Source organism: Magnolia sinica, chromosome 5 (genome assembly GCF_029962835.1).
Source record: "Magnolia sinica isolate HGM2019 chromosome 5, MsV1, whole genome shotgun sequence".
NCBI classification, from domain to species: Eukaryota; Viridiplantae; Streptophyta; class Magnoliopsida; order Magnoliales; family Magnoliaceae; genus Magnolia; species Magnolia sinica.
This window is the reverse complement of record NC_080577.1, coordinates 19,414,720-19,486,808: the sequence shown is the minus strand read 5'-3', so window position 1 is coordinate 19,486,808 and position 72,089 is coordinate 19,414,720. Positions and strand designations below refer to the sequence as shown.

At 40.4% G+C, this 72,089-nt stretch overlaps 2 protein-coding genes and 1 long non-coding RNA gene across 5 annotated transcripts; 2 read left to right on the top strand and 1 right to left on the bottom strand.

Moving 5' to 3' along the window:
• Window positions 1-6,565: 6,565 nt before the first annotated feature.
• On the bottom strand, window positions 6,566-8,321 carry LOC131245666 (mitogen-activated protein kinase kinase kinase 18-like). Its single transcript, XM_058245270.1, has one exon. The coding sequence runs from the start codon at window positions 8,238-8,240 to the stop codon at window positions 6,780-6,782; it is 1,461 nt and encodes a 486-aa protein (XP_058101253.1). The 5' UTR covers window positions 8,241-8,321; the 3' UTR covers window positions 6,566-6,779.
• Window positions 8,322-39,262: 30,941 nt separating this feature from the next.
• Window positions 39,263-43,422, top strand: LOC131245665 (uncharacterized). Of its 3 annotated transcripts, XR_009170947.1 has the most exons (5): window positions 39,263-39,402; window positions 39,493-40,601; window positions 40,721-40,814; window positions 42,987-43,100; window positions 43,225-43,422. XR_009170947.1 is itself a non-coding variant. In XM_058245268.1 (4 exons), exons 1-3 carry the CDS (start codon window positions 39,315-39,317, stop codon window positions 40,805-40,807), a joined length of 1,284 nt encoding a protein of 427 aa, XP_058101251.1. In that variant the 5' UTR covers window positions 39,263-39,314; the 3' UTR covers window positions 40,808-40,814; window positions 42,987-43,422. The 3 variants fall into 3 exon arrangements, 2 of the variants coding, with proteins under 2 accessions (XP_058101251.1, XP_058101252.1); XM_058245268.1 differs by having other exon boundaries at window positions 42,987-43,422; XM_058245269.1 differs by having other exon boundaries at window positions 42,963-43,422.
• A 4,689-nt stretch (window positions 43,423-48,111) lies between these two features.
• On the top strand, window positions 48,112-59,926 carry LOC131245664 (uncharacterized). The gene is made up of 2 exons (XR_009170946.1): window positions 48,112-48,438; window positions 59,596-59,926. It is a non-coding gene; the product is annotated as an uncharacterized LOC131245664 (long non-coding RNA).
• Window positions 59,927-72,089: the final 12,163 nt, after the last annotated feature.

The following is a 72,089-nucleotide window of genomic DNA, read 5'->3' as shown; positions in this document are numbered from 1 at the left end:
TATGCTAAGATAAGCTAAATTATGATAAGCAACGTTGCACCGTAAAGTTTTATTGGGTTGAGTTAGCCTTATTAACAGGTTGGATGGCTACTAAACATTATAGTAGGCTTTAGGAAAATTTTACCGGTGGTCCTTCATTTACTCTTATTTCTTATGATATTGTCTGTTGGGGGCCTTCCACAAAACCTTAGGATCTAGCTTCCCAAAAACACCAGAACTTTGGGATAATAAAGTAATGAAATAAATCAAAGCACAAACCACACGACACAAGAGATTTTTACGTGGAAAACCCTCAAAGAGGTAAAAACAACGGGACCTCATCCAGATCAACAATCCACTATGAAGTAAAACGTTACAACCTTCGTCACTCACGTAGAAGTGGATAAACAATAAGAGAATAAAAGAAAACATAGAGATCTCACCAATCACGAGGACTTAGAAGTGCTGAGATGTCGAGTGCACAGTAGATCACCTTAACGAGTATAACCTCCCTTCCACGAGCTTCCTCTCTATTTCTCTCTCTCTCTCTCTCTCTCTCTCTCTCTCTCTCTCTCTCTCACCTTTGATAGGCCTAAACCCTTTAGCAAACCCTTGCAAAGCTTTAGGAAACCCTCTTGCATTGCTTAGAAAAGCCCTAGGCACCCCTATTTATAGTTTAGGAAACTCCCTTCCACACCCTGTTACGAAAGGCCTCAGATTTTTCGCAATCTGCACAAGATCGGGACTCAAATCTATGTAACCTCGATCTGTAACCAAACTTTTCATCACTGTACTTCAAGAACACACACTGTCTGATCTTCATATCAAACTTGGACCTCTCGTCCTATGGTATGTGAACGGATGCCCTGCATCCAAACACCCTGAAATAACTATATGATGGATCTTGTCCAGTCCACACCTTCTCAGGTACTTCTCCATTCAATGGGGCTGATGGAGACCTATTTATCAAATACACTGTCGTGTGCATTGCTTCTCCCTAAAATGCCTTGGACAACTTCGCATGGGATAACATGCATTTAATTCTCTCAACAATGGTGCGATTCCTTCGCTCAGCCACACCATTATGCTAGGGGGTCTTGGGAACCATTTGTTCATGCCGTATACCCAGGAAATTACAATACTCATGAAAGTCATTGATGTATTCACCACCATTGTCAGTGCAGATGCACTTCAATGATCTATCTGTCTCTCTCGACCATAGCATGAAACAACTTAAACACACCAAAGACTTCGTCCTTGAATTTCAAAGCATAAACCCAAACCCTCCTAGATGTATCATCTATAAAAGTAACAAAATACAATGCTACACCCAAGGTTTTTGTCCTCATAGGATCACAAACATTAGAATAAACCAAATCTAATGCATGCACTTTATTAACATGAGAACCAGATTTAATAAATGAAACTCTATATTGTTTCTCTGATAAATAATCAATATAAGTTTTGGGAGGCATACCTGCCACGTCTAGAAGGAGCCGCTTCCTTGCTAGTAGCTGAAGCCCTTTTTCACTCATGTGGTTAGACGCCTGTGGCATATGTCAATAACTGAATCTTCCACTGCGTTCAACCCACCCTTGCATACACTGACACTTGCCTTGTAAAGGATGCAACACTTCTTTCCTCTAGCTGTGATCAACGAACCCTTGATGAGCTTTCAGCGCCCACCAGCAAACCGGCTTTCATAGTCATCATCATCCAGTCTACCCGTTAACATCGAGTTAAGGCGAAGGTCTGGGATATGCCTCACATCCTTGAGAACTAATGTGCAGCCCACATCAATCTTCACACAAATATCACCGACCCCTACGATCTTCAATGTGTCAGAATTTCTCATCTTTACGGTCTCAAAGTCACCAGACTTGTAGCTTGTGAAGAAATTCCTGCGTGGAGTCGCATGAAACGAGGCTCTCGAGTCTATCACCCAGTCGGTGCCCTGACTCGTAGCCGTGAGACATATATCGTGATCTACTGAAATAATAACTACAACATCGTCATCCGAAGCGACTGTAGTAGAATCTAATTCAACATCCTTCTCCTTGCCTTTTCCTTTCTTATCATTCTTATTCTTACGACATTCATGCTTGTAATAGCCCTTCTTACCACAATTCCAGCATTCAACATCTTTCCTGGTACTCGACTTGCCTCTTGATTTATCTCTGGCCTTCCCGCCCTTTCTGTTCTTTCCTCTCCCCATTCCTGTGTCATAAGGGTCTCTTGCTGAGTAGACCCTTGAGACTTCCTCTGTCTCCTCATTGAAAAGACAGTTAGTTACCTGTTCCTTGGATACCTTTCCATCTGGCACGAAGTTACTTAGAGACACTACTAATGTCTCCCAACTGTCAGGCAATCAACTAAGCAATAACAAAGCCTACAATTCATCATTCAGGACCATCTTCATAGCAGAGAGCTGGTTCACTATATTGTTAACTTCATTCATGTGCTCGGCCACAGAACCACCATCTTTGAACTTGAGATTTACAAGTCACCTTATCAGAAAAATTTTATTACCAGTTGTCTTCCTCTCATACAACCCTTGTAATTTCATTCATAGGCTAGCGGCTGAGATCTCTGTAGACACATGGTGGAACACAGAATCATCCAGCCATTGTCTAATAAACCCCACCGTCTTTCAGTCCATCTTCTTCCAATCATCATCAGACATATCCTTGGATTTTGCTGATATGCCTAAAATTGGAGAATATAAGTCCTTACAATAAAGCAAGTCCTTCATCTTAGCCTTTCATATGGTCCAGTTAGAACCATTGAGGCTGATCATCCTTGATGAGCTACTTTCTATAATTCAAAACCGATCTCACTCCGTTCAATGAACCTGTCTCTGATACCAATTTCTTGGGGGCCTTCCACAAAACCTTAGGATCTAGCCTCCTAAAAATACCAGAATTATGGGATAATAAAGTAATGAAATAAATCAAAGCAGAAACCACACGACACAAGAGATTTTTACATAGAAAACCCTCAAAGAGGTAAAAACCACGGGACCTCATCCAGATCAACAATCTAGTATGAAGTAAAACGTTACAACCTTCTTCACTCTCGCAGGAGTGGATAAACAATAAGAGAATAAAAGAAAAAAGAGAGATCTCACCGATCACGAGGACGTAGAAGCGCTGAGATGTCGAGTGCGCAATAAATCACTTCTACAAGCATAACCTCCCTTCTACAAGCTTTCTCTCTCTCTCTCTCTCTCTCTCTCTCTCTCTCACACACACACACACACACACACACACCTTTGATAACCCTAAACCCTTTAGCAAACCCTTGCAAAGCTTTAAGAAACCATCTTGCATTGTCTAGAAAAGCCTTAAGCACTCCTATTTATAGTTTAGGAAACTCCCTTCAGCACCCTGTTGCGAAAGACCTCAGATTTTCGCAGTCCGCACAAGATCCGAACTCAAATCTGTGTAACCTCGACTGGTTGAGCAGTGTCCTCGACCGGTCAAGTGGCTCACTCGACCGGTTGAGCACATCCCTCGACTGGTCGAGTACCTCGGAGAAAAAAATATTGGATGGTCGCTGGACTTTGAATCGAACCCCACTCGACCAGTCGAGCGCCACCCATGACCGGTCGAGCAGCGTGGTGAATTGCTCCGAATTTATAACCCGCTGCTCCATCTCTCCTCTGAACTGAGGAGGAAAACCCCATCATAGTCCACTTGAAATTTGGATATGCTTCATTTTTTAGCTCTAAGTACATAAAATACATTAAACCCTTCCATTGTACATCTACCAGCTCCAGTGGTTCCTGAATCTTGCCTACTGACGCTGCCATATGCCCACTCGATAGTGCTTTATGATCCATCATGATATAGTTGTTTTATCCATAGGATCCATTTATTTTTCCAGGTCATTTTAAGACATGAGGCTAAAAATGAAATAGGTCTAAATATCAGGTGAACAGACTCTCACTCTTAAAAATTTTCTAAGGCCCATTGTAAAGTTTTTTTGACATCAAACCTGTTGATTGGGTCATAAAAACTCAAGTGTAGGGAAAACACAAATATTAGCTTCATTCGAAGCTTTTGTGGCCTTTCGAAGTTTTCAACGGTGAGTGTTCGATTACCATCATTTCTTCCGTTGTGGTATATGTAAGATTTTGATCTATCTCAATTTTGGGCTAATATCTTAAAATAATTTTTAAAAAATAAATGGATGGGATGGATAAAACACGTACATTATGATGGGGCTCACAGAGCACCATCCAGTAGCTACTGTGAACTGACAGCATCAGTAGGCATCACCACCCACTCCGAATCCAACAAGTAGCACCCGTGGTAGGCCGATATATCAATGCGGTCCACCAAAACCGGTTTGTTTCATTAACATTGCATCTATTATCGGACAGGTAGGATAGCCACCTGGCATGAACAAAGGAAAGGAAGAGATTGGTAGCTGGCCAAACCTCCCCAGCAGGTAGGTAGCTGCTACAATATACACCGTACGCATGCCATATCACCTGCCGTCAGATCAATTCGGTGGACCAAAGATATTGCATTAATGGGACCATCACGAATTCCAAATCACCTGCCGTCGGATCAATTCGGTGGACCAAAAATATTGCATTAATGGGACCATCCTAAAGTCACCGAACGGACAGCTAAGATCATTCAATTTGTCGTTTATGGCTTTAGCCGGCCCAAGTGGGGTCCACCTCTTGAAGTAGTTCCAGTTACAACACGTGCACGCCAGCGTATCCCCAAGCGAAAAAAGCAGGAAGATGCATTGAAAGCACTGGGACTAAAAAGGACGACCCTATCCCTCCCACTCAGGACTCAAAAAGGGTAACGGATTGGCTACTCCCCCTGACATCAGCCAATGGCTGATGGTCGGTGCTCTGTGGGCCCCACAATGATGTATGTATTTCATCCCTGCCGTCCAGATATTTTTACAAATCATTTTACTGTGTGAAACCAAAAATGAGATATATCCTACTCTTAAGTGGACCACATTACAGGAAACAGTGTTGAATGAGCGTCAACCATTAAAAAACAATTTGGGGCCATAAAAGTTTTGTATCAAGCTGATTTTTGTTTTTCCCTTCATCTGAGACTGTATAACCTAATCAACATATTGGATGTAAAATAAACAGTACATTGGGCCTTAGGAGGATTTTAATGGTGGATATCCAATTACTATTGTCTTCATCTGGTGTGGTCCACCTGAGATTATATACCTCTCATTTTTGGGTTTAAGCCATAAAATGATCTCCAAAAATGGATGGACGGAATGGATGAAACACAGGCATCATCATGGTGAGGCCCACATAGCACCGACCACCAGCCACGGGGTAGTGTCAGGGGTAGTAACCAATCCGTTTCCCTCAAAAAGGCCTGGCCGCCGAGTGAGACCATTCAAACCTATCTACAACTGCTACACGTGGCATTCGTGCGTCATATCCAAACCGTCCAAATTGACTAGCCATATACCAAAACCAGAGCTGAAAATCCTAATATATATATTTTTTCTCATTTCAGCCGACCATTTATTTGCCACCGAACGGTCCGGCCAACTATTTGAACAAGTTGAATTATGCATATGCAGGCCACGTGTATGTTTATCATTAGGAACTGTATTCCGTGAGGCAGGAAAACACGAGTGATGTGGCGAGATTTGATTAGTCCAGCCTACAATGACGTGGGTCAGGTACGGATGTGAATCGAATCCGTCGAGTAGACGCCATTTATTGCGAAAGCCTCCCGCAGAAGTTAAAATGAAAAGGATCTGAAGCTGAAGTGAGCTGCATTAAAGTAAAAGTAGCTAGTTCCTACCGTTGAAACCTCTAAGTATAGTTATGCCTGCATGCCATCCATGCCATCGTTCTTGCTGAAAACACAAATATTACACTAATTCAAAACTTCGCCCCAGGAATATTACGTTTTTTTTTTTTGGGGTTAGCTTATTAGTACACACTCCATGTTAGCCACCCCCACCAGGGATCGATACCAAGACCCCGAGTGTTGAAACGAGGTATCTCCACTCAGTCTGCCACTTGAGCTAAGGAATATTACTTATCTTGGATCCTTTTCATTAAAATGAGCTCACAAATTCGATGGACGGAATATATTTCTTACAATTATTATGGTGGGCCTCACTCGATTTGTTCTCCAGGGACGTTTTTGCTAAAGGCTTTCCCACGAAATCTACATCCCAGATTTAGCCAATGATTTTTTTTTTTGTTAGCTGGTTAGTACACCACACCGTGAGTTCACACGTCAAGGTTAGCCACCCCCACCAGGGATCGATACCAATGGATCTTGATAAGGAGGAATTTGATTTGTCCACGTGATACCTTATTTAGCCCATGTATCTTGACATGGCGGAATTTGAATTGGCCACGTGACACCTTCAAAATAGGCAACTTTAAAGCATGTTCCACGTGGTGCGAATTCTGAGAGCAGCACGGGCTCGTATGGCTCAAACAATTACCGGTAGGTCAGGAAACCACCGATGCACCGAATCTAAATCCGTGTCCGTCGAGTTGCGTATCTCTTGCAAACATGCTTTGCTGGCCATCTCTTACAAGTGGCCCAATCAAATCTCATAATGTTAAGACTCACCCAACTTACAATCCCTCCGGCGTCACCGAATCCAGTTCGGTCATATTCTACCTGAGCATCAAAGAAAACACTCCCCCCTACGCACCTGATTTTTCCGTTTTTGTGGGACTGTTTGGATGACAAAAATAAAATAAATTTGCATATTGGTTTAATTGATTTCTGCCCTAACCTAAATAGCCTGCTCGTTTCAGGGATAACCTGAAATTAGTTCACTATCAATTTGGGTCCAAAGGGGGGAAAACCTATGGCCCACCTGATGGGGTTTCCGTTTTCAGCAGTACCCCACACCAGATCCGCCCCAATCATGATTTGGGTGTAATTCCAAACAAAGATTTCTGGAGACAGTAAAACGAAAACAATAGAAAAAAGAGAAATTCCGAATCTCAATTCTCCAAAACACAAATGGTTTGGTTTTGCCAAATTAACAATAGAAAATGTAACATCTATAGTACATGTACATCCAATTACACAAACCCCATTACAGGAATGTAACGTGTTTGGCACTCGAATTGATAGAGCAGTCTCTTCAATCACAAGGTTTGTACTAAGCTCCTGAATTTCATGACTCCTCCAAACATCTGACCCACTAGTTTGTTGGCCGGCCGGAATCTGACCCTCCTGTGGCTGCGACGGAGAAACCTCACCTCCGTCGCTACTTCGAACTGTAACCCAACTCTCCCCCCAAGTCCAATCAGGCGTTCCAGACGGTGAATTGCCGCTGCTCAACTGCTGGAGTCTTCCGGCTAGAGGATCGTCTATTGATTCCATGTGGGTCAGTTCCTGTTGTGGTCGAATGTCATCCAAGGAGTCCCAGAAGCTTTGATCCAGAGTACTTTTGGGAGAATTTGAGAGGGCAGAGGCAAGGATCTGTTTCGGAGGAGAATTCAATTCGTCAACGAAGGGATGCTTAAGAAGCTGATTCGCCGTCCATCTCTCCGTCGGACATCTCCTTAGACACTTGCTTAAGAAATCCTTCCCTTCGTCGGAGAGCCAGCTCGGAAATTCCGGTACCTCAGCTGAATAACCAATTCGATACAGGGCGGAGACAGGATCGGCCATGTCAGGCCATGGCGCGCAACCAGTAGCCATTTCGATGAGGGTGCATCCAAGAGCCCACACGTCGGCGGGGAAGCCTTGCTCCTCACAGCGGGCGACCTCCGGTGCCATGAAAAGCGGCGTTCCAGCAATAGGCCCCTTTTCGATGCCGTCGGCCCACCTAGCGCAGCCCAAATCGGCGATCTTCGCCCCTTCCTGCCCCATAAGTACGTTACGCCCCTTGATGTCGCAATGCACTAACCTTTCCGAGTGGAGATAGACCAGCCCTTCCAGAATCGAACGCGTGTGAGATCGGATCGCCGGTTCGCTGAGCCGGCCCCCATGCCGGCGAATTGCGTCAGAAAGCGTGCCCCCATCGACGTACTCCATGAAGAGATTGTAGAAAAGCAGACCATTTTCGGCGGTGACGTCGTGGCCCATGTACGCTACAACCCGCGGGCAGTCGAGACGGGAGAGAATTACCTGTTCTCTCTGCAAGAAGCTAGACCGAATGAGCTCCGCTGACTTGACGGCGAAGATCGCACCAGACCGAGAATCGGTGGCCATGGAGACGGTGGCGGATGAGCCGCGGCCGATGGCGCGGCCTCTGGTCCATTGGCACGTGCCCATCACGTGCTGGTGGAAGAGGGTATCTGTAGAGGGAGGAAGAGAGGTTGGTTGGGTTCGTTTGGGTTGGGACTTTGGAAGTGGATCTCATTCTTATAAGGGGGGTTAGCTGTAGGTCCAAGCTCACTTTTTTTATTTGACCTTTTTGTCCTTGGGTTTGGCCGTCTCCCTTGCACTCCTCCTCGTTGACGATTGCTTTAGCTATAGCGCTCCACGTGGCAAAAGCAGAGGGGATTGGCAGCTTCGGCCGCCTGGGCGGCGCTTGCATTCATCGAATTCGAATTACGTATGCTGGCACGTGAGCACGTGGGGAGCCGTATGCGGACCCGTATTTTATCGGATGGGGTAAAGAGGGAGGTCCGCAGGACTATTCAAGAATGTTTAATAGAAGAGCTGGGACCCAGCTATGAATTCATAGAACCGGCGTTTGAGTTGAGAAATTCCCCAAAAGTGGGCGGGTTATGTCTCTTTAGACAATCAAAGTATGCGCGCTATCGTCTTTTGCTGGCCCGCGGATTAAGGAACCATAGTGCTTCCCCCCGTTGATGGGAGCCGATTAGGTGTTAACTCGGGCAACTCGTTAGTGAGTGTTCGGGACCATGGGGCTACTGTGATGTATGTGTTGTATATCTTCTCCGTCCATCCATTTTTTCAGCCCATTTTACCCGATGATCTAAAAAATGAAGCAGATCGAAATCTCAAGTGAACCACACGCTAAGGGATTGAATTCTTGCCATTAAAAAACTACTTGGGAGCCACAAAAGTTTTGGATCAAGCTCGTATTTTTGTTTTCCCTTCATCAAGCCCTGTGTGACCTTATTAACAAGTTGGATGGAAAATAAACATTACGGTGGCCAAGGAAGATTTTAATGGTGGCCATTCAATGACCACTGTTTACCATACTGGGTTCACTTGAGATTTGGATCTGCTTCATTTTTTGGATCCCTTACTAAAATGATATGGTAAAACTGATGGACGGTATGGATATACAACATATGCATCAAGGTGGGGCCCACGGTGAGGGAAACATCCACTATCGTGTTACCCAGGTAACACCAAATCCGCTCCCTCCGTTGATCCAATGAGGCCGGTTCCTTCTTCGTGATGTCGGTGGAAAAAGAAAATTCTATAAAGCGGTGCGTGGGGTCCACCGTGATGTAAGGACCACATCCAATCCGTCCATAAGCTGCGCCCTTTCAAGTTAACCCGTGTAACGAAAATCTGCCCTTCAATCCATTCAGAAGATGCCCCACCAAACATTAGGTTATTCCAAAGCGCAGGTGGGCCACACCAAGTGATTTTATAGGTTTTACGCATGATTTTACATGTTGGGGCCCACCTAATTTGGATAGGCATTAGTCATTGTATCCAATGAGAAAATAAGAGGCCAATATGATAGATGGATTGGATATCATGCATAGATCACCGTGGGCCCCACACCCTGGTTGTATGATAAGCCTAACCTACCAACGTTGCAGCATAACCGGCCTCATGAAGAATATCCAAAACTTGATGCGAACCGTTATATGTAGTTGAACTAGAAAAGACTCCATCACAAAATCTCACGAGAAATTAATTTGTTTCCATCTGATGAAATGAAATTTTTCAAAAACCAAGAGTCAATGGCTAACTAGAAGTAGGTAAGTGGTAATGTAGTTTTAAGAATAAATCTTCTCTGTTATCTTTTCGTAACAATCTCTGCTTACATAAGCAAAATCTCGTGAGATCCCGATATCTCGGCATATGAGATCACACCTCAGCTTTGCTTAGGCATGTTTCGTGAAGTGAAGGAGTACTGAGTAACTTTTTGCAATGATGTTTTTTTTGCATTATGCAAATTAGTTGAAAATCTCGTGTTCCATGCAATCATGTTAACGGCTTTCGGTTCTGCGTCATTGCTTTCCTCACACCCTTCTCCAATCGAGAGAAAGGAAGAAAAAAAAGTTAAGAATTGTATATAGTTCTGAAGTCCGCGGACTACTACCGGCTTCCTCCGGGTGAGGAAGTAGACCACACCGACCTTTTACGCTGGGAATAGCCAGGTGGGCCCGATTGTTTACTTAAAGAGAAAGGTTATGGAATGAGATCTGCCCATGTACTGAGCGGGAGAGGATTAGGTGAGTCCCCCGTCTCACCCAAGATGGTGGGGCCCACCTTGATTTTTGCATTTTGTATCCATTCCGTCCATCCGTTTTTTCAGATCATTTTAGGGTATGATACCAAAAATGAAGAAGATGCGATTATCATGTGGACCATACTCTAGAAAACAGTGGTGATTGAACATCCAACCATTAAAAACTTCTTAAGGTGTACTTTAATGTTTATTTACTGTTTATTTGCATTCCAATCTGTTGATAAGATCACATGAACCTGGATGAAGGGAAAAAATAAATATCAGCTTGATCCAAAACGTTTGTGACCCATTAATGGTAAATCACCAGTTTTCCTATGTTATAGTCAACCTGATAATTGAATCTACTTCATTTTTTAGTTAATGCACTAAAATGATCTGTCTAAACGGATGGACGGTGTGGATACAGAATACACATATCAAGGTGGGCCCTACGGTGAGGGCTGCACCGTCTTGTGTGAAGCCGAGGTCTCACCTAATCCGCTCCCTTATTGAGCTATCACTATAAAAGAGATCTGATCACCAACCGGCAACAGTACCACGGCTTTGCCTACCGTGCCAGTTTTACAGCCAACATGCCGCTTATCTAGGAAATCAGAACCACGAAAATGATAGGCCTCACAATGAAGATGGACCTTCTACAAATTCAGTCTGATCTGCTTACTGGATGGACCACACCTTTGTGTTGATTCAGACGATTGATTCTCAATTAATTACAAAGATATGGCCCACATGATAACCAGAACGGCCTATTTTTGTGCAAGGTGGGACCTATCCTTTTCATGGTACTGATTATCCTACATGTATCACATTGGCAGGAAATTAGGCGACGTCCACAGGTTTTGATCAATTCTCTGGGTCCCATAGATTCCACAAAGTAAATCTGAGACACTAGCACAAGGATCCATGATCTAGACCATTCCTAGGCGAGTCAAACCACAAATCGCGACCCGGCCTTCTCCATTTCAAATCTAGCCGTTGATTGTATCCTTTTCTTCTACCAACTTGTGGGTCATTAATCAGATGGCTAAGATCATATGACACGTGGCACTTCTAACTAGATGGGAAATCAATAATTAGAGGTGCGTGTCCTTTTAACCGTTGTAACACGTGTCCAACTGACGTGCCGACTCTTGATTAGTACAAAGGGTGCAAGGAATAGATAAGCTGATGATGAGTCACACTAATCCAATTGCTTAATTGCTTTTGATGATAGAATTAAATTAGACTAATATCATACGCAAACATCAGCTAAAAGCGAGAAGTACCGATGGATTACTGCGAACTAATATTTTAAATTGAATAGCTGTACCGGTTCTCGAATTTGGATGGGTGGGTGCGATTCCGACCGTTAGTTTTGGGATGACGTTAAAGAGAGGAATCAAAGCAAGATAGGATGGTGGAGGAACGGGGACGTTGTAACAAACTCAATCTTTCTCAAGTCATGGGTTACATTTTCATATTAGTTCACCACCATTTAACCACTAACAAGGCAATTTTCTACAGCAAATCAGGGCCGTCTAAATCGCTGAACCATTTGTAGATTGAATACAACCGAAAAATTCTAACAAGATAATAGTAAGCATCTGATTTTATAGCCCATCAATTGGATGGTTACGATTGGTTGGTCAGTGTGATTTCATAGGTGGGAATTACAACTTGGATGGGGTGGATAGTTTAAATAAGTGCCACGTGTGAAAGTGATGAGTCACCAATATTTTTCAAAATGGGGTGGGCCTAAAAGTGTATATGAAAGATAAAATAATGAAAGGGAGGGCTGTGATCACAAGGGAACGGGTGGAATTTGGGTGGAAAGGAGCGGAAAGAAAAGAAGGTTCTATATCGAGTCGTGTGTACAAATAAGAAGAGTGGTTGGACGGCCTGCGTTCTCACAGGACTCTTCACTATGCCATGCGTCGCTTCCAAGCCAATCGTGGGTGGCAGATTCGTTTGCTTCTTTCTCTTTGCTATATGGCTTCGATCACACGCTACCACATTTCTTACTTCCTTTGCGTCTTCATGTACAAAAGTAGGTACCGCAGCCACCGTACATTGCAGGCACGTGTACACCCGTTGGATTTGGAAACGGGTTGGCTGATGGTTGGTGCTCTGTGGGCCCCACTATGATGTTTGTTTTTCATCCATTTTTACAAAAATAAAAAGGGCTTGATCCCAAAAATAAGAGGGATATAAATCTCAGGTGTACCACACCACAGGAAAACAATAGTGATTGGATATCCACCGTTAAAATCCTCCTAATGCCCACTGTACTGTTTATTTGACATCCAATCTGTTGATTACGTCATACAAACCCAGATGAAGGGAAAAAACAAATATCAGCTTGCTACAAAACTTTCATAGCCCCCAAAAAGTTTTTAACGGTCGATATTCATTCAACACTGTTTCCTGTAATGTGGTTCAATTAATATTGAGATATATCTCATTTTTGGTCTCATACCATAAAATGATTTATAAAAATAGATGGACGGCATGGATGATACAAATACATCATGGTGGGGCCCACAAGCCCCAATTAGCCAATCCGTTTCCGTTGGATTTAGACATGATCCAGAAAACCCTATTTTTAATTGGAGGTGACTCGTCCCTGGCCCATGTGGCCTGGTCTTCTCATAATTAGAACTTACAAGTGGTGGAGCCCACTTGAAAATAAACTGCTTTAATGTTCCTAAACCTCCAGTTGGCGGTCGTGATTTAATTGGCTAGTGATCCAATTCAACTGTATAAGTCACGTGGTTGGGATCATCCCACTCAGTGTGGATTTTGTGCAGTGCCTGAGATTTGTGCGGTTCAGATTTTGCACGTGTTTTGGGTGTATTGGAGTCTAGATGACTCACCACCATAGTGAGAGAGGTGGTAGACTATCACCGTAGTCGATTGCTGATCTTTTATGAAGAGTGGGCGTTTGAGAGTCAGGGAAGCACGTTTAAGACCTGTGGTGGGATTGCCGTTTGGTGTGTGGTGGTTGGTGGTCTCGCTCTGTTTGGTGGATGCGAGAGCAGGAAAAAAACAAAACAAAACAAAACTGAAGCCGTGGAGCTCTTGGGACCATTCGTCGGTAGCGTAAGGTCATAAAATAAAACGAGGGCAGTGACGTGGCCAGAACCGGTGTTATCAAGGTGCACTCGACTCGGTTGAGTCGACTCGGATGTGTCACTAGACCCATTCCAAAAATTAATAGGTATGGGTCTAAATCCATGGCGTGTGGCCTGGGTCTAAAAGTTCAAGCCAAGTTACTAAATGTGTAGGACTTTGGAACTTTTTAAAAAGCAACCAGATCCGAGCAGGACACAAATCAAACTTCCAGATGAACCTGACCTGGCCATGTAGAATAGACCTGACCCAAACCTGACCTTGACTCATACCGGTCCTACATTATTAAAAAAAGGCAATTAAGAGGTTTTTTCTTGTATAACAATGGTTCATCACTTTTTCTATTTTTTCTAGAACTTGGTTTCCCATCCCCTACTTCTGACAATTTAGGCTGTACAGATTGTGGGTCCCATTGTTGATGGAGAATATACTAAGAATTATACTAATTTGTTTTTCTTAACCATATGACTTTATTCATTGAATTTTGATAGTGGACCATTTTATTATTTACTATCGAAATTTATACACACTACTAATTAAATGATTTAAAATATTATTTATGTAAAAAATTCAACTCAATTTAAACATGACTTAAGCCAACTCCTGTGATAAATGAGTTGAGCATGGGTCTTCGTTTGGACTCGACCAATTTAATAAATGGATCAACCATTCAATGGGACCATCATGTATGGGCCATAGCAAGAAATTCACCCTAATCAAACTATGGTGATTATTTACAATTAGGCTGTGGGCCATGCACGTAGATTTGCATTTTGCATGATCGGGTCCAATGAATTCCATAAATATCTTGATATCAGTACACGTTGCACATGTGTAAAATATCTCCACCGTTCACAAAATACGTAAGCCAGTATCACCTGACTGATGGATATTGGTACATGGCTCACCGACCATAAGATCCGTGACCGGATTATTATTTCTATAAATAGCTACGAACCTTGCACCGAATTGTTGGTGTACTGTGGAATTGATGAATTTTACATTAATGGCTCACCCATCGGATTCAGATCTGATCATTCCCTTAATGGGCCACCTATTGAGTGAACCAAAATTTTGGAATTTGGGCCAATTGGATTGATAAAGCCGCCTTTGCCACAGTTCCATCCATGAGATGGTCCATCGATTCAACGGTCTGGATTGATAAACAAAAGAGGTAATCTTGGGCTCTGGTTTGAGTGGTTGCACCAAAGGACGACACCGAATAAAAAAGAGGACGTCATCGTTTGTCACTTGTTATTATTTGTTTCTTTAGATTAGATTTTGTTGGCTAACGGAAGATCTTAGGCATGTTTGGATGCCACTCTCTCTTTTTTGTTCTTTTTTTTTTTCCTTTTGCACGCGTGTAAATTTTTGGTAGGCTTGTGGAATCCAAACCGTACATCTGATGGGCCATCATGTTATCCATGCCTTCCTACGGCAGTTGATTGAATCTGAACCATCGAAATCTAAGCAGGTGTCGACACTACCTACTGCTAGGGATGTCAACAGGGTCAGATCCTATGGTACCTAACTGGGTTGGGATCTAGTTCCGAAAGACCTGGACAATCTAATTTGGTTGGGGGTACCATCAGGCCTTTGGATCTAGGTTTTCAATTAACTACTGGACAAATGAGAACCTTCACATGGTTGGGCCCAACTGATGCATCGATTAGATCCCACGCATGTGTCTCATTTTGACATTTGGACAGCGTGTAAATGGGCTCTCTTACATGTGTGTGGCTTCATAAACCACGTTGTTGCGATAATCATCCACACGTGTACACACATGTATGTTACTATCATGTCCAAACTAACTGGACCCAACCCCACTCACTTTTAATTGGCTTCTGTTTACCCATTTTCGCCATTTTTTGGGGGAACCAATCAAGGTGAGTTACGTATAATTTGATCGGATTCACGTGGTGTATTTGAAGATTTGTGGAGACATACGAAGAGAATTTTACAATAGTATAACTTGAGTGCATCAAATGATGTCACAACATTACTTAAGTGGCTGATGGAAGAACACTCGTGTTAAAGCAATTATAGGACAAATGGTAAAGAAGGCCAAGTGGTACTGAACTGTTAAACCAACCGTTAGAACGTGTAAAAGATCTAGATAGTCGGGTAAAGCTATAAATAGTAGGGGAATTCAGAAAGAAAGGAGGTCTCACATCAAACCAATTACACCTAAACATTATCTTTCCATTATCCTTTCAATTACTAATCAATTATATTCCTTATTGTAATCACTTTACTTTTTTGCCAAGTAAATTACATTTCTTAGTATAGTCCTTTACTTTTCGCATGCTGCTTACATTTCATAGTGTAATTCGTATCATTAATCAAGTAACTGATAATCTTAACTATAATTTAGGTCAACGCGCATACGCTAGATTCAGTTCCTCATCTAGGAAGGCGCTTCGCGGCTATTTTATGCGATTGACTGTAAGAATCCATTTTCTCATTATCTTTTATTTATACTTAAAAATCCTTTGGTATGAAAGGCAAATGTGTAACCCGTCATCAGAGGACAAACTCTACCATGTGAATATCGCATTATCCTATTTTACACACTGAGCGAGTGGCTGAATAGTGTTGTTAAAAAGGATGTCTTAAATCTAAAAAGTTCTGGAAAAAGTTTAACTAGTCAAAGCAATTTCAACTCGAAGTCTAGCAACAATGTTTCTAAATTTTCCAATGTCTTCGACCAGTCAAAGGTTACGCAAATTCTATGCAAACTGCGTAAATTTAAGGCAGTTTCAGAGAGATGCGTAAGTGGAGTTTTCTAAACTATAAATAGGAGTCCCTTGGGCCATTCTAATGTATGCTAAGGCTTTCTAAAGATATTTTAAGGGTTTTTAGAAGGAGTTTTAGGGTTTTAAAGGGTGTAGCAAGGGTGAGATTCGAGGTTGTTCGAATCGGGTAAGTCCTTTCTCTTTGTAATTTCTATTTTCATAGTAAAAATCTGTCGCTTTGTACCGTGGTTTTTTTCCCAAAAGGGTTTTCCACATTAAATCTTTGTTTTCTCTTGTGATTGCTTAGCGTCATTGGATTGTTATCCTAGATCCAAAATTGTGTGATTCTGCAGCACAAATCCCAACAAGTGGTACCAAAGCAATCGTTGGGGCACAGATCTGAATCTGCAGGATTAGCAATAATGAGAAGTACTAGATATGAGATTAAGAAATACTTAGGAAAAAACAACTTTGAGTTATGGAAGATCAAGATGATCAGTTCCTTAATCAAGCAAAGTAAAGATGGTGCTCTTGAGGAGCAAAAGTCTACTATGACTGATGATGATTGGAATACTCTTGATAAGAAGGCCTTATCTTCGATCCGTTTATGTCTCACGGATGAGGTTCTCTACAATGTCATGAGGGAGAAAATTGCGGTTAAGTTGTGGACGAAGTTAGAGGATGTCTATGCGAAAAAATTCTTTGAAAATCGCCTACACTTAAAGCGCCGGTGGTATAACTTCAATATGGTAGAGGGTGGAGATCTGGAGGCTCATATCATCAATTTTAATAAATTGGTTTGCAAATTGCTGGATATGGAGGAAGTGATGAAAAATGAGGAACAAACATGTATGTTGCTGAATTATCTTCCGGCATCGTATGAGTTATTAAAGGACACAATATACACCATGAATAAAACCTCGAGTGTCGAGACCATTATCTCAGCCCTTCAAGGGAAGGTCATGAGAAAACTTAACGGCGACATGGGGACATCTTTACAAGTGGCAGAAATTTTGAGAAAGGTACAAGATCTTCAAGTTTTAGATCTAAATTTAAGGGCAAGGACAAAGGTAAATTAAAGTGCTGGAACAATGGGATGAAAGGACACATAAAGAAGGATTGTGCAAATCCTAAATCTAATAGAAGAATTTAAGGCTTCATACAGGGAGGTCAACGCTGTCACGTCAGATGGATCGAGTGGATGTGATGGTGATGTTTTGTCTGTGTCTACGATCAGACGGCTATACGATGATCGTAGGGGCGAGTAGATTCTACACATAGGGGCATCCTTTCACATGACTCCTCATCAGAGTTAATTCGTCAGATACAGGGAGTGCGATGGTGGACAGGTGTTTATAGGCAACGACATTGCCTGTAATGTTGTGGCTGTTAGTACGGTGCACATCAAGATGTTTGATGGGGTGGAGCGTACCTTGACTGATGTTAGGCACATTCATAATTTGAAGAAGAATCTGATTTCTCTTGGTGTACTTGAGGTAATGGGCTGCAAGTACATATGTATTGATGGTGCTCTTAAAGTATCTAAGGGGGCACGAGTAATCATGAAAGCGTAACGACTTTGTAATCTTTATAGGTTGATCGGGAGCACTTCAAAAGGTGGAACTGCAGTGGCTGTAGCAAATTCCACCTCTGCACGTGTGTGGCATGCTGGGTATGGCCACATGAGCGAGCATTACATAAAGGCTGAGACGCGCGGACAGGGATACAAAGCAGGTAAAACAGCTACTTGTGAGAAGAATCATACAGCATAATTACAGGATATTGGCGAGGTACATGGACGATTTCAATATTGCATATGCTCTCATTACTGACGAGAGATATCCATCTACTATTCAGGTGGCTCTTGGTGAGCCTGATGCTGAGAAGTGGAAAGTGATTATGGATGATGTGATGAACTCGTTGTACCAGATCGTCTCATAAGATATGGTGGAGCTTCTAGTGGGCCGAAAAACTGTTGGATGCAGGTGGATTTTTAAAAGGATACAACATGGATACAAAACGAGGCTGGTAGCGGATGATTATGCTGAGAGAGAAGGGATCGACTTCTCAGAGATACTCGCGTCGGCAATATAGTAGGTGTCTATTAGATCCGTATTGGTGTTGGTTGCCTAATGCGATCTTAAACTAGAACGAATGGATGAGGAGACTGCATTTCTGCATGGGAAATTGGAAGAGCGGTTCTTCATGAAGCAACCGGAACAGTTCGAAGTTTAAAGGGGTTGAGAAAAAAGTTTGTAAGAGGTAGTTGCACGACATGTCGCCTAGGCAGTGGTATAAAATTCGATTCCTTCATGGTGAGTCAAGAATTGTATGTTAATGACATGTACATCGCCAATCATAACATGTCTGAAATTAATGTACTAAAGACTCGGTTGAGTGGGACGTTCAGGATGAAGGATCGAGGGGCTGCAAAGAAGGTTCTTGGCGGTGATATTCATAGAGACTAGAAGAGGAGCAAATTTTAGTAATCACAAGTAGAATACCTTGTGTAGGCATTGATCAAGGATGTGATAGACTAGGCAAAGTCGATGAGTGTTCCCTACGCAGCTCAAGGCTTTTCTCTGGACATGTCCCAAATACAGATGAGGAAAAGCAGGATGTCTCATGGGCCTTATTCGAATGCGGTTGGCAGTGCATGCCATGGTCTGTATTAGACCACTTATTTCACAGGCTATCGATGTTGTGAGCAAATACCCCGGCAAATAATATTGGGTGGTAGTGAGATGGTACAGAAGACTACGCCTTATTTTTAGAAGACAAGAGCAAATGTAGTGGCATGTGGATTCAGATCCAGCAGACATGCTCACCAAGGTCGTTCCTACAGAGAAGTTCAGGTACTGTGTAACTTCTCTGGACTTGGCGATGGCGTAAAAGAAGGACGGAGTGTGCACAAGATGTATTGATGAAGCTATGGTGAAAAGCAAGGATAAGAGAAGAGATCAAAAAGTGACACGTTTAAAGATTGAAGACATGGTGGAGATTGTTGTTAAAAAGGATGTCTTAAATCTGAAAGTTTCTGAAAAAAGTTTGACTAGTCGAAGCAAGTTCGACTCAAAGTCCAGCAACAATGTTTCTGAATTTTCTGAGGTCTTTGACCAGTCGATGGATAAGCTAGACCTGGTGCACAGATTCTGCGCAGACTGCGTAAATTTGAAGCGGTTTCAAAAAGGTGCATAAGTGAAGTTTCCTAAACTATAAATAGGAGTCCCTAGGGCCATTCTAATGTATGTTAAGGCTTTCTAAAGGTATTCTAAGGATTTTTAAAAGGGGTTTTAGAGTTTCAAAGGGTGTAGCAAGGGTGAAATTCGAGGTTGTTCGAATCAAGTAAGTTATTTCTCTTTATAATTTCTATTTTCATAGTGAAAATCTGTTGCTTTGTGCCATGATTTTTTCCCAAAAGGATTTTTTACGTTAAATCTTTGTATTCTCTTGTGATTGCTTAGTGTCATTGGATTGCTATCCTATATCCAATTTGTGTGATTCCGCAACACAAATCCCAACAAATAGGTGGCTAATCTCATCCGATTTCAGTTATATACCGTGTATCTGCCTATTTCGGCACTTAAGGTCATAGTTGTTCGATTTAAATAGAGCCGCAAATTCAATTCTAGCACCCCTCATTTACCACATGACCAAGCTGCCAAAAACAACAAGCAAGAAGTTTTTGCACACCCGATGGGACCCTGTTTTTAACTTATTAACGTAACTTTGTCAATATGGTTATGAGAAATCTAAGAAGGTCTAATTGACCGCGACTAAGAGTTGATCTTGACACAACCAACCATGAAAGCACACCACAACAACCATGATAAAGGCGAGGTCGGCCTTCCCACTCGGTCACCACTTGGCTGAATGTAATTCGATAAGACGATCAAGGCTCACAACTATGCAACAAATGTGCTAAAAGGACCGTTATGGGATGGCGACATCCTCCTCAACTAAGGTTGTAAGGCCGATATATGGCTCTGAGGACAGAAGGTAGCAATCAGCATCGGTCACAAGAGGCACCTTCACCCTTTAATCGTTACTCTCAGGGTGGGAAGTCAGATCAAAGGATGGTTAAACCTACAGCAACTCAAAAGATAGTCTGAAAGTGGGTCATGTGTCCTAAATTCTCGAGAGTGCTAGAAGCATTGACTCGAACTCAAAAATATTATTAACAAAGGTGTGGAGTGGCCATAAGAAGAGAATTGGCAAAAGCCGAATATGTACCCCAACCGAGAGTAGTACACTGCGACCGTTTTGGAGAATCCCTTTGCCAGAAGAATAGGTGGCCATTAACAAGGTCGAAGCGGTTCTACATCCGATGTTGTGTGAATAGGATGCCAACATTTTTTTACCAAACCTGTGCATCGATCGAACCAAAAGAAAAGGATGACAATGATAATCTATCCGATTATCTCAATGATGAATGTTTACTAGGAGATGAGTGGTTGGTGAGCAAACTTATGGCGAACGCCGAAGCACTACAAGTGGTCTTACCAACAACCACATCGTCTGGTGTTGTGGCCGACAAGAACACTAAGCACATTCAAAATCCAAAAACTCAAGAGAGCTCAGAAACACTATGGGGTAATGTCCGAGTCCGAAGATTATGTTTGGGGCATTGCCACCTGTTGTGTTCCATTCCAGGCTAAACCAGGCGAGCCAAGTAAAATGGCAGGCGATGTGGAGGAGTTCAGTCCTCCCGTGGTGATATAACATGCTTCTGTTCCATCAAAGGAGGCAATTAAAAGAGAAACTTGAATTAAATGAAACACCACACGTGAATACAGTTACGGTGAATCAGGAGCCACATCGGAAAGGGTAGTCACAGAAAGACACACTCACGGCATGGTGCAACATCTCAAACTGTTGTATATATCTACTCAACTTGAAGGTTGTCTAGTCATCAAGATTTTAGTTGATAATGAGGTTGTTGTTAATCTCCTACCACCGAGAATGATGTCAAAATTAGGAATGATACATGCCCATTCAATCTCGTCTGAGGTCACGGTAAGTAATTTCATTGGTCACATTACAAATACTCATGGGGTCCTACCAGTCGACCTAACTGTCATGACTAAAATAATGTTGGTCCCATTTTTTGAGTCGATATCTCATCTAACTATAATATTCTACTTAAAAGAATATGCATCATCTCTGAGAAAGAATAAGAGTTAGAAAAACACATAGACATTTGAAAAGGTTTCTATAATCTGTTGTTAATAGATGTCTTAAATTTGAGGAAATTTGACTACCTTGAGAAAGTTTGGGTGAAAATCCACTAACAATTTATTTTGAAAGGACAAGTTTGACTAGTCGAAGTGTCCTTCAACTAGCCCGAGCTTTGGTTCGACTAGTCGGAGGTTATACAAATTGTGCGCGGACTACGTAAATTTGAGATGATTTTCTAATTATTCCAAGTCGATCCAAAAGTTAGAGTTCCCTAACTATAAATGGGAGTTCATAGGATGCTCCTAAAGTCATTCTAAGATATTCCAAGGTTTCCTAAACTATTCCAGATGGTTTCTAAATAGTTATAGGGGCTCAAAAGGTGTGACAAAATGTGAGATTCGAGGTTGTTTGAATCGAGTAAGTCTTTTTTCTTTGTAATTTATGCTTTCATAATAGATTTCTGTCACTTTGTGCCGTGATTTTTTCTGAAAGAGTTTTCCATATTAAATTTTTGTATTCTCTTGTATTTATATGGTACTCTTGGCTTGATATCTTAGATCCATCCGTGTGATTCCGTAGCACAATCCCCAACATATTCATGATTAAAGGATGCGGCAACTCAACCAACTCAACCGGATTCGTTCGACCCGAGTCAAGTAGCGCTAGATAAAACCAGATCAATTCTGACTAGGTCCAAGTTACCTCAGACATCGAGCCTTAAAACCCCGTAGAATGGGAAAATCACTTCTAAGAACCGGCTCACCATGCATCTTCGTAAAGAAAGCCATCATTCTGCGACTCAAAACCCAGGATGATTTTTCCACGAAATTTCACAATTTTCCATATTTCCTTCTTCTTGTCATAGATGACTCAAAAGTACAAGTGGGGCCCACTTAATGTGTGGATCACCTTAATTTTCTCTCCATCTAGCCCATACTTTTCATGGCTTGAATGTCCTTCACACACGAGACATGTGGGCGAAAAGGCAGGGATTCGCAACGTCAGTATTGGAAAGCATTGAGAGTTGCATGTGCGCGCCTCATGAATTTTTTTGGGGCCTAACCCAATCTAATTACACAAAATATAAAATTCTGAATCCTCATATGTTACATGTGCCAACCGTCCCACATCCAATGCTATTAATTGCAACAGGCCAATTAACATGTTGGGAAGTCATTTAATACTCTGGTTGTATGTGACGCTTCATACGCACCCACTCAGAAATTGTTTATGTGGCATACTTCAACCCACTGTTTAAAATGAACATTGGTTGAAGAATAGGATCTTCTGATTTGTAGACACAGTCTTTTGAAATAAAACCACTGGATATTTTCATTTTTAACGGTCCAATGAATGTTCAGAAATCTAATATTTAGATACCTGAATAAGAGAAATGTTTTGGTTATGATACATCTAAGTGGATAACCACAATTTTGGACGGTATAATTTGAGTTAGGTGTATGCTGCGTATGTAATTTCCCACTAATTTCTAATTGGCTGTGTATCATCCATCACACTCTGCCAGAGTATTCAAGTATTTCTGTAACATGTCATGTCTCGATAGTAGAGTTCCCAACAGGTTGGTAATATTTGGATTTTGCACTTGAAAGGGGTGACCTACCACGTACTGTCCTGCGGTGGCCAACCACAACTTTCATGTGGTCCCCACACAAATCGAATTTCGTCCATCCATATGTTTTGTCGACAACCGTTCATGTGGAATAATACGCACGGATGCGGATTAGGTGGTGTTGCCAACAGAAGCGGAATGGCTGGTGTACCACACACCAGCGACATAGCTCCTCGAGCTCCGAGTTGTACGAACGGTTCAAAGGAGATCATAGTTACATTGGCCCTAAAATGATGTATTTATTATATCCACACAGTTCATCCATTTTTTGAGATCATTTTAAAGCATAAGAAAAAAAAATGAATCATATCCAAAGCTCAACTGGACCACACCATAAATAGCAGCGGGATAATGATTTTCACCGTTAAAACATTGGTATGGCCCACCATAACGTTTATTTTCCATCCAATCTTTTCATAAGGTCACAAAGGCCTAAACAAATATCATATTGATCCAAAATATCATATTGATCCAAAACTTCTGTGACCCTCAAAAGGATTTCAATGGTAGACGTTCAATCCCACACTGCTTTTTACAGCGTGGTCCACTTGATCTTTATATCCGTCTTATTTTCGGCTCAAGCCTTAATACAAGCTCTCCAAATGGATGGACAGTTTGTATATGTTTTATATCTCCTCAGTCCATCTGTTTCCCAGCTCATTTTAGATTACGAACTGAAAAATGATGCAGATCTGAAGCTCAGGTGGACCACACCAATGGAAACAGTGGGGATAATGACAGCCACCGTTGAAACCTTTCTGTGGCCCACCGTAATGTTTATTTGTCATCCAACCTGTTGATAAGGTCACCCAGAGATGGATGAATGGAAAACACAAACATCAGTCTCTGATCCAAAACTTCTGTGCCCCCAAGAAGGTTTTAATGGTGGCCGTTTAATCACTGCTATTTCTTGTTGTGTGGTCTACTTGAGCTTCAGATCTAATTCATTTTTGGGTTCTTGGCCTAAAATGAAGGGGGAATGGATGAACGGCGTGGATATAAAGCACATACATCACGTTTGGCCCACAGCGCCCAACACATCGAGACAACATGCTGGGGTGCCGTGCAGCAACACCACCTGATCCGCTTCCAATTCGCACATGGAAGCCAAACCCTTTTAGGTATAACGGTCCACTTATTTCTAGGAAAACATGACGTTTGCCGGTGGGCAAGCGGATTGGCCTGCAGCACCCGTCACTGGGGATATTTCTAGTGGGACGACGTGGCCGAAGCTCCATCGAGTAACCAAGATGTACGAGTTTATCCACGCCGTTCATCTATTTTGCCAGCTAATTTGAGGGTATGAGCATGTAAATACCCCCACTATTAAAATACAATCATTTGGCTTTATAACTTGGGTGGGTCCTTGATTAGAGCAAGCACTTGGCTCAAAACACATGAAACCGCAGCTAACAAATCAAACTGGGACGGAGCTAATAAAAATGACCCGTCTGGGCTAATTTTGATACAGCAGCCTATGAAAACCAATTTTAACAATAACAAAAAATACAAAACAGCCGTGGCCCAGCCGTTTCTTTGCAAAAAGGGCCTGGCCCAATCGTTTCCATGTAAAAATTGCACCAGCTTCGCCGTTTGGAGGTTTTGGCCATTGTTTGTACGATGGCATGGTCACACGAGCCTTTTGAGGATGTACCTAAGCCCATCCATAGCCCATGAGATGGTCTAATTCACTCGAACCTATTTTTATGACCAAACCTTTGTGGTTTGTGAGTTCCGAACCTAATCTTCCCAAAATTCCTAGCAAATAAGGCACACGCCTTCAGAGCAAAGGAGCCTTCAAAGCAGAGAGTCGAGAGCCCGGAGAGTCACGAAGCTTTCATCTAGAAAGTGAGAGGGATTCCAAAGAGGCCAGGGTCGACAAGCCAAGTGAGACAGAGACTTTGATTCGTTGTTCTCTCGATCTCTTATAGTCTTTCAATCTTTTTCATTCTATTTCAACTTCAAAGCCAATGAGTTATTCTCAATCTATCATTTTTCAATTCGTATGTTCAAACCCTATTGTTTTGAATATCAGAAATGGTAGGTTCTGCTCTGACATCACGCAAAATACGCTCTACAATCACCTCTCTTGAAGATCTTTTGTATTAGAAAACGTGATTTAAAGGAGTAACCCAAAACTTTGTGTTATTTTTCTTTTCTGTATTTTCATTGGAAAAACCTTTTTATCATTTCATTTTCGTTTTCCATCTATCTTTTGTAGTTTAGACATTTAAAGCTTAATATTTTACTAAAAGTTCTTTAAATCCCCTTTAAAAGTGTACAACCTGGCAAAGTAGAGACCATATTTGGCACGAGTGGTAAAACGAGTGTATCACGTCTCCAAATTCGACACTATCCTGATTTTTCGGGTTTGAGCTTTAAAAGAATGCATGCGTGTTCTCATTCAGATTCACATTCATTCCATACACAAGTAATCAAGGTAACTAATTAAGGTAACGTATTTCAACTTAGTGGATCAAATGGAAGGTAGAGATAACAAAACCTAGATATATATGACTAATATGCAAGATGTACAATTCCAAAAGTAATATCCGACCATATGAGAATTATACAAATCACAATAAATTCAATATTTATGAAAAATATAACAACCGAAAAGGATAAAGTTATAAGCCTACTGGGGCTCCATAAATGCGCCACCATATGGTCACACTCCAGAATCATCTGCATATGTCAAATGAATGGCGTCAAACGGTAATATAGTGAAGAAATATCTCTAAGATTATACTCAGTACATTTTAATTATAAATAGGATCATGACAATTACATATTTCTACATGTACTATTTTTAAGCATGTTGTCTCTAATGCATAAACACCGAGTAGATTACACATGTTATCCACACAATCAAGCGTATGTAATGATAGTATAACAAAACAAATAATTCCCTAAGATAGTTTTTAAGCGTATGAATGCCATAATATGCGAATGCATGACCTAGTATCAACAATAATAATAATACTTTCTCTTCAACAATACAATCTGTAACGCCCAAAAATTTGGTATCCGAGTTGGCCAAGCTCGAATCCGAATTTCTGGACTGTGAGTTGACTTTAAACAAAATATACAAACCCACATTATTTCAATGATTTTCAAGGCAATCAGAGTAACTAAAAGGGTAAAAATAATTGTCATTAAATAAGATCCATAAATCACTTATTAAATATTTAATTACATTGACATTCAAAAATAAATAATAATAAAATACATTAAATTTTAATTAATTTCTAAATAAACAAGAGGAAAAGTTTTCAATCTTGCCCAAGTGATTCTTCATATACAAACACTACAAAACAATCTATATGGGTGTGAGCACAACGGCTCGTAAGGTCAAATCATTCTCAAAATTGAAAACTTTATGATAACACCAGTATATCTCATTAGAATAAACATGATCAATTGCAAGCATTGAATTGACATTTTTCATGTCAATAGTAACAATTTGGTATTCATAAATTAAAATACGATAAGACAATCATCCAAAATCCTTTTTGGTTCAATCCAGGGCAAAGCACCCGTGTGTGTTGATCCTTTCACGGAATGACCCTCAGCAGAGCACCGATGTTGATCCTTTTAGGTAATGACCCTCGGCAGAGAATGGTGAATAGACTTGTAGGGTAATACTCAGGGCAGAGCACCCGTGTGTGCACCCGTATTCATAAATTAAATTACCTAAAAGGATCAACACCGGTGCTCTACCCAATCCAAGGCAGAGCACCCGTATTTATAAATTAAAATATGATAAGACAATCATTCAAAATCCTTTTTGGTTCAATCCAGGGTAGAGCACCTGTGTGTGTTGATCCTTTCAAGGAATGACCCTTGGCAGAGCACCGGTGTTGATCCTTTTAGGTAATGACCCTCGATAGAGCACCGGTGAATAGACTTTTAAGGTAATACTCAGGGTAGAGCACCTGTGTGTGCATATCTTTTAGAGAATCATTCAGGGTAGAGCACCCGTGCTGATCCTTTCAGGAATAACCCTGGGCAGAGCACCCGGACCATGTCGATCCTTTTGGGAATAACCCTGGGTGGAGCACCCATAAAAATACAGCGATCCTTTTAGGGTAGAGCACCCATAAACAAATATCATGTTGATCCTTTTGGGGTAGAGCACCTGTAAATTCAAATGCATTCTACATCATGTAATAATAAGGAAATAATTATAATTTAAGCACGTAAAGATAATAAAATGAAGTCAATTAATAACTCAAATAAATTACCTTTACAATATGCAACCAAGAATCAAATAAAATAATATGCAACTAATGACAATGATTAAATAAATTTAATACAAAACAAATAATCAAATCAATCTATATGTTAACCCAAAATTTTCAACAGGGAAGATCACCTACCTGTTGTGATGATAAAACACTTTGATATAGATATGAATTTTCGTAGGATTATTCTCTGGATAACAAAATCTGATACGAATCTGATTCGATGTAATGATCACGAACAAAATTGGATTAGCATACTAGAATTGGTCCGGTTGGATAGGATTTGCCTATGGTTTCAAATACAATTCTCATAATATGAGACATTAGGGTTGTTATCTGTACAACTTTTGGAAATAAATGAATAATTAAAAGAGGATTGACTCAGTGAGTCGACTTAGATTATAACTATATTATACATTGCTTTCAAATTAATTATCTGGGAAACAACTTACTTGTTATAGGATGTAAATGGGCCCACTAAAGCCATGGATATTAATTGTTGGTCAAATCGAGTTTTAATGGGCCTCATGTTAAGATTTACTTACCCCAATGATGGTTTACATAAATTAGACGGTGGTGGGTTTCAATAGTGCAGATGAAGAAGACGATTATGTCGAAATATGGATCAATGCATTTTGCGACAAACCGACAGCTGTGGCTGGTTCTTTCGGGCCGTAAAAAGCTCGTGGGCTCTATAGATTAAAGGTTTGGATTGATTTTGTGCGGCTGCTAGTTGCATCAAATTAAGAAACATGAAGAAGAAGATTTTTATTGTTAGAGATCTGAATGGTAGGCCTTTCAACGGCTATGAATTGATGAGTGAGCAGGCTGGAATCACCGAGGAGAATCTCTACGATCGAAAGAGAAGGGGTTCCGTATATGAAGGAGTCAGAGAGAGGAAGGAACGTGTTCGAGCATGACTTCGTGAGCAAGGCAGATTTCTGATTCGGTTGATGTAGCCGTGAGGAGTAGGTGGTGATGTAGGGTCCACCAGAATGGCTGAGAGAAATCAGGCCATTAATCAGGTTCCATAGGTCCTGGTGCTAAAAAATTTAATTCAAATTAAGCTTTAAGGTAAGCAACAAAATGTTTTTAGGCAAATGATTTCAAAGGCTAGGGTTACTCGAGGGTCCGGATTTATTAGACGGTTTAGATTGAGGAGTGAGTCCCACTATGATGATGGCATGCATGGATGGTTGAGTTCACGTCCGCAACTATATCGCAGAGAAGAAGGAAAGAGAGAGAGTTGAGGAGAGGAGGGTTAATTCGGGGGGTTGACGTGTGTCAGCATGTCACTTATTGTGAGGGAAGGCCCCACAGGAATGGCGTGACAAATCCACACCATCCATCAATTTTCCTTATTAAAGTTAAGGCATGTACCCAAAAATGAGGGCAATCTAAAGCTTAAGTGGGCCACATCATAACAAACAGTGGAAACCACCGTTGAAAAAAAATACGGAGTGTTACACAATCACCACGACAACAAATCAATAAAGCAATGGTTCACATACAATGTAACTCACAAACACAATGGTCCGCTAACAGCGCAACCCACAAATGCATGATTAGCTGAGTAGTTATTATTCCAAGTTCAAACAACAATTTTGACGAAGCTATGATACTTCCATCATATCATGAGTCTCTACCTGGATCACGTGACTCGTTATGGCACGAGGCGGCTCTTCACCAATGTCCCTTAATCTAAATTAAGGTTCATCACCCATTATAACTCATAAATCAATAATTCTAAATGTATGACATGACGCCCAATAATATGTAAATCAACACGCTAAGGGTCGTCACTCAAATTCTAAATACAACAAAATCAATTTAGATGTGCGGGCTTTTCACTAAAAACTAAATCAATACAAAGAAAATTAATTGTCACCCAATTCCATTCATGCCCGGGTCATTCGAACATTACTCTGGCATGGAACCATCGGCCGGGTATTTGATGAGGGTTGTTCGAATAAGAATCAAATTGTGTATTGAGTAACTTAGTATGCTAAGGCGTACTGAGTTGATGTGTCACGAGCCTATTGGCTCTAAGATGTGGGGCCGCATCCCTCCTCTAAACGTCAAAACAAATGCCATTAGCTTCTCTCTTTCTCTCTCTTCCATGCAAGGAGGAAACGTAGAAAGATCTACCGCTCCTCTCTCCCCAGCAAAAAAAAAATAATATGAAATTCAGTATATGCAATTCTTTTTCTTTATCTAAACTAAAGGTTTTGATACAGCAGAGTCAACTGAGCTATAGTGAGGATACAGGTGAAGCTCCCCTCCCGTATAAACATGACTTGTAGTTCAAATTCCAGCCACCCTAATGCAGGACCCACTGTAGATGGATTATCACCCAAAATCTACACTTAAACTATATTCTTAATTGGTTGATTGGCAGACACTAATGCATTGCAAAAGTGTAAAAGAAAGTAGTCAATGGAAAAGACTTCACAAACCCATGCCCGCTAATCAGAGGTATGGATTATCCAATCAACCTAATTTTGAGTACACAACAAATTAAAAGTGTTTCCCACTATTTGAGCGGTTTGGATTCGCTATTCATATCACGTGTACAGTAAGGAGCCTCACTTATCTGCTATTAACAACACAGTTGATCACGCTTTATCAAAAACCCTAAAAAATCAATTTGTTCACGAATTAAACCAAAAACTCAATTCTTCATTTTTATCGTTGAATTCTTGACTGGGCATTGATTTTTTTCTTTTTCCCAACATTAAATGATTCCACATACCCATGTCCACTAATTAGAGATCTGGATTGTCCAATCAACCAGATTTTGAGTACACCACAAATCAATAGCATTTCCCATTATTTGCACAGTTTGTATTCATGCCACGTGTACAGTAAGGAGCCTCACTTATCTTATCAACAATACAGTTGATCACGCTTTATCAAAAACTCCAAAATACACAATTTGTTCACGAATCAAACCAAAAATGATTCCATAACTATGGAATTCATGAAACTCAATTCTTCATTTTTATCGCTGAATTCTTGACACAATAAAGAAAGATGAGAAATGGGTCGATGCAGATCTGAGAGAGAGGGGGGTTGATCTCGAAAGGAGACAGAGAGGTCAACGGGAGAGAGCCAGAGCTTGTTGATTTTTTTTTTCCTACTGTACAGGAAGCGGATTGCATACCGGGTAACTTAGTACGCTTAGCAAGCTGATTAAATTTTGTGATGTTCACCATGATTTATGTATCTTATCCACTTCGTTCATCTATTTTACCATATAATTTCAATGCTTGAGCCCAAAAATGAATCATATATAAAGTTCAAATGGGCCACACCACAGAAACAATGTGAATTGAATGTCTACCGTTGAAAAATTCTTAAGGCCACAAAAGTTTTGGATCAAGCTTATATCTGTGTTTTCCCTTCATCCATGTCTTCATGATATCATGAACAGGTTGGATGACAAATAAAAATCACCGTAGGGCCTACCAAGGTTTCAACGGTGGAAATCATTACTCTTACTATTTCTTGTAGTATGATCCACTTGATCTTTGGATATGCTTAAATTTTGAGATGAACGCCTTAAATTAGCGGTAAAAACTAATGGATGGTGTGGATAGACCACATGCATTCAAGGTGGGCCCAACTAAGTTTACTCTGTACGATAAAACCATATTAAGTAACTTGGTGTGCAATCCGATTTCCACTGGGGATAGAGGAGCGGCAGATCCTTTTATGTTTCCTCTTTGCACGGAAGATAGAGAGAAAGAGAAGCTAACGGCGTTTGTTTTGGCATTTGGAGGAGGGAAGCAGCCCTACATCTTAGAGCTAATAAGCTCGTGACACGTCAACTCAGCACACAATTCGATTCCGTTCAAATAACAAACTGTCACCTCCATTAATGGTCATTGGTCACTATAAGGAGGCACCACCCTAACATAGGCCGACAACTCGAATATAGTGTCACATACCACCATGCTTAGATCATGAATCTTTATAAGATAATAACACATTAATGGTCATGAATGGACTTAAATCAATGAAAATAATGGTATCCTAAATTCTATCGAATGTTATACAATTAACAAGCATAAGAATGATCGAGCACTATATTAGACCGATGCGATCGAATATGGAGGACCACATGTTAAATCAGCATTGAGTGCAAAGCAATCCGTATAATTCTAATTACTACCGATAGTTTATGTTCAACTTTGGTTAGCCATATAAGTCTAGGATAGTCACCCCAAAGCGGGTGATCTATTTATTTAAATAATTTGTGGAGCATGATCCACGACAATAATTATTTGAATTTATCAACTATGTAAGTATAATCATAAGAAAATTCAGTATCACACCGGGGTGTACCAATTGAATATATGTATGAATTATTACAATTCAACCAACATCAATATAATCCGACTTGTATCAACACATAACAATTAAACATATATATAATTTAGTACAATTTAATCTATATCAATACAATTTAAGCATGTTATTAACCAAATAGTAAACATACACATTTAGTCATCTAAAATGTCAAATAAAGGCTTGAGGGTAAATCTTCACCTTAAAGTAAAAAATCTTTGATTTAGATGTGTCTCTAGTTTCAAAATTTTGAGAAAAATGCTCCAAACCTAGATTGAAGTGCAAGGTTACCGTTAATGACGTGGATTTAATCCCAATTTAACGTTTAATAATAAATTAGAGCTTACCTAACTCAATTAAAATGGTTCCTCAACTTGATCCAATGAATCGGGGCTCGGAATCAGCGCACAACCGAAACCTTAACAGATCTGAGCTCGATTACGGCTCCTACAAGAGTATGGATCACCCCAATCAACAATCGAGACCCAATACCTTAACATACATAAACCCTAATAGTAGGGTTTCTGAAAAATAAAGAAATTATTAAGGGCTTTCTATCCATAATTCCTAAGGCATTGGTAGAATTGGGGGAAGGATGCACATGCGCCAAGGGAAGAATTCATGCTTTGCAAATCGACGGATTCTATAGTCGAAGAGGGCATGGAATAGCGAGCACAGATTAAAATCGGTGGAGACAGCTTGGTCAGACGATCCGCACATAAATCTGAGCTCCTACACAAGCTAACACTCCTCTTCCTCTCCTTCTCTCTTTCTCTAATTTTCTTATTTGCTATGGAAAATTTGTATGGGGGGAGGGGGGGAAATGAATGGGTATTTATATTGATAGATGTTATGCAAATGACGCTAATGCCTAGGTACTTACTATTTTAACTCTATGGGAGGTTATTTCTAGCTTTTAGGGTAGTATACAAGTTGATATACATACGAGATCTACATCTTGCTAACCATCCGTTTGGATCGTCTAATCATACGGACGAATTAGGTATTTATATTTTTCATTTTTTCTAGTTATTTTTTACTTTGTCGATTGTAATGAATCACATCTACATATTAATAAAATCGGCATTGTTTTAGCCTTTTTTATTTATCTGTTCATTTTTCGTTATTTTGAGAAATACATTGGCTACTGTAAATTATTGATGAAAGAAATGTTCTTAATATATAACAAAAAAATAAATAAATTCATCAGGAATAACTAACCCCTACTTACCTGATCGTTGTTACAACTGGTGCTTAAGAGGACAACTAGATTTTTGAATATGGTCTTACTCGGTCTACGTCAACGCGGGGGCACCAACATTCAATCAAACATTTGGTTAAGTATGACTCTGGCACACCTACACTTTCTAATCGTACACACAAATTGAATACAAGCCTTCAATCACACATGTGGTCTTGTATTTAATTGAATTGCTCAAACAACATCGTGCGAATTTGAAAGTTTTCGGGAGCAATTTTATATTGTTTTCATTGTTGTGGGCTATCAGAGCCTTTTTTTTAGGCTGATATTTTGCATCTGTTATTTAAATAAGAGTTTTCACCTAATGAATGAAGTGGATGTACATATACAACATCAACATGGTTGTCTCTAAGTTGTGTATTTACTCACCCTAAAATGTCCCTAAAATGTCTTAGAAGCCTTACCCTTCCATTGTTGTTTTTGCCGAGTGCATGATAGGAGTAGCAATGAGCCTTTTTTGAGCTAGGCATGGCTAGGCTTAGACTTGGCCTAAAACTTAAGAACCAAGGTCCAAGCCTGATTGAAGCGCGGACTGCAACTTGCAGGGCAAGCCCAAAAATTTGGTTGAGGAGCCTCAACCCGTTTAAAAATTGATAAATAAATAAATAAACTTTATTTGCCACTTGAACTTTCTTAATCTATGTTTCGATCAAGTGGGCCACACATGCATAGATAAATAGAAATTTTAGGGAAATGAATTAAACTGTCTAACGAGATAGATGAGTTGTCTAAGCAAGGATTAGAACGGCATATTTATAAAATACATCGCATGTACATATATAGTTGGGTTAGGCCATGTCAGATCGGTCTAAAATGACTTGGGTGCAAACCTGATCTGAAAATTGATTGGGCCATGCATTGAGGCCGAAACCTGGCCCACAGACCAACCTAAGTAGGTCAAAGCCCGGCCCAAAGCCAGTTTAAGTAGGCTCTCTGGCTCATTGCCAAGCTCAGGGCATGCGTGTGGGCTATAGCTTTGAAAGAAACCTATAATCTCTCTGCATTTTAACTAATCAATATCTTCATGTGGAGCTCCATTGCTCCTGAAGTTCTTCTACAGTAAACTTAATTATGAATTTTTCTAACAGATTTTTAAATAAAATTTAAATTATTTATTCATATACTTGAATTTATAAAAGCTCAGTTTTGTAGTCCATTTGCACTTGGTTGGTCAGCTTGTATAAATAATTCTTCTGTAGATGAAGAACTCTTCAAAATCTTTAAAAAATTAAAAAAAATTACAGCAAAATTCTTCTAGAATTTAGATTTGACCAAATAATGCCTTGATATTCTTCGATAGTACTTTTCCAAAGGAGAGTCTACATTACTGTTCTTTTATTTTTCTTTACAATAAAGTGGAAAATGGATATTATAAGGCTCATATGATAAGTATCTCACATCCAACTCATTCAATAAATGCACACCAACATTATTATTAGAAGAACAAAAAATACATATGATAGATCCAATAAAAAAAATACGCCAATCCATATAAAATGACATACTCCAGTCAAAATATCTCAATTCATGTGTAGCCTATTTGATATGCCGCCCCCCCCCCTCCCCCCCCCCCACACACACACACGCACAAGCGCGCACGCACGCACGCACACACATAATATATATATATATATATATATATATATATCTGGGTGGTATCACATGGTAGAGTGCATACATTTGACACTTGGATGTTATACACATTGCACAACTCTTTGACTTTCTCAACCTTATAAATAAATTTAAATAAGAGCATTATTGTAATATCATGGATCATAAAACACCAACGTGTAATTCCAATAATCGGTGTGTGTGGCTGTGAGGGTGTGTGCGTGAAAAAATAAAATAATTGTAGGTAAAAATACTTTAAAAAATTAAAAAAACAGAGCATCAGCGGTCTAGATTTAAGGAAAAAGTAGCCCCACAGTCGGTTGGTGAAAAGCTCTATAGCGGGATTTTTTGGGCTATCGCGCACCATCCGTATGATCCGCTTAATAAACCACCACGGTCACCAACGAGGGGTATATACTAGGAGGAGGAGGATGGGGCTTGGCAAGTAACCCAACACCAGCTAGCTAATGGATGTCAAAATCTGTAGGCGAGGCATGATGTATCTGTTTTATCCATACCGTCCATCCATTTTTCCAACTCATTTTAGGGCATGGTCCTAAAAATGAGGTAGATAAAAATCCCAGATGAACCACGCCAAAAGAAAATTTGGAATTTGATGTTTACCGTTCTTTGTATTTATCATTCATCCAAGTTTTTGTGACTAGATGGTAAATAAACATTACAGTAGACCCTGGGAAGTTTTTAATGGTGAACATTCAATCAACACGGTTTTCTTGTGGTGTGGGTCCACATGAGATTCTGATCTCTTTCATTTCTGGTGTCAAACTCTAAAATGAGTTGAAAAAATGAATGTACGGCGTGGATAAACATATACATCATGATTGGGTCCACAGAGCTTTGACTTCAGCCAGGTGTTGGGGTCACTAGCCAAATCGAGAGCCACGTGTCTGGAACATTCATAAGATCGACCCGTTCATCAGATACCATGCCTCATTTTAACCATTGAAATTTAAAGCAAAATAGTAATAATTTAAAATCCGCCACAACGTAAGTGTAGGGTCCACCGTTCTGTTTATATTCTATATAATAGATTATCTGATTTTTCTCGGTTTCTGTAATAATTACCCAAAACTCACGTGGGCTACACCACGTGATTTTAAGGTTTATATATAATTTTTTTTGGTACAGCATATGTTGAATCTATTTGACTCTCGGGAGTCTGGATCAAAGGAAAGCAGGGGTTGGTGCAGTCAATGGACGATGTTGATTTCATCTACTAGTACGTTAGATAAAGTAAGTCCGGTAGAACATAACCCAAGGGGACTCGAAATCCGGAGTGAGTCCTCTCAAGGGCTCTGTGGGGCCCACCTTGATGTATGTGTTTTATTCCTTTCCGTGGAGAAAAAACATTTTAGATGATGAGCCCAAAAATGAGACAGATCTAATGCTTCGGTGGCCCACACCACAGGAAACAATATGGATTAAATAACTATCACCCAAACCTTTTGGGGGACATAAGTTTTGGATAAAGTTGGTATTTATTTTTTTCACTTTGGATGATTTTATGTGATTTTATGAACAAGTTGGATGGCAAATAAACATTATAGTCTACCTTAGGTAGGTTTGGAGTCACTTTCATCTTGGGACATTGAAGGCTTCAATCTACCTCCTTTTTTAGATCATTCTTTAAAATGATGTTTCAAAATGAATGGACAGCTGGGATATAATGGGATTTATATTATGTGATTCCTTTCATCATGGTGCCGGCTTTTTCCATCACTTTCACCATATTACGGGCTTTTTTATAACAACCACATAATATAATGGAATTTAATTGGGTCACGTGCCAATGTAGAGATCACGTGTTGCGCTAAGGGTTTGTTTGGGAGCGTGGATTTGGAACCCCTTCATTCCAAACCCTTGGCTTCCTGGATTGGGAATCAACTTTAATTCAAAAGTAAATATGCATGGTATATTTATGGGGTTTTGAATTTAATTACTAAATCAATTTTAATATATCTAATTAGTGATGTATGTAATTTTTGATACAATGGTTGTAACAAGCTCACTAAAATATATGTTTTACCCAAAAATGATGAAATTCCGAGTCTTGGATGGGGCACAAGCACGTGATCATGTTTAAGTGACTAACTAATGATTTTTAACTAATGATTTACATAGACAATGTTTGGATGATGCTGATCATCATATTAAAGTAATTATAGTGGTGCAATCGATAATCTAATTGTTTTTGGATATAATTAGTAGGCCATATGCCCAATAAAATAATAGTACGGGGACACGCATAGTACACAGGCAATTATTGAAATGATTTTAGGTGTAATCCAAGCTCTTACTAATGTGAATTTTTATATATTTTTTTTAAGACCCACACACCCACTCTAGTGGAATTTCATTACCTATAGGTATTTGAACCCTTGACCAGGAGTTGAAACTCCTGAGAGTCTACCACCCGAGCAAGAGTGAAGACCCCCTCTTTAAGGGGATTTGAAATCCTTTGGATTTGAAACCCCTCTTTAAGGGCTCTAGTTATTTTACGCTGCCAAACAACTCCCTTGAAATTCATGGTGCCAAATGACTCCTAAGAGCCTTTTTGGCCGGCAGATTAGAAGGGATTGGAAGATAGATCCCGAGATTGGCCAGGCATGCCAAACAGACATGGAGTCTTGATCCCGGGATATAGCAATCCCATGGATCTTAAGACAATCCACTAGCATCACCATCATTACCTTTAAATCCCATCCAATCCACCCTAATCCCTTCAAAATTGCTTGGGACGTGTTTGGTTGGGGGGATTTAAAGGGATTGGAAGGTTTAATCCCGGGATTGGCCGGGCGTGCCAAACGGACGGGATATAGCAACCCCGGATATAGCAATCCTATATATCTTTCACCAATTTACTGACACAACTATCATTACCTTGAAATCTGTGCAATCCACTCTAATACCATCTAATCTGCCTGGCCAAACAGGCCCTAAACAACTTTCAAATTGCATAAGCTTATGTCTAATGATAACACGGACGATTCAAATTCTGCCACGTCCTACACCCAGATCCATAGCTTAACTTACAGACTGAGTGGATATACCTCGTTTCAACACTTGAGGTCTTGGTATCGATCCCTAGCGGGGGTGGCTGACTTGGAGTGTGTGCCCTGACATGGATGGGTGTGTACTAACAAGCGAACCTAAAAAAAATAAAATAAAATAAAATTCTGCCAAGACCTAACACCACTTTGCTACGGAGTGCTGGCTTACTACGCAATCCACGTCAGGGTGCAAGTGCAAAAAGCCAACGAAAACGCAGAGGTGAGAGAAGGGCGTGAGTTTTGCGGACATGAACTGCGTGATTTCCGGTGGATGAGATTCACCCCATCCATCAGGTAAGCCCTTTTCTTTGGACATTGAACCTAAAAACTAAGCAGATTCGACGCTCTAGCAGGCTATCCATGCCAAACAGTTTTAGGGGAAAGTCCCATCCGTGTGGGTTTACCCTGCCGTGAATATAACATCCATTCCACCCATGTGAAGCTTAATCTACGAGGAATTAATTCCCATGAATCTGGACATTGTAAGATTCGTGTGGACCACACAGCATAGATTCAGAAGGTTCATGCATCATTTTATATTGTTAGCTACAGTCTAGCCCATGTAAGCCCTGGATTGATCTGATGTGTTAGAATCAAAGCGAAAAATGCGGCCACTGCCGTAATAGGTGGGGTTGGATTTGATGTATGTTTGTCTCATGTAAGCATTCATTTACCACAATTCAAGTCATTCATGGGCCCACCCAAGTTAGGCTACCACAGTCCTGGTGCAGAAATGCAGACAAGCTCTGCAATCAGAATCAGCAACTTTCTGTGTGTAACCAAAAGCTATTTGCACCCGAATTTCGTGCAATCCCTTTTATAAGAAAGCCGTGTAACCAAAAGCTCTTTAGGCCCATGGGATTTCTGTATCATTTTCTCTCTCTACATCTGTTGGGCGGACTCATTTTAAAGCATGATTGTTCAAACTCAAAATTCAAGGTGAGCCGCATTACAGGAAACAGAAGTTCTTTATTAGGTTGATATTGCTGTTTTAGACCCAATTCAGGTTGAATGGAAATAAACATTGCGGTGGGGTAGAGGAGGGTTTCAATGATGGGTATTTCCATTGGTTGTGGACCCCACCTTGATTTATATGTTGTATATCTATGCGGTCTATCAGTTTTTCCAGTTCATTTTAGGACATTTTGCAAAAGATAAATCAGATTCAAATCTCAAGTGGACCACACTGTAGTGATTGAATGCCCACCATTAAAAGATTCTTGGGGCTACAAAAGTTTTGGATCAAGCTGAATTTTATACTGTTCCTTCATTAAGGTCTGTGTGACCTTATCAAAAGGTTGGATGAAAATAAACATTACGGTGGGCCCTAGGTATTTTTTAATGGTGAGCGTTTAATGACCATTGTTTCCTATGGTGTGGTCCTGTTGAGATTTTGATCTATTTCATTTTTGGAGCCATGCCTTAAAATGATCTGGAAAAACTCATGGACGGCGTGGATATACAAAAATACGTCCAGGTGGGCCCCATGAAGCTGGTACCCCAACCTCCTTTCCATCCCACTGTTTCCTCCCATCGCTTTCGGCTGTAGGAAATTGGCGTTCCTTTCCCTATATTGACCCCTTTTCCAATTTCCCGCCTTTTCCATCCCTCTCTAATTCAAACAAACAAACAAACAGATACTCTCCCTTTTCAATTCTCAAACTCGCTCTAAATTAAAATTCTCTCTCTTTCTCTCTCTCTCTCTCTCTCACACACACACACACACACACACACACACCCCAAAATCCAAGCATGCCATCAGGTGCAAAGAAGAGGAAAGCTGCAAAGAGAAAGAAGGAATTGGGTTTCCGTCTCCATTCAAATCTCAGATCTCATCAAGGTTCTCCCTCTTCCATTCCTTCATTGCTTTTACCTCCATTTCATATCTTTCACTTTCTTTCTTACCAATCTCTCTTTCTCATTTAACTAGGAAATGGTCGATTGAATGATAATGGTGGTGAAGATCAACTCACCAACCACATCCTCCAAGAAACCGATACTGCAATAGATTCTTCTCAATCTTCCATCGTAGATAAAGCAGTCTATATATTGCAAAACGGCCACAACAATGGCCCCAATGGAGAAATAGACAGTAACCAGAAAGAGTATATTCAAGCAGTTAGAGAATTCACTGCCGATTCGTCTTGTGAGGATGTGAGTTCAGAAGAAGGGTCCCGATCTGTTGAGAATCTGTCGGAGAAGGAATTGCCTGACTCATCGCCTGATGATGTTTCTGTTATTGATCCGTCGGTTGATTCAATTGAGCAGCATGTTTCTTTGTCAGAAGAACTGGATCGAGTCATAGAATCTGACCTAGTTGAGAATTCCATAGTAAGTGAAGAGAAAATGATGTTGTTGTTAGATACTCTGAGTGAGAAGCCCAGATCTGGTGGTGAATGCGGCAAAGCGTGCGAAAATCCTGTGAGCTTGGAAAATGAGGTGTGTCCCAATGAGGTGAGTTCAGAAGAAGTGTCCCAATCTGTTGAGAATCTGTCGGAGAAGGAATTGCCTGAATCACTGCCGGATGATGTTTCTGTTATTGATCCGTCGTTTGGTTCAATCAAGCAGCATGTTTCTTTGTCAGAAGAACCAGATCGAGTCATAGAATCTAGCCTAATTGAGAATTCCATGGATAGCAAAGAGAAAATGACATTGTTGTTAGATAATCTGAGTGAGAAGCCTAGATCTGATGGTGAATGCTGCAAAGAGTGCGAGAATCCTGTGGACTTGGAAAATGAGGTGTGTTTAAATGAGGTGAGATCAGAAGAAGAGTCCCAATCCATTGAGAATCTGTCGGAGAAGGAATTGCCTGAATCACTGCCTGGTGATGTTTCTATTATTGATCCGTCAGTTGGTTCAATTGAGCAGCATGTTTCTTTGTCAGAAAAACCAGATCAAGTCATAAAATCTGGCCTAATTGAGAATTCCATGGTTAGTGAAGAGAAAATGGCTTCATTGTTAGATACTCTGGGTGAGAAGCCTAGAGCTGGGGGTGAATGCTGCAAAGAGTGCGATAATCCTGCCAGCTTGGAAAATGAGGTGTGTCCAAATCCAGGAATATTAGTTTCTCTACTTATAAGGTTTTGGTTCGATTGTGTGATTTATCAAATACTTATCAAAAGATCTTGCTTCTCATTTAAATTGATTTGTGGCTGTAGATTGCTTCAGATCCACCATTGGTGCGGCGGAGTCCGTGGATGAATTGCTGTGGATTGTTCGCCCTTTTGACAGACTCCCACAGATGAATTCTAGGTTGGTGATCGGAATTATAGAGCTTGAGGCTGTTAAGAAGTTTTGAGTAAGAGCCTAGCTAATCGGATACGCATTTGGACCAGCCCCACTTGCAGGCGAGATCCAGCCATTCATTAGTTAGGCTGCATCATGCCTCTCCTGGGCTGAGAATCAGGTCAGTCTGCTCATCAGGTGGGCCACAAGTGAACAAATGGTGTGAGATTAAGATAAAATGGGCATCAGTCCACATTTGGTGTGTATGAGCAAACCTGCCCTGACTTTTGGACCAGAGCAAATGCATTGTGGGGGCATGTGCCATATAATAAGCAATGTAGATCTCATGCATCTGCCACATTTTGCAAGTTTGGGTTGGGCCCCATTCACATCTCTCCATGTTTAATGAGTTGGACCATGTGTTAGTTTTTACAATATTACTCAGATAGCACAGGTTTACATCAGTTCTTGTTTTTTTCCTTCACTATGTAGATTCACAAGTCATAAAAGCATGCCGATCTTATAAATCTAGGGTTAGGGTCTCTCCTAAAAATGAGTTCATCTCATTTTAGTTAATTGTAATTATGTATTAGAGGTCATGATTCTTGGTTATCAAGATTGTTTTTAATCCTTGTTATTTGGAAAAACGGGATATGAACATGTTTTTGGGCCTTCTAACTTCCAAATTCTAAAGCTAAAAGCTCAAACAAATGAAAGGAAACACTCAAATCTCAGTCCATGCCAAACTGCCAATCAATCTCAATTATGACATCATCTTCATTTCTGCTATAATCAGCACTGCTGCAACTGTCCATGTATAGGATGTTTGAAATGATACAAAACTCTCACGTGCTCTTGGAAATGGCCTTCTATGATGGAAACCTCTCACTTGTTCCAAAGGATTCCATAGAATTCAAACATGTGAGGCTGTCACATCAGGTGAAACCAGTTTCCATTTCCAATGAATTTGACAGGATTCCAGCTATCCAAACATTCCCAGCTTGGAATAGAAGATGTAATTTACCCCTTTTTTGTTGTTTTTATCAAACTGTGTCAAAGTAGGAATTTGATGGTAACATTTTGATTTCAAAGGTTTTGCACAAAAGCAAAAATGCCTAATTGGAATGTCCAATTATTCAGTTCAACAAGGTGGAAATTATTGAAGCAAAACACTGGGTTTGTCCCTGCCATCACTAGAAATTAACATGGTCTCACCTCCAATTTGGTCATTTACTCGGTGTGGAATGTAATTTCAACTGAACATTCAAATTTGATTTTGACTATTTGATGGGAAAAGAAAATAATTTCTCTTGATTTGACATTTTTTAAGGCAAAAGTGGATTTCACAAGTAATTGTTATACATTTTCATATCTCTGGCTTGTTTGGATTACCAATTGCCATGATAATGTAATGGAAAAGTGCAATGATTGAAATTCTTTTACATGCCTCCTGACAATATTTGCATTTGACCATTGATTCCTATGTTTGATTATTAGTGGTATAATTGTAATGATGACATTTTTTCATTACTTTAATGTCAAATCATCACATTCATACACTGATGTTATTGTTTGGATTCGAGATTTCCACAGTAATGCCATGAAAAAGTGTAATATTTATGAATTCCTTTGCTGTCTCCTAAAACATTTGCACCTAACCAATGATCCCCATGTTTGGTTTGGCAGTAGTAAAACTGCAATGATGAAAATTATTTTGGTAATTGGTAATCCAAACAGGCTCTATGTTTCCTTTGACATAAAAAATGAGGTGACAGTTATCTAATAAAAATGGGATTTCACATTAGCTTTCATTGCAAATCAGATATAGGTTTTTGGTATCCGCTATTTTCATCTCGTGGTATAAATCATCATTACCTTTCACTTTCTTTTCTCAAGAAACCATCAAAATCAAACGTCCCTAGCCAAGGTGAATGGAGTTGATCCAATTGCTGTTCTAGTCCTTAAAGAATGTGGCAAGGTACATCCTTTTATGATTCACATTTGCCATTTCTTTACGTGCTAAGAAGGGATTTGTCATTGAAAAAATTGTGGAACTGTTGCTGCTTTTATTTTATGTGATCAAATCTGCAATTTCATTGTTAGATTGGTAAAACAACCAACGAATGCAACATGTTGTACTGGATTTAATGTTCTCCGTTGTATTAGGTTCCACAGCTTACACTACCTTCTACGATGCAGAAACAGGACACAGTGATGATGGGAGATTGGTAAGGAAGATAGACAATGGAGATGTCATAGCGCAGCTGGTAGCAAAAGTTCAGATATTTCGAATAAGATTGATTCACAATCATGGTGATGTTTGAGTTGTTGTTGTTTTTTTTTTTTTTTTCCTCTTTCTTTTATTTTTCCGGCATGCAGCCAGCAATGAACCTGAGTAACTAGTATTTTATTTCAGTCGGGATTTTTGCTGGTGCAGGTGATCAGATCAGCATCTATGATTGTAGTTGCTGGACGATGTTTAGGGATTAATGTTGTTTGGCAAGAAAGATGACTTGTTTTTCTCAGGGTGGTAGGTTGTGTTTGCAGTTTTGAGGTGAAATTGGGTTACATGACAAGTGGAGAAATGGAAATGTGTGTCATGGAGGATTATATGCAATGTGGAATTTCCATCTGAGGAATGCATGTAGGGAGATGAATTGATGGGGCATGACCACCCCACTGTCCCTGATCATGATTATGACGTGTGGCCCACTAAGGACATTAGCATGTTCTGGAGGATGGTTGTATCGGTTCTAATAAGGGGGCTGCAATGCCTCCCTATGCAGGTGTTGTTATCAACCCAGATCATTCCTGCCAACTGGTCACTTGTGAAGGATATCTGATCAACATCACCTCACTTGTAACTCAGGCTAATCCATTCATTAGGTGGGCCCCACATCTACATCGAGTCAGGCCATTGGCCACCCATTGATTTTGATACTGTGGCCTCCTGATGTGTGGACTGGCCTGATTTTTCTGCTAAGCAATATTCAGTGGGGGCCAACCGTTTACATGGCTTAGATACTCGAGGTTCCTATGCAAGTTTAACGTGTTGGCGGGAATGACAGTGACCATGTAGCCTATCCATCTCCATGTTAATGTATGTGGTCCATCAAGTGAGTGGATTGGCCTGATTTTTGAGAGGGGTATCACTGGGGGGCCGACCTTTCTAATGGGTCAGGTCCTCTCCATAGCGCACAAGTGACTCCTTGACGGGTAAGATGGGGCTGCGTGCTGTGTCATCCATTCACAACACCCATCTTTTGAATGGTCAGGTGTCCGACACAGGTGAAAGTTGACTGGAAAGATGGGTCTGCATGCCATGTTAGCATCCAGCTGGTTGTAGATAGAGCTGGGCATCAGAGTCTGAGTCAGACTGAGTAAGGGCTGATCTGACTCGACCCAGTTTTGAAATAGACCTGACCGGAACTCAACCTGACTAGGTACCAAGTCCAGCATGCCTGACCCGATCTGAGTCTGGGTCTGGCCTGTACTAACACATCAGCTACACAGCATCTCAGATCTAAAATATCAAATCTGGTTGTATGCCTGCTGACATTTGAAGTATCCATCTCCCATGTTTTGTGTAAGAAAAAGCCCATTCTGATCATGGCACAATCATATTTTTTGAGCCCGATTGTTTTGCAACCATCAGCCTCATCTTCTTTGGGCCCAGCTGTAAAACCCATTTACAGCCATTCTTCTCACATTTGCATGTTTCCACTTGTCCATTGACAGATCTGTCATATCTCTTTACAAAATCTATCTCCAACTGCTACTTCCTAGAACACCGTATTACTCCAACCAGTAGGGGTCGTTTGGCACCATGAATTTGGGGCGATTTCAAATCACCCCGTATTACCCCAACAATTTAGATTTAGTTTTGTTTTGTGCGCGTGTTTTTTTTTTTTTGGTTTTACATATACGAGTGGGGTTTTAGATCGAGTCCAGTCAGTATCGAGTTGGATTTCGGGTTGTCGAGTTACTGGGTGGACTGAACTCGACTTGGTTTGGGTTTGGATTGGACAAAGTCTACTCGATTAGGATTGACTCACCATTCAGTTGAGTCGAGTCGGGTCTAAATGAGTTGGATGAGTCGAGTCTGCTGAGTTGAGTTGTATTGTGCCCAGCTCTAGTTGTAGATGACGGGTTCTCCAGGTATAATGGCTTAACTGGATGGTGCTGTTTTCATCTTAAAAAGTGCCAAGCAACCTTCACGGCACGTATTTTGGATCCAAGACGTGCATCAAATTGTCCATTTCTTTGTACATTCGTGGCCCATCTGGTAAATGGACTGCTGGTAGGCTGCAACTTGCCTTCGGGTCAACGTAAACCGGCTGACCAAACTTTTGAGTTTTGGTTGGGTTGTGCCAGATTGTCAAGATACTCAGGCCGGGTTAGGGCTGGAAAACTCCAACTCGTTTTGAAATTGGTTTGGTTTAGGTTGAGCAAATTCAATTGAAGTTAGGTTGGGTTGGGAATGTATTTAGGTCTGGTCGAGTACAGAGAAACTGGGGTTGGGCACCCAAGGTTAGTTTGGGTGAGCTCAGGTTGAGTTGAGACCCGACTCAACTCACCCGAGTTGCATCTCTGTAGGGAACTTTTGGACGGCAGTTGCCTATCACCACAAGTACCATAACCAGTGTGAGAAGAAAAGAGGCCCAAGTGGACCACACCACAAAACATATTTATTTATGTTTTCCCTTCATCCATGCCATATGAACCCATTGGATGGCAAATAAACATCATGGTGGGCTAGGATGGTTTTAATGATGGGCGTTTTTGTCACCATTGCTTCCTGTGTTATGTCTACTTTAACCGTTGGATGGTCTCCATTCTGGGTTCATGCCCTAAAATGATTTGTCAAAATGAAAGAATGGCACGAATAAAGTACACACATTGTGGTGGGCCTGAAAGAGCCCCGGGCGTGAATAAAGTACACACATCATCGTGGGCCTGAAAGAGCCCCGGCTAGGACCATCCGTCTCTAAGTCCTGGTGGGATTGCATCCAATCGGCATCCCTAATTGAAATTGTGTTGTATATTATAAGCATAGACTTTTATTCTTGGTTTATTATTATTTTTTTAAATAAATAAAACTTTCTAAAAATAGTAAAATATGCCTTACGCATACAAACTTAAAAAATAAAAATTTCTTCAATCTAAAATTATATGTGATATGTCCAAAAAAAAACTCATATCAATTTGCCAGGTACACGACTGATTTAAGGTTCTGACTATCAGGATTATATCTGCCTCCAGTCAGACCTTCTCTGGTCCGTATTTGCGACCCACTCTGCATCAAACACGTACGACACCTGTTTTACAATCAATTGAAACACCCAACCCAAAGCTTTATATAGGGCGGGAATGGCCTCTGCCCACCAGAAGTTCCGGTGGTTGGAAGCTACGTGCGGCACACAGAGATGCCTGTGATAAATCCAACTCCGTCCATCAATTCCTCAATACCACAGTGGAGCACCAGTCCAAAAATTAGAGAGATACAACGCTTAGATAGGCCACACCACGGGTAAGAGTGGGGATTAAACACCTATCACTGGAAACTGTAAGAGATCATGCAAGTTTTGTATGAGAACGTATTTGTGACTACAATTTATCTGGGTGGTAGTAACGTATGAGCGGCTTGGATGGCATGTAAAGATCATGATCTTCAACGGTAGATGTTTTCCTTCTCATTTTTACTTGTGGTGTGGCCGCCTGAACTTTTGGATCTGCATGATTTTTGGATTCCTGTCCTACTATATTCTTGAGAAACTGATGGACAGAGTAGATTTGTCACAGAAATCTCTGCGGGCACCACATAGCTTTCAACCAGTGTAGCTTGGTGTGGCCAGGTGACAGGCAATTCGCGTTTCTATGTCCAGGTAAATCCGATGGAAGGACCTTTTTAATGGACGCAGATTGCCTGTGCCCCGGCCACTAAAACTTCCTGTAATTAGAAGCTGTATGGGGCCATGGAGATGTTTGTGACAAATCCACCGTCCATTAGTTTCGAAAGACAACCATAGGATGATTGTCTAAAAATCAGATAGGTGGGGCCGCACCACATTAAATAAGTGGGAATGGACATCCACCGTTGGAAACTTTTGGAGGCCATGGAAGTAATCATACGAATGGTTTGGATGGCATATAACCATCATATGGTAGGATCCAAGAAGGCTCGAACGGTGAATGTTTTCATGTATGGTCAATCACCACTGTTTCTTAGGTAATGGTCCACCTGAGAATTGGATCTACTTCATTTTTTGAGATAATGTACAAAAATATTTGGAAAAACGGATCGACGGAATGGATACATATCACATACATCAAGGTGGGCCCCACGGTAACCCATGGTAAGGGCCGCACCGTCTTGGGTGAGGCCGGGGTCTCAGCTAATCCACTCTCATGCAGCGTGACGTTTCGGATGGTTGTACCATTTCTAATGGAAGCGGATTCCGTCCTACCCCCGCCCGAACGGATCTGTGGGGCCCACCATGATGTAAAGGATTTATCCACTCCGTCCATCCATATTTACAGATAATTTTAGGCTATTATCAAAAAATGAGACGGAACCAAGACGTTTAAGTGGACCACAAAATGGGGATTGAATTTCCACCATTAAAAACACTTGGGAGCTGCAGAAGTTTCGGATCAAAGCTTATATTTGTGTTTTCACTTCATCCAGGTCTACATGACCTTATGAATAGGTTGGATGGTAAAAGAAACATCAAGCTAGCCCTTAGAAAGATTTCAACGGTGGGTGCCATTATCACTGCAGCTTCCTTTGGTGTGGTCCATGGAGTTATGGACCTGCCTCACTTTTGGCATTATGCTGTAAAATGATATGAGAAAAACGATGAACGGTATGGATGAAACCATTACACCACGGTGGGCCCCACAACACCACGGTGGGCCCCACAGATCCCTGCTCGGACGGCAATCCGTCCGGGCGGGGGTAGGACGCAATCCGCTACCATTTCTAATGTAGTGCCTTACACCTGATTAACAGGTTTGATGAAAGATATACGGCGCGAGTTGCCCCACATGCAAACCAATGGTTGCCAACCAATCCCCAATTTCCAAGTGGTGTGGCCTACCCAAATTGTAAATCTGGATGATTTTTTGTTCTAGGCCTTATGATAGAGAACTTCATGTGATGGACGGAGTGGATTTCACATGTAGAACACATTGTGCGGCATAAGACAGGTGTTCTAGAGGGCTTGGCGTCCATTACATTGTGGTCCATCGAGACAACGGTCCACATTACCGAAGAGAAAAAGAAGGCGCCAGTTGGCTCTGTACAGCTGCAGAGGCACGCCGTACTAAAAAAGGTTAGGCGCGACTGTCACTCCATTTCAAATCGAAAATCTTTTCCTCCTCGCACTGGAATTCACTCTCTCTCTCTCTGTCTCTCTCTAGATTCGTGCTTTTCTCCGTTTCTCCTTTCCGCAAAGTGCGAAAGGAGGTACCAGTAGAGACAGATTTAGGGAATCAAAAGGAAAGCACTTAGATTCTCTCTCTCTCTCTCTCTCTCTCTCTCTCTCTCTCTCTCTTCAATGTCCTTACCTTCGATTGGAGCCCCAGCTGTTGGTGGTGATGCTGGCCATGGCAACCCATTGTCTTCGACTGCTACATTTCTCTTTCAACGGTCAGTATCAGAAATAAAAAAATCCCTCTTAAACCCCCACCACCTCTTTCCTTGCTTTGTTTTTTTGTTTCCATTTTCGTATTCATCCGCCATCATCACAACATCGCACTTTCGGATGATCCTCTCCATCCAAAAGTTGCCCTTCTTTTTCTATAGCCATTGGTTTGATTCCGTTGGCGATCTACTTCTAATTAACACTGGGCATGTTTCTTCTTAAACAATCTTGACCATTTATTTGATAGGGCACCTGACCAGATGGTTGGGATCGTTTGAATGGTGTGATTTTCTCATGATGGCCCATGAAGTATGGGTTCCACCTAACGGACAATCCAGTTCAATTGATTGGATTCCCATAGCTGCATTTATTCTCTTATTCTATTTTCACTTGTTGCTTACTTATATGTAGCTGCTGCTTCTTCTATTCTGAGAAAAAAAAATAATAATCTTTGATACTCTGGCAGAGTGTGGTGGATGATACGCAGGTACTAAGATATTATTTAGAAATAACATAGATGCATACCAATAATTCAAACTAAACTGTCCAAAATATGTTTCCTAGTTTTAGATATATCATGAGCCAAAGGTCAGATTGGTGGACATGTAAGGGATGGTTAAAAATTAAAGGTATCCAATGGCTCCATTTCAACAAATAAATGTGAACAAATGAGAGTTTGGGATTGTTCAACCAATCTGATTTTGTGACTGACTTAGAGACTGTGGGTTCCACAATATAGTTGTTTTAATTTGAGTTAGCGAATGGCACATGTACCATTTCCCGAGTGCCGGTGCATCAACCATCAGACGCATGTGACTGTGACTTACGAAAGGGTGTGCTTGGTTTCAGAATTACATCAGTATTGTAATGTAGAAGTGCCTTAATTTTATTTTATTTTTTTTAAATTTTTTATTTTTACGGCATTTGTTTTAAGTACTAATTTGGTGGTCAAATTTAGATTTAATAAGAGACGGGTAATGGCCTGTTTGATTTTCCAAATTCTATGTAAATGCATTGTGAATAAGTAATTATTACTCCTCCACCCTGTTTGAAAATGCATTTGTATTTCTGTTTTGCAAACTGGTTCAAAAGTACTGGTTTAAATTTGTGAGCCCCACATGATATATATGATATATATGTGCTGTCCATCCAATTTAGTCTAACATTTTGAGGCATGAGCCAAAAAATGAGGCTGATCCAACACTCAAGTGGCCCACACCAAAGGAAATAGTGACACCGATAAGTTTTTAACGGTAGATGTTCGATTCCCTAAATCATGTGGTGTGGTCCACTTGAGCTTTGTATCAGCCTCATTTTTTTTATTTTTATTTTTTATTCAAGCCCTAAATTTAGCTGGCATAATGGATGGATGGTGTGGATAAACCACAAACATTACGGTGGGCCCCACATATATTTGGTACTATCCTCGGTTTTAGAGATAAAAAAAGTATATGTCAAATCAAGCATCGGTAACAATGCCATAATTACCAAAGGAAATAATTATTATCCATTTGCAATGTATTTATTGAAGGTTTGGAAAATCAAACACGCCCTAAGGGTTTGTTTGATTTTTTAATTCCTGGTAAATACCTTGTAAATGTGTAATAATTACTTCCTCAGGTATTTACATCAATTTTCCCAATGCTTGATTTGACCGTCTACTTTTTAGATGCAAAAATCGAGAAGGCTGCAAAATATTTGTGGGTCCCACCGTGATGCATGTCGCTTATCCAAACCGTTCATCCATTATGCTAGTTGAATTTATAGCTTGAGCCAAAAAAATGAGGCATATCCAAAGCTCAAGTGGACCACGTCACACAAAAAAGGGAATTGAACACTTACCGTTAAAAACTTCTTGGGGCCACTGTTTCTTTTGGTGTGGGCCACATGAGTGTTGGATTTGCCTCATTTTTCTTCTCATGCTTAAAATGTTGTGGAAAAATGGATGGACGGAACGGTTGTATCATATACATCACCATGGAGTCCAAAATTTTAAACTAACTCTTTTGAACTGGTTTCCAAAGTAGAAATTCTAATGGATTTTCAAACTGGTGAAAGGGTAATAATTACCCATTTACAAGGTATTTACACCAGCTTTGAAAAATCAAATAGGCCCTAAATGAATTTGTAATCATTACAATTTTACCATGTATTGTAGTGGAAATCTCCTATTCAAACACTTGAATCAATGTCTTTTTCGTGTTGATTTGACATTTTAGTAATGTAAAAGTATCATCGTTATGATTTTACCATGCCATCCAAATATGGAAATTGTTGATCAAATTACCATTCTTTCTAGGAGTCAGGTATTGTAATTTTGTAATTATTGCATTTTTTATAATACAATTGTGGGTCAAATTAATGTCCCCGTTATGGGGTTGAAATGGTCTGCTATGAAAATAGGTTGTTTTTTTTTTTTGAAAGGCAATGATTTTGTATTTAAAAGAGATAGGATACAAAAACAACAAAAAAAGAAGAAGAAAAAGAACAGAAAAGAGGCTCTGCTGAGATAGTGGAAACCTCTAAACATCAAGGAAAATAAAATCAACATCCCTTAAGGCATCAACGTAGGTGGCCCATTCAATCACCAAGCGTTTAGCTTTGGCAGAGCTTGAGCAATTCTTAAAGCATTTATCATTTCTTTCTAACCACACGGACCACCATATAGCGAGGATAACCATTCTCCAAATCTGAGTCTTCTTTTTCCCTATTTTGATGCCATGCCACGCTTTGAGAAGGAGATCCACCGAAACCGAAATGCACCAAAAAATTTGAAACCGACAAGCAAATTTAGTCCAGATATGTGAAATAAAGGGACAGTGAAGAAGCAAATGATTGACCGATTCCACATTCTTCATACAACAAAGGCAGATATTGGGAAGTACCATCCCTCTTTTCCCCAAGTTATCAATAGTTAGAATCTTCTTGTTAGCAACCAGCATCTGAAGGCCTCTATCTTTAGGGGAGCCGAATAATACCAAACATGAGCAAAAGATTGGTCAGCGGTGGGATTCTGGGAGGGGAGAATCTGATTATAGAAAGATTTTACTGTGAAGATAGAAGACTTCTCCAGTCTCCAAATAATTCTGTCAGCAGTCTCCTAATTTGGGTTGGATTTATAGATGCAATCCAGCAGATTCACGAAATTGGGGATCTCCCAGTCTTCAAGATTTCTTCTGCAACGTAAATTCCATTCTGTCTTACCATCATTGATAGAGTAACAGTCGGCGACGAAAATGTCTTGATTAGGAGCCAGCCGAAATATAGATGGAAAGATATCTTTGAGAGGTTTTTCTCCCACCTAGGAATCCTTCCAAAATCTTATTCTATCGCCTTGGCCTAGCTCGAAACCAACACCTTTGAGGATTTCATTTTGAAGACGGAGAATACCCTTCCAAATGGCTGAGGCCCTATAAGTTGGCAATTATTTGTCCACCAACTCCCTGCCGAACTGCCATATTTGCTTTTGATGATATTATTCCAAAGGCTGCCACTTTTTGATCCTAATCTCCAAATCCACTTCCCGAGGAGGGCCCTGTTCATGAGCTTAAGGTCTTTAATACTTGCTCCACCCTCTCTTAAATGCTTATAAACTTGATTCCAATCCACAAGATGAAATCTCTTCTTATCCTCTTTACCATGCCATAAGAAGTCGCATCTAAGTTTGTCTACAGAAGCCAAAACTGAAGACGAACATCTATATAATGACATAAAATACAGAGGGAGGTTAGAAAGGGCGGACTTGATAAGAGTTAAGCGACCACCTAGCGATAGAAAGCAGCATTGCCATTTGACAAGAAATTTCTCAAACTTGTGAATAACCTTATTCCATACAGACTTAAGAGGCGAGCCTATGCAAAGCGGGAGGCCTACATAAGAATTCGGGAAAGAGTCCGAAGAGCAGCCGAAGCGAGTCGCAAAAGCACAAATCTCTTCTTCCTCCAAGTTAACACCATATATTTTGGATTTGCCCGTGTTGACTCTCAGACCGGAAACCACCTCGAAACAGCGGATTGTAGTGCGCAGGTTGTCCATCTTGGCTGAGTTTGCATCAGAAAAAATCAGAATATCATCCGCGAACTGTACATGCGAAATCGGGCTGCAGATACCTTTCATACTTATACCACTGAGAATACCTGCTTCTTGACCTTTATGTAACATCCTGGAAAGGGCCTCTCCCACTATGAGAAAAAGAAAAGGAGATAAAGGATTTCCTTGTCTTAGACCTCTTGAACTTTTGAAATAACCTTTAGGAGAACCATTAATAAGAATAGAGAAATATGGCGAACCAATACATTCAGCTATCCACCTGATCCATTTGTCTCCAAATCCCATCTGCTTCATCATATTGAGAAGAAATCCCCATTTGACATGATCATAGGCCTTTTCAACATCCAAGCTATAGAAAATGCTTTTCGATCCGGATCTATTGCTGGAATCTAGGCATTCGTTAGCAATAAGGGCGCAATCAACTATCTGTCTGCCCGGAATAAAAGCGCATTGGTTAGGAGAAATTATCGAACCTATGACCTTCTTCAGACAAGTAGCCAACACCTTTGCCAGAATTTTGTAAGGACCCCTGATTAAACTGATTGGTCTAAATTCGCTGAAAGAGGCCGCGCCCGAGGATTTGGGAATAAGGGCTATAAAGGAAGATCCGAGATCTTTGGATAGTCTACTTCTATCGTGGAATTCCCTCAAGATATCCATTACATCGACTTGGATGATCTCCCAAAAATGATGAAAGAAACGAATAGGGAACCCATCAGGGCGGGGGCCTTATCTCCGCTCAAGGAATCAATTACCAATTTGACCTCTTCCACAGAGAAAGAAGATTCCAGAGAAAGAGCATCAGCATTAGAAATTGTATCTACCTGCAGATGATCAAGATGAGGTCTGTCCCAGGTTTCGCCTTTTAGCAAACTGCTGAAATGGGAGATAGCCTCGAGAACAATTGTATCTTGATCTTCAATGCGGGAATCATTGATAATGATGCTGCTGATTTTGTTGGCTCTAGAGTGCATACTGGCTAAACTTTGGAAAATTTTAGAATTTTTATCTCCCTCTTTTAACCATTTCGCGCGGGATTTCTATTTCCAAGAGATCTCATTCTCACGGACTCTGGCAGAAAGACTTTGAATGAGCTGGATTCTCCTGGCCAAGGTATCAGTGGACATCGGGATATCTTCAGCTTGCGAGTTGATCGATTGAAGTTATGATATTATCAATTCCAGCTCTCCTTCTTTGACGCGCCATTCTTTCTGCTTCCACTTCTTTAAATTTTCTTTCAGAAGTCTGAGTTTGGAACTGAGCCTGTATCCTGCAAAACCTTGAACCTAGAAACTAATCCACCAATCAAAAACCATTTTATAGAAACCTGGAATTTGAAGCCACAAGATGTTGAACCTGAAAGGTTTGGGGCCCCAGTTAAATTCCTCAACAGAGAGGAGGATCGGCCAGTGGTCGGAGATAGTTCTCGGAAGAACTGATTGGGAGACTGAAGGGAATTGATCCATCCATTTAGGAGATACTAAGAAATGGTTCAATCTGGACAGATTTGGATTTAATCTCCCATTGGTCCAAGTATACCTAGAACCGAGCAGAGGAAGATCCACAAGATCATTGTCATTGATCCTGCTAGAGAAAGCTTTCATCGTCGGACTGATTCTGGAACCAGCGAATTTTTCATCTGCATATCTGATAATATTGAATTCCCCTACGAAGCAACAAGGGCCTGGAAATCTCTATCTAGACGAGCTCAGCTCGTCCCAGAGATTTTTCCTGTTAGCTTCAACTGAGGGGCCATAAATAGAGCAAATAAGAAAAGAAGAGCTTGACGCGATATCCTGCAAAATGACAAAAACCGAAAAATTACCAGACGAACTCTGTTGGAGCGCCTAATGAGAAGAAGTCCATGCCACTACAATACCACCAACATTACCAACAGCGTCTAGAGAAACCCATTTGATGTCTTTCGCTTTCCATAGAGAGCTCATTAGACGATCATCAAAATGTTGCACTTTAGTTTTCTGAAGACAGATTATTTGAGGCTTGTATCTCCCACAAGTGTCTTTTATAAGCTGTCTTTTTTGCCTTGAGCCCACTCCCCTAACATTCCAGGATACGATCTTCATGGATGAACTGAACTTCCCCGAATTTCCTGACTTCCTATTTCAGAATTAATTGTAACTGACTTCCCTGAACTCATGGAGCTGCACGATTTGGAGAGGCGCTTTCTAGGGGATCTCGTAGTGGATAGGGGTCTACTACGGGTTTCAACACAGTAAAATAGTGCTATATAATCCTCTGGACAGTCCTCGAAGGACAATCCTAATGATCTGCCAACATGGCCCATTGCATCCCCAATCAATTTCTTCTTATGAATTACATCAATAAGTTTAGATTTGCTTTCTTCGTTTACCTTCTTCTTGTCTAGAAAATCTTCCTGGTGTTCTGTATATCCAACTCTGATTTGTAACGGTTTTGCTTCAATGATTCCCTCCCCCAAACCGTCTTGAAAGAGTAAAGAGAGATTATGATCAGACCAATCAGAAAGAGGAGAGGGAGGAGTAGGTGAATGAGTGTCAGATGGAGACCGGTTGTCTGAGAGATCATCATCGTCCTCGCTCCCTCGAGAAGAGGAGTCGAATAGGACCACGTCATTGCTTGGTAGGCCCATGCTGAGGAGCTTCATCTCTCCGAACTTTGTGGCATGAAGGGGATGAGAGATATTCCAGAGAATCTGAGGGTCTTCGATTCGTAAGAGAACTGGGGTCAAACTGTCATCACAGCTTTGTGCGGGAACTAATGAGAGATTGAGATCTAGGGAAAAGGGGGATGCAAGAGCTAAATGAACCTGCAAAAGAGGATCGGGGTTCGAGTTTGAATCCGAGGCTAGAACGAAATTTGCATCTGCCACCTCATTAGGTTCGGGGCCTGGCCTAGAGGTTATGTGCAAATCGAGCCCGAAGGTTTCTACTGAGTTAGTGACGCGTGGCTCCCGAACCTGACGCGACATAAATATCTCTGACGCCTGAAAAACCGCATCGCTATGTGGCGCTCTCTCCTCCACGCAGGTCGTCCGTTCAGCGTCTCGAGACTCTGACGCCTCAGAAAGTGAGCTGCTACGCGATCACAGAAAGTGGACTGCTGCGTGGTGCGATCACAGCATCTCGATGTGCGAGAGGATTGGGATTCGGGTCTCTTGCTTCTGATTGGAGACCATGTGTCGCTTAGAGTTGATTGCAGCTAAGTGTCTCATTAATTGAGGCAATTGGAACGGTGAGGTTGTTGTTCAGTACTCCTCTGTAGCACTGAATACGTGCACCATCTTCCATCGTCGGCCCTGGATTTGATGCCGGCGGAATCGGATCCCTCAACCTCCAGAGATCGCCCCATCTAGGGACTGCGGAATCCTTTGATTCTAGTTGCAGAGGAAGAACTATGCTTCTGTTGTCCGCTAAAACTGTAATTTGATTTGGCAGGAGAGACCCCTTTTGTTTTCTAATCCTGATTCTGATTACAGCCATCTCTTCTCCGCTTTTAGTCTTTTGATCGATTTCGATGAAGGAGCCTAAGAGGGAAGCCACCGAGATGAAGAAATCCTCCTTCCAAAGCTCTAGGGGAATCCCTCAAACGAGGATCCAAACTTCTTCTGTGCCAAAAATTGAAAACTCATTCCATCTCTTCACACTTAAGATCGGGCCATCCTTGAATATCGAGCCTGCCATGACCAGGATGTCCAGATTAACACCTGGTTTTCCTTTGATCCACAGCTCATTGTATCCAATAGGTTTGATGGTGTACATATCTGATCGGATTTGGCTTAGGAAATGGATGTTCCTTCTCTCGTGATCAACACTATCAAGTCCTGCAATTCCTTCATGGAATCAAGTCCTCTCGTGGTCAGCACTATGAAAATGGGTTGTTGCGGTGCTGATATGTCCATAAAGGGCTCATTTTGATTTTTGATTTTTGAATTTTTTTTTTTAAATTTCAAATATCTTTTGTTTTTTCCATGGTTTTTATTAGTTTCGACCGTGAAGGAAGCTTAGAAACTAATTTTATACTAGATTTCAGCCTATTTTTAAGATCAAAGCACAATTTGAGTGGGTTTTGATGAACTGAAGTAGTGGACCATTTTGGGAAATATTGGAAAAGGGTTAAACCATTACCTTTTAAAAAATAAAATTCCAGTATCTTTTTATTATTGTCTTTAAATTTAACTGCGACTAAATGATTAGTGCCTATTTGCTTGAGTTTCGGCAAGTCAAACTGACACTACTACACAAACAACATTCTTAGCAAAGAATGGCCCATTCACAAAAACACTGAAATGCCACTTGTTAGAACATTGAAACATTGTCCTTCACAAAACGCACTTCCCTAGCTATGCGAACCTTATTATATCCAGATGCCGCTGCCACTTCAAACCATGTTCGCGCTCCCTATAACTCTTTCTAATTGTTTATAAGTAATAACATTTTGACACAGATGCTTCTCTGCTCCTGCACTTGAATCTGCTGTAGATTTCCTTTGGTCTTCGTCCAACTATAATTTAAACCCTAGACAAATACTTCTCCTTTGGTCAACCATGGAATTGTGAAAATCTTGCCCATTTCCCAAAGGTCTGATTCAATTTGAATGCAAAGACTAAAAATGCTTCCGCAATTTAGTCGGCATGCAAGTAGCTTTAGTAGAAGCATGATTGAAAAGGCCCAATCTTCTTTAATTAGCACAAGTTGGTCAAGCTTCCTTTCAAAATGTCAATTACATGAATTGGCTATATAAAGACAAATGGTGGATGGCTATATGAGTGTCTAGACCCTTGGATGTGCCCAATCTTGAATAGACTAGCAATGGTTTCAATCTTTGTCCTCCTAGGCCTCCTCTTAGCAGAGGCCAAGGATTCATTTAGGATGCCAGGTTCTTTGGAAGCCGAGATGGCTCTAACAAAAGCCCTATAAGCTGCAAGTGATGGAGAGGAAGCAAATTGACTAACTAGATAAATCTAAGGGCCTGTTTGATTTTTCAAAGCCGGACCCATTTACCTTGTAAATGGGTAATTATTACCCTTTCACCAGTTTGAAAATCCATTAGAATTTCTGCTTTGGAAACCGGTTAAAAGAATTAGTTTAAAATTTTGGACTCCGTGGTGATGTATATGATACATCTGTTCCATCCATCCATTTTTCCACAACATTTTAAGGCATGAGCAGAAAAATGAGGCAGATCCAACACTCAAGTGGCCCACACCAAAAGAAACAGTGGCCCCAAGAAGTTTTTAATGGCAAGTGTTCGATTCTCTTTTTCTTGTGGCGTGGTCCACTTGAGCTTTGGATATGCCTCATTTTTTGGCTCATGCTATAAATTCAACTGGCATAATGGATGAATGGTTTGGATAAGCGACATGCATCACGGTGGGACCCACAAATATTTTGCAGCCTTCTTAATTTTTGCATCTAAAAAGTAGACATTCAAATCATGCATTGGGAAAAATGATGTAAATACCTGAGGAAGTAATTATTACCCATTTACAAGGTATTTACCAGGAATTAAAAAATCAAAACAAGCCCTTAGGGCGTGTTTGATTTTCCAAACCTTCAATAAATACATTGCAAATGGATAATAATTATTTCCTTTCGTAATTACGGCATCATTATCGATGCTTGATTTGATGCATACTTTTTTGAGCTCTAAAACCGAGGACATTCCCAAATATATGTGGGGCCCATCGTGATGTCTATGGCTTATCCACACCATCCATCCATTATGCCAGCTGAAATTAGGGCTTGAACAAAAAAAATGAGGCTGATACAAAGCTCAAGTGGACCACACCACATGATTTAGGGAATCGAACATCTACTGTTAAAAACTTATTGGTGCCACTGTTTCCTTTGGTGTGGGCCACTTGAGTGTTGGATCAGCCTCATTTTTCGGCTCATGCCTCAAAATGTTAGGCTAAATCGGATGGACGGTGCAGATATATCATATATATCATGTGGGGCTCACAAATAAACCGGTACGAAATAGAAATACAAATGCATTTTCAAATAGGGTGGAGGAGTAATAATTACTTATTCACAATGCATTTACATAGAATTTGGAAAATCAAATAGGCCATAAGGGCGAAGGCTAAGAAGGTAAGAGGGACGACAGGGATAACAATGCACTCCTTCGTTTCTCCATTCGCTCCTCGAGGAGATGCAGATCCAACTACCTCTTCCCTTAGAGAATTAGTGAGACACGTCTTTCAAAAATGTTGCTTGCGTTAAAATATACGTTCTTTTCTTCAATATTTATGATAAAGAAATAAACATTTGTACCCCTGTGGAACTCAAATTCTATTTGTGAGAGCTCCTTCAGCTTGGCTACCTTCTTCTTATTGATGAGATGAAAAGGTAAGGTGGGACTTTAAACCTTTCTGATTATTTGTGTCCTCAACAGTAGTCCACTTAGTTATGCAGGATTTGGTGGGATTAGGTGGTATGGAATTGCATTTGGTCCCATGCAAATTCCATCCAGCGTTTGGAAACAACGGAAAGGATTGGATTGGTCCAAGTATCATATCATCCAAAGTAGATACTGCGGGTTTTCAGGTGGATTTCAAAATCCACTACATTTGTGGGCCTCACATTAATGCATGTGTTTTATCCACGCTGTCCATACATATGCCCCCGTTACACATGGCATTCGAGTTGTATATGTGTAAAAGTGACCGACATTAGTTGTGAATCTGGTCCGTTGATTACAATTCCATAGTCCACCAAACGTGGATTTCGCCTAATACAATGCTTTTTCCAAAGGAAGAATTTGATCCCAAATGTAGGATTGGACAGTCAAAATGCCATGGTATTTCTAGACATGCAATCATTGTGCAATAATGGTGTTAATTCCATCTAATGCAATTTCATACCATTTAATTCCACGAACCAAACAAGCCATCCAGTGTATTCTATTGAGTGCTATCATTGCTTACCTTTTTAATGGTTTTTGATATTAGAACTGAAACTTAGCTATTTGAAATGGGATAATGCTTTGCACGTAAATTTCTTTTGTGAGTAAAAAGGAAAAATTCATTTGTTATAAGTTAGAAATATGTAAAATGCTGTGATCATTTATTTGCATTGATCTGGATTTTTCTTCCCATGCGCCTTTTTTAGGTTCAAGATGTCAGTGATGCTAGCCACAAGATTCTGCGTTCTTCCAGCATTACCGTTGACAGAATTTTTTATTATTGTTGGAAATACATGAATTGAGAAAGGGATTTTATTTTGAGTAGGGGATGAAGCCACTGGTCCGCATAACATACAAAATGTTCGTTTCATATTAGACAACTCCAAGACTCCACCTATCCTGAACTTTGTCTAGTTTGAACTGGAGTTCTGTGATTTCTTTCTTTACCGTTCTTCATGATTCATCTGTATCTGTATTTACCTGGATGCTGGGAATTCCCTGTATATTAATTTTTGAAGAACTACCCTTCTTTTGCTAGCCTTTATGTTACATATTATTTAAAGCATAAAGCATAGGTTAGGGTTGTGTTGTGCTGCAAAAGCAAAATGATGAGTGCATGAAATCAATAAAAGTCAAATAATGTATTCATAGGCATAAAGTGTGTCCTGGCTGATACCACTTTGATACAGGACAATTAACCACTTGCTCTATAAGCTTGAACTGATAGAGAGTGGTGAATCAATCCATTTATCTCATAGCCCAGGCCCCACATCGCACGGGTTAGGACCTCAACCGAACCCCCTCGTGGGCCCCGCTTCACATGGGTTCCACTTCACACCGGGCCACCCACCTTGAGTGTGTCCCCGCATCCCACAGGCTACCCCACTCGAGCCTGGTGTGAAAATGCCCCCACATTACATAAACAGGTGTCTAAGGTTGCAATTCGGGATTTATGTGTTTGTTCTTTCTCTTTTTATTTTTATTCTTTTGTCATATATATTAACAGTAAACCAGGTTTTGAAGATCCTTTGCAGTTCAACACGTGCTTCATCAGTGAGTGGCCCATTAGTTGTGGATCACTGATCCAAATTTTACCACATGCCAGAGAAAGGGCCAGCTTAATGGGTAACAGAAGGCCTTTGGTCTCATCTTAATTATCCATGGGATTCTCCATATGTGCTTGAATAGCATGCTGGAAAATTCCAGTACAGTTTCCCTATATTTCCTCTGGTATTTTCCCATACTGTAGAACTGTTTGTTCAATTTCACGGTAGAGATGATTCTTAAAAGTTGGGGCTGGTTTCATGGTAGAGATGATTCTTAAAAGTTGGGGCTGGTTTCATGGTAGAGATGATTCTTAAAAGTTTGGGCTGGTAGTAGTTGTCTACATTCGTTCAAGGCTTCCATGTTTGCCATGGCTTTCCTTAATTCCTGGTCTGATAATCGTTGACATGTTGTGAAGTGGATTTTTTTGCAATGAAGATAAGTAGTGTGCCTTGTGCTTTTCCTTTCCTTTTCTTTTCTTTTCTTTTCTTTTCCTTTTTTCTGCCCTGGGAATATCTTTCCTTTTGTTGCTTTCTTGATCTTTCTCATTCCATGAGCTGACTTCACCTTCTGAATTTCTCCAAGGCACTCCAGTTTAGTTTTATGTTAAAATTCCCAAGTTCAATGCAGATTCCGTACAATGCAGCTCTTGCAAAACAGTATCTAATGGAAGGAGAAGACAGTCAATTAGACAATCCAATCTCCACAAATACCATGTCAAGGGTACTTGAACACAACCCTTCAATAGCTAACCTTTCAAGCTTCCTGGACAGAAAGAAAAATCTATGGTTCTTGACATCCAATTTTCTGTTTTAGTTGTGCTACTTCATGTCATTACCACAGGATTCTCTAGTAGATGAGCTGCATTGTCGTGATTTCGATGGGTTGTAGTGCCCTTCTAGTAGATGAGATTTTTCAAGATTATGTAATAGCTTGTTCCATTCATGCTACCATGATTTCTGTCCATGCCCAAACACTCAAAGCTACATTCTCACCCCCAAATCAAACCAGAATTGTTTCTGCAGTGTCCTGGTGTCCTAGCGCCGACTGGAAAGACACTCTCTTGAACGGGTATGTTCTACCAAATTCCTGCTGCATCATGTGCCTTTTCTTTGATAATATTACATGGAAACTGTCAAAATGTAGTCATGCCCCTTATGCCCTGTGCAACACATGGCCACAATGGCCAGCACAGGGGGCTGTGATCCCACGAGGGTGAGCTAACTCCAAAACCAGTCCTTAGTTTGGATTGCAGGCTGCAACTTGCCTGCATGAAGCGGTTTTTAGAATTCAGTTTTCACCCAATATGGTTTTATTAATGGCATCAACCACAGTAACCTATCTCTGCGGAAGGGGTGCAAAATTCTGAATTTATCCATCTTGGACCAGTTCAGGTTTGTATGATTAAGTAGAAACTAAAGTATAGATTTTGACTTTTAAACCTTAGAACACAAAGTATTTGGGAAAATGACATGCTTGAAAAAATGTAACTCTTCAACAAACAGTCAAACACAACTGAACTAGGAAACTAGGTAATAAATTACCAACTACAAACCTGTAACTGTACTGATTGTGCCCCATCAATCCTGCAACCTATTTGTTGATATGCTTTGGCAGGTATCCGGAGTGGACCACCTCTTGTATGAGATGTAGGAAAAACAATGCTGATTGATAATTCATAACGGTCAGTTCAGATCCATAACCCACTTTTTTGGATGGCAAGACAAGTTTATTAGAGTAGCGGTCTATAAACAATCAATAACTCGTGCAACCATTGGCCGTAGATCGGTCCAGTGGTCCATGATTAATTGACAGATTTGCCAATATTATGAGTTACAGGGTCAATACACTAGAGTGGGCCACTTTTCATTTAGATCTCAAGTTTCAGTAACGTCATTAGATGCCGAAAATTTGAATTCCCATATTTTCAACTGAGATTAGCTCATGATTATCATTCCAAGAAGATATTCATCCTCTGTATTTCTTCTGGTATGTAAAATTGAAATTCAAATGACTATTAGAAACCATTTCAGATTTGATTAGGTGAATTTCTTCCCCTGGACAGTAGCTTCTCCATCTGGTTGCTTAGTTTAAAAGAGGAATTCTTGAGTCTGCTAAGGTGCAGATTCTTTACAATGGGGGGGAGGGCTAACTGCAAGATTCAAGCCATTGATCTGATGGGCCAACATTATCCTGGGGTGCCCCAAAAACTCAGATTTGAAGGTTCTAGCCATTCATATTTTGGCCTATTTTCCATTGAATTTGGACCTTTGCTATGTTTATTCTCTTAAACATGTATTCAAAGGTCACTGATATATGGATTTTCCAGTCTGGGAGATTTGGGGACATTGATTTTATCATAGTATATTGGACATTCAGGTCACGGGCCATATATATATTTTTCTCATTAGCTCACCTCAAACTTTTTGCATAGACGCTGAAATCACAATTTCACATAATGCACGGTTAGATCGATCCTAGGCAGACAGAAATTATATAGACGGTTAGGATGTCGTGTTAGTGAGATTTTAGAACAGTATGGCCAACCGTTGGGGAGATCTGCTTGATGAACGATTCAAATCATGTGGCATCTGTATTGTTTTAGATTGATCGACACGCAAAGCGTGCAAGCCTCGCTCGAGATTCTTGTTCACTGCCTACCATACACGTGGCAAGTGTCTAGGGTGATTTGGACCATTTATTTTGTAGGCACTGCTAGGTGGAACATGGGCCATATCTTGGTGAATAGACTAACTATAATATGCTACAAATGAGCAGAAAAAGGACATAGAAAGAAATGATCAATGGTTCACAATCAACACGGGAAAATTGCTTAGATTGTACGGATGGGAATATCCAATCACTGCATTATCAGCCTAATGAGGGTGGGCCCACATGGTGGCCAACAGGATCAACGGTCCAATTTCACCTTAGGTTTTTGCTGTTTGGTGGATGCTAGGCGCATGTGAGCCTCTTGTGTGTACTTGGCCGAGTCGTCGCTTGGCTGCAGCTGATGCTCCCCATTTAGTTGCTGGATTGAGCCCACTCGTCTGCATGATCAAATGATCTGAACCGTCCATCTGGTGGGCATCACAGCCAGTGTGCAATTGAGCAAAAGATTAGTCTGATTGATGAAACCATCTTTTGCGGCATGCAGGTGGACCGTTAAAATAAATTACAGCCAACTCTCTGCATTAAATTAGAAAATTGTCCAGAGCGTATCTTTCTATTATGGCCATCTAAACTAAATTGTCGGTTAGGATCATCCTAAGATATAGCCTTGTGGGCCTCATTTAGTGGATACTTGAATTTTGAAAATAGAAAATTTACTTGGTATAAATATACTTGTATTGAAGAAAAAACCAATCCCTGCTCAAGTGTTTCTCTCAAATCCTCAGTCCTTCCATATTGACAATCAATGGGGATGTGATCTGGTCCGTTCATCTAGAAGGTCTCGTCAGAGATGGGCCATAAAGGGAAATGCCACTGATCGATTGTTCCTACTATCCATGTTAAGTTCATTCAAAGATCCGAATTTAGAATTTAACACATGTAAGGATAGGAAGGATATCTAATCATCTGACGCTGACCATTTCGCCATCCACTGCTGGCCCACCACTTGATGAGGTGGATGGTGGGCTCAGCTAATCTTTTAAATCCCTTACTAGATTTTGTTGCGTAGGATTAGGAATGCCGAAGGCCTTTCCCCTAAGTCCTTCTAAGTGCTACCTATTAATTTGAATTAATTAGGGAACAGACGGTTTAATTTGAATTAATTGTGTGCTACCTATTAATTTGAAGTAATTTCTAAGTGCCTGCGTATCAACCATCACACGCTGCCAGAGTATTGACGTTTTTCTCTTGGGCCTATGGGAAGTATTTTTCCAGGTGAGCAATGTTTCTGGTTCGGCTCATATTCCCATGAGATCTGTTGCTTGGATTTGGTCGTCCACCGACCGCTAAATTATTTGATTCCCGATCCCATTGGTAGAAACAGTGGAGCCCACATGCCTTTCAATTTAGAACCGTACCGGGTTGGCTCATGTCATTGGTGAGTTTGGTGGTCGGGCTGACCAGACTACTTTATAATCTTTTTTTCATTTATTTATTTTTCCAAGCAATTTGTCCGAATTGTCGGACCTACCATGACGATGGGTGGATCTGATAATTACATGCTTGTTTGGATAATAGCTAACAACACCATATTAACGATGTGGAAGCAGCCACGTGGCAAGCACATTAACTTCATGATGTATGTTTAACATAGAAAAGACTTCTCGGTAATGAGCAATTTCTTGAGGAGCTTGGATATTCTCTAGATTAGAACGGCTGATCGTTAGAGCTCTGTCAATGATGAAGCACGATGATGGTAAAGGCAACCGACTAGCTTACAACTGATGGTATGCAAAGTCGCCATGTAAGCAACCGTTATTCTCGGGACACCGCTCGTAAGCTTTATAAATAGGAAATGAGACTTCGAAGTAAAGGAACTTGTTATCAATCAAAAGCTAACAACATATCAAAATAATTAATTAATCCAGTGTTATACACTGTTTATTCAGTTCTCTAAGATATTTATTATTTTCTCATTGCTCGTAAATGTAGAATCTTTAGTTTTTATAAGTAAATCAATTTGTCCCTGCTTTAAATTAGATCGATTTGTTTGTAACTAATAGTTGTAATTTCCTTCCATCTGCACCTGCTTGCCAAATTTGAAGGAAGATTATAGTATTAAGAATCATCAACTTACATGCATATACTAGGTCGACATTAGCCTGTAACTTTGGCATTACCCATTCTTTGATCGTAATTGCATCGTTTGATTAAATACTGTGTCATTCTCAGTTACATCGATTATCTCATTTTAGTGTTAAGTATCACTTTTTCAATTCTTTTTCTGTTTTCCATTTGACCATATAATTATTGCATATTTGAAATTCTTTTTTTTTTTTTAATAAAAAAAAAACTTATTTAAAGAAAAGTTTCAATTTTAAAAAATAATCTAATTAGTGCACGTGATAGTCAATAGAATAGATTATTAGTCTTCTGACCATTTAACAAAATACTGCTCTATCCTGATTCTAGAGTCGATGACATTCGGTTTGAATTCGACCACAAATGGATTCTTACCTACCTGAAAATATCACACGTGTACCATGCGGCAGAGTTACATACCAACAATATTAACCATATTGTCATAGACCCATTTACTCGAATTGGCACTCTCATATCACACGTGTCCAGTACGTGCAATATCCAAGCTGTAAATTAGATACTCCACGATGTGAAGATGCCTTTGTTCCAAAAATCAGACCAGTCTGATCATAAATCTGCAACATGCAGAGGCAATAAAATGAATGATGAAGAGATATTAACCAATGGTCCAACTTGAACATACATGCAGCCTGAGTGATAGATCCAATCAGCCAGATTTTGATGCAAGGGATCAATCTACTTGATGAACGGCTTGGATCCTGCGCATATGTGCCACTTATCCACGTGCAAGAGACGAGCGACAAAAGCAAGCCCGCGAGAGCCTGAGAGGACCCTGACTCTACTTTCGCGCGGAGTCCCGCAGGCTACTGAACTGTCATCGGACTTATCGTTTCCAAAACACGAGAAAGTGATTTTCTTGAGCTCGTGTCGGGAGCCGAAGATTGGCAGTGATTCTGTGCAATCAGAGTCCAGAGAGACTCAGTGGCATTTCAGTAGTTTACCTCGAAAGCCTGGGCTTTCTTTAACTTAGCCGAATCCTCTTAATGGGTAGCGGATTGCGGACTGAATCAGCTCTGTCGGACCTACTGTGGATGTGTCTTATCCACGCCGTCCATCCGTTTTTACAGATAATTTTAGATCCTGAGGCCAAAATTGAAGCATATCCAAAGCTCAAGTGGACCACACCATAGGTAACATCAGGGCTAAAGACGTTCACCGTTGAAACCTTCCTAGGGCCTACAATGATGTTTATTTGTCGTCCAATCTGTTAATAATGTCAGACAGAAATGAACGAAGGGAAAACACAAATATAAGCTTGATCCAAAACTTCTGGGAACCAGGAAGGTTTCAACGGTAATAATTCAATTATCACTGTTTACTGTAATATGGTCCACTTGAGCTTTGGATATTCTTTAATATCGGTATCAACCCCTACAATAAGCTGATACAATCGATGTACGGCGTGGATAAGTTACATACGTCACTGTGGGTCCCACAGAGTTTACTAAATGCGAAATCCGCTTTCCTCGAGATGGGTTTTCTCGGTATCGTATGCTTATGACGAACGGGCACCGAAAGATATTTATTAACGGAAGCGAGTGGCCTGTTCCCCGGGACACACAAGTTCCTGTGGTCCCAAGCTATGTGGGGCCCATAGAGTTTCCTGTAACAAATCCACTCCGTCCATTACTTTCTCAAGATCACAATAGTTCAAGAATCCAAAAATACGCAGATCAAAAACTCGGGTGGGTCACACAACACAAAACAGGGGGATTGAACGCCCACCATTGGAAAATTCGTGAGGGCCACAGAATTGTTGTATTAGGATTATATTTTTGTCTACTTTTGATCTGAGTGGTAATAACCCTATAAACGGTTTCGATGTAATATTAACATCAAGGTCGTCTTCAAGAAAGTTTCAATGATGGATGGTTTGGATGGTCATGAGATTTTCTTTAGGGGTGCATCAGTCACGAGATCTGTGTCGGTTTAGACGATCTTGATTGATTTACAGGTATGCTGATTCTTTATTCGATGACTAGTTTGCACCTTGATTTTTTTTTGAGGGTTGAGTCAGTCACGAGGTCTGCATGGCACCTCATGCATCGCATGTCGGTTTGCTCAGATGAAAAGGATTTCTGTTCCTCTCCACCTGTCAACCAAACGAAATGATTGATACGGGCATATGGTTATGCCATTTCTCCACCGTACATGTGGCAGTGTGGAAACTAATTTGGACTGTCCATCTAGTGGTCCGGAACGGTGTGGAAAGAACTTTTTGGGGAAGACTCTTACGTTGATTTTGGACAGTTTAAAGGCTGATGGCTACTCCTCAACCGTAAACATAACAATTAGTATAGTTGTAAAGAAATCTACACCGCCCAAATATCTGTGGATGGAGAATAACGGAAAAAATAAATTGTAGTGAGAAAATATCATTAGTAATCCATATTTTCCCTAGAAACCAGACCATTCACTGTGATGTAGTCCCGGATACTTTCTTGTCCAAGATGGATTAAAGAAGGCTTGATCAGAAGCAGAAGTCACCACGACAGTCGAAACCTTAGAATAGGCATATCTCGCAAAGTCGAAACCTTAGAATAGGCATATCTCGCAAATTAGACTGAATTATTCCATGTAACATATATAATTTTGGGGTAAGATGAGCTACTTTACCGAATCAACCCGGCTATGCCAGGTTGCCCTTGCCAAATTTACGAGAATTCCATGTTTAATTCCATTTTTACTATAAATAGTAAATTTTAGTTTGATTATAACTCTTTATCCGTTGGGCTATATAAGTTGTGTGAAAAGTGTTTAGAAAAATTAAGAGCATAATATGGTTAAACTACATAGGACACTTACTATAAATAATAAATTTACTATTTATAGTAAGTTACGAATCCTACGAAGTTTTAGTTATGGTTTAATTTCTGGTATCCTTATTTAAAGGATTGTAAATACTTTTTTATTATATAACAATCAATTTATAAATTTTCATGAATACTATTTTTATTTTCTTATTTTTTTCTTGTGGATTCGAGAAGTCCTTGTGAGAAGTTCAGAGAAGCTCCGTAGATTTAGAATAGTTATCCGTGGCGAAAACAGTGATCAACCTCATCATGTTCATCCCTGCGTCACACTATCTTACATTTAACCATTTATTTGATATCCATTAATTGGATTATTATAATATCTTGATCGGTTGGATTTTAGAGGTATGCCACATCCACAATGGGACCCTCAATTTGGACGGTCTGGATATAATTGCTTGATCAATTTGTTTTTAGAAGTATTCTACATACACAATGGGACCCACAAGTTAAATGGTCTGCGTAGCTGTACATGAGTGCCACTTGCGAGGATGAGTCACTACCAGTTTTAAAATGGTGCTGAACAAATATCGGGATGTAGCCCGAGCTTCCATGGATTTCAAGAATCACGTGGAATTGTTGTAGTTCACGTGAGGTGCAAGTGAGGATGAGGGCGTTTGGGTCTTTCGATCGAGTAAACGTGGTACGATTTAGAAATGGATTTGATCGGTGGGCCATTTTACATTTTAATGGCAAGTGGTCTCTATAAGTTTGGAAATCTCTGCTTTTGATGATTTAAATTGGGAAAATTCGTGGTGTGAAACACGTTTACCCAAAGTGTCTTGTGTGTGAAACACGTTTACCGATTTCCATTGTGCGTGGGATGGGATCGCTTAGGCCTTGTTTGGTTGCTTGTATTTGTAATACATTTGATTCCAAATGACAATTACACTTGAATTTAATACATTTGGAATCTTCAATTATATTTAGCATTCTATAATTAAAATGTTATCAAATCTTAAATGTTTGTCCGGTAGAATTTATTTAGAAATGATTGATATCTTATATTATATTCATAGAAGTTAAATTTTATTAAATAAATTATTTACAATATCTAAAAATGGTGCATATGTATAACATTATAGATAGTCATTATAACAAGTCCATCAAGATATACATTTTAGGTAAAAATTGAGTTAATTTCAAGCCTTTGGTGGGGTACAAAAGTGCAAACATCAAAATTTTAATATGTTTAATAAGTTTTAGGTCAAAGACAATCGCATAGGGGTACCTGAAATCTACTCACACTGTTAAATAGGTCGTCTAACCCTGTACCTAGGGTTAAGTTCAGGTTGACTTCTGAATCAAGTTAGCCCAACTAAAGGAAACAGTTGGGAGAAAAATGTCCACCCTTGATTTTCATGAGGCCCACCTTGATGTATGTTTTATATACCCACTTTGTCCATCAATGTGGGCCCCACCATAAGGGTTGCACCTTATTAGGTGAGGCTGGGTTGCACCTAATCCACTCTCCCTAATTTAGGACTGTACGACCCATTATGGCCCATTTACGAGACCAAGCCCACCTCATTTTACCTTGCAAGAGCAAGCCCCAGCTGCACGGACGCCTTGCCAAAGGTCGAAAATGCCCCTGCTTTTTCCTTCAAGCGGATCGCTGGTGCACGAAGACGAGCGCTGACGCTCCTGGAACTCTGAGTTGTACGAACGGTTCAAAAGAAATCAAAGTTACATGGCCCCACAGTAATGTATTTCTTATATCCACAACGTTCATCCCTATTTCGAGATTATTTCGGAGCATTATCAAAAAAAAGAAAAAATCATATCCAAAGATCAACTGGACCACACCACAAAGAGCAACAGAAAATTGATTTTCACCATTGAAACTTTCGTAGGGCCCACCGTACCATTTAATTTCCATCCAACCTATTCATAAGGTTACAAAGAGCTGGATGAACCGAAAAAACAAATTTCATAATGATCCAAAACTTCGATGACCCCTAAAAGGATTTCAATGGTAGCCGTTCAAAGTAGAATGGTAATGGCGTAGAGCATACGGTGAGACCTATGGCCACGGATTATAACCATAACCATATATACTATAATCCGTAGTCATGAAAGACTATCTGGGGTGAGCTCGCCGAACTAGAGGCCCCCACGCCAGTTGCTGGTGTGTCCGGTGGGGTCACGCCAATCTGGCGGGGCCATGCCCATTTGGCCGCCCCTATTGCTATGGATTATAACCGTAGCCATAAACAGACTACCGTGACAACATTCTGTGCATATTATTATTATTATTAATTTAACATGGAGAACTTTATTTTACCTATAATTTTCTCTAACACATATTTATATAAATATGTATATATAAGCATATAAATTTTTTTTTTCTCTCTTTCTTTCATTTCTTTCTTTATTCATTTAACAAGAATATCTTCTAAACTAAAATTAGTTACTTGATGTACCCTATATGATTTTGAGGTAGGAGAAGCTACTTTAACCAACTAACCTGGTTATTTTCCAAGATTCCATCAGGTCGATGGTCGAAAATCCATTTCATTCACTTAGTGGTCAATTTCATTCATTTCATTTACTTCGTGATCAATTCCATGCATTTCACAGTCAATCCCAGTGATTCTATTTTGATTCACGATCATTTCCATGCATTTCACGGTCAATTCCCTTCACTTCACGGTCATTTTCACGCATTTCACGATCAATTCACTTCACTTCACGGTCATTTCCATGCATTTCACAATGATTCCCGGTGATTCTGTGTTGATTCATGGTCATTTCCACGCATTTCACGGTCAATTCCCTTCACTTCACGGTTAATTCCCTTTACTTCATGGTCATTTCCACGCATTTCACGGTCAATTCGCTTCACTTCACGATCATTTTCATGCATTTCACGGTCAATTCGCTTCACTTCACGGTCATTTCCTTGCATTTCACAGTCATTCCCGGCGATTCCGTGTTGATTCACGGTCATTTCCGCGCATTTCACGGTCAATTCCCTTCACTTCATGGTCATTTCCACGCATTTCATGGTCAATTTGCTTCACTTCATGGTCATTTCCATGCATTTCACGGTCATTCCTAGTGATTCCGTGTTGATTCATAGTCATTTTCACGCATTTCATGGTCAATTCCCTTCACTTCACAGTTATTTCCTCACATTTCACAGTCAATTCGCTTCACTTCACGGTCATTTCCATGCATTTCACGGTCAATTCCTTTCACTGCATAGTCATTTCCACGCATTTCACGGTTAATTCGCTTCTCTTTATGACCATTTCCATGCATTTCATGGTCATTCCCGGTGATTCCGTGTTGATTTACGGTCATTTCCAAGCATTTCACGGTCAATTCCCTTTACTTCACGGTCATTTCCTCACATGTCACAGTTAATTCGCTTCACTTCACGGTCATTTTCATGCATTTCACGGTCATTCCCGGCGATTCCGTGTTGAATCACGGTCATTTCCACGCATTTCACAGTCATTTCCCTTCACGGTCATTTCCACGCATTTCACGGACATTCCCGGCGTGGAAATGATCGTGAATCAACATGGAATCGCCGGGAATGACTGTAAAATGCATGAAAATGACCATGAATCAATACAGAATTGCTGGAATGACCGTGAAATGCGTGGAAATGACCATAAAGTGAAGGGAATTAACCGTGAAATGTGTGGAAATGACCGTGAATCAACATGGAATTGCTAGGAATGACCGTGACATGTATGGAATTGATCGTGAAGTGAAGTGAATTGATCGTGAAATGTGAGGAAATGACCGTGAAGTGAAGGGAATTGACTGTGAAATGCGTGGAAATGACTGTGAATCAACATGGAATTGTCGGGAATGACCGTGAAATGCATGGAAATGACAGTGAAGTGAAGCGAATTGACCGTGAAATGCGTGGAAATGACCGTGAAGTGAAGGGAATTGACCGTGAATTGCGCTGAAATGACCGTGAATCAACACGGAATAAGCGGGAATGACCGTGATATGCATGGAAATGACCGTGAAGTACAACAATTGGACCGTGAAATCGCGGAAATGACCGTGAAGTTAAGGGGCATGACCGTGAAATGCGTCGAAAT

What these genes read in the sequence shown, in the direction of transcription:
- LOC131245665 (XM_058245268.1), top strand. Translation starts at nt 39,315, where the DNA reads ATGCCATCAGGTGCAAAGAAGAGGAAAGCTGCAAAGAGAAAGAAGGAA. An exon ending in AAATCTCAGATCTCATCAAG is followed by an intron (nt 39,403 to 39,492) that starts GTTCTCCCTCTT and finishes TCATTTAACTAG; the next exon opens with GAAATGGTCGATTGAATGAT. An exon ending in CTGCCAGCTTGGAAAATGAG is followed by an intron (nt 40,602 to 40,720) that starts GTGTGTCCAAAT and finishes TTGTGGCTGTAG; the next exon opens with ATTGCTTCAGATCCACCATT.
- LOC131245666 (XM_058245270.1), bottom strand. Translation starts at nt 8,240, where the DNA reads ATGGGCACGTGCCAATGGACCAGAGGCCGCGCCATCGGCCGCGGCTCA.